Below are 72089 nucleotides of genomic sequence, written 5' to 3' on the forward strand. Positions count from 1 at the left end.
GGAGGTACTATGCAGTGTAGATAGATTCGATTGCTCCGTAAAACCTCATCAGGGACTCAAGAATGGTTGATTTCCCTATCCTTGTTATCTCATCCACTTGGTCTGCAAATACTCCATATGCAAGCATCCGCAAGGCAACATTAATTTTTTGCTGAGGAAGGAGACCCATAGCACTAAAAGCATCATTCTTTTGCACAAAGTAAGAATCATGGTTGCAAACAGCAATCATGATTTTGTTGAACAAATGTCGTTCCATTCTAAAACGACGTCTAAAGTACGTATTAGGGAATGCACTAATATGGACAAAATAATCATCCAAGAGTTATGTACCTCGTCGTTGCCTACTTCTATCAAGGTTTCCAGAATGGCTGGGCATGCAGATCTGACCCACAACTTGGATGACTCAACGGGAATGTGAGGCTCTGCCCATTCTTGCTTCATCATCTCTCCTTCTACGCTCATCATCCTCTTCCCTCTCATTTTGGGCCACCTAGAGATTGAACATTCCTTCTGATTGGTTAAACAATTCTTCCTCTTACTGATCGATTTCCCACAACATCCTTAAAGAAGAAGATATTGTAAAAATGAAGCAGAAACTATGAATAATGATAGAGATCTTGAGAAAATTGGTGTAAGATTTGTGAGGATGAATGGTGGATTATATAAAGGATTCAGAAAGGATTAAGTTGTAGATAATCTCATGTGGCATGCCGTCATTCGTAAAAAATCTGATGGAAATCTATCCTCAAAGATTGTAAATATATTATGACACATAACGCGACGTGATTTGTTGATAATCTTATCGGAAATCCATCATCGATAATTGTATTTTCGGATAATGACACGTGGCGCAATAAGTATGATTAAAAATCTTATCGGAAATTCATCACCAATAATTGTCTTTTCGGATTTTATGATACGTGGCGCAACGAGAACGATTAAAAATCTTATCCAAAATTACAAATAAAATTATTTTGTATTATTTTATAATTTTTTGGATAATGACACATAGCGTAACGAGAACGATTAAGAATCTTATCCGAAATTACAAATAAAATTATTTTGTATTATTCTATAAATAAATAAAAATATTAATATTTTATTTTCTATTGTCAGGACTATTGACATGCAACGGTGAAGATGCAAAAAGCGGTTACTGTTTACTGGGTGAATAACATAGTGTATTGCCTGGGGGGTTCCCACGCTGGAACTGCTCTGAGAGATGAGAGAAAATTAAAAAAAGAATTGATGTGATGTGAATGGGTGAGATGAGAAGATAGAGAAATTTGATAGAAATATGTGAAAGAGGGGGGGGGGGGGGAGAGAGAGAGGAGCGGAGGGTCGGAAAAAATAAAAACAGTGGAGGGAGAAAGAGAGGGATCAAAAGCATGTATGATTAAGTGATGTGACGTGATATGCGCGTCAGATTTTGTTTTTGATTTTTTATTATTTTTAATTATTATGTTAAACTTTTGTCATTTTTTAATTAAAATTTAAGTCATTTTTATAAAATTTAAGTCATCTTCATTAAATAAAGTTAATGAATAATTTTTTGTTAATAAAAAGTTGAGAAAAACCTTTTTCATTAAAGCTTAGTAAAAAAAAAATTACAAAAATCTAGGCTAAGTATTTAGCTACTTTCCAACCAACTGAAAAAAGGGTAAAAAAATATAATAAACAATTTAAAAGAAAAAAAAAGAAATAAAAGAGAAAGAATAATAAACAAGTCAAATCATTTCCTTTATATTTTTCACGGAAATAAAAAACGCGTAATATATTCGTAAACCGAGTGCCTATTATGATTACTTCTTCGTCCTAGTGAGAGAAAGAAAGAAAGAAAACCTATCTCTCTCTCTCTCTCTCTCTCTCTCTGCAAAACCCTCATTGCGTATTCTGCAATCGACCTTCGAATGGCGAACAGTAATCTTCCCCGACGAATCATCAAGGTTCGCCCTTCAATCTTCTTCTCGATCCCTCTTTTAATTTTACCTCTGATCGCTCTGTTTGCGTCCCCTGCAACGAAAATTGAAACTTTTAATTGCCTTTTTTTGTGTGGTAATTTCATCGAATATTTTCTGTGATTTGGGCCTGAAAAGATTCGATCTTATTCATTTTTGTATTGAGTTTCGTAGCGACGAAATGGGGATTAGGGTTTTGTCGGTTTGATTTTTGGGTAATTTTTTAACAATTTTTGCTTTTTTGTATTTGATCCCGAAGGAAACTCAACGTCTGCTCAGTGAACCTGGTAAGTGATTCACCTTTTCCCCATTGATTATTTGGAGCTTGAATTTGAAATTATGCTTAAAATTCGTTTGATTTGTCTACAAGTTTGTTTCATAGAGAAATTCAAAACGAATGAGAGTTTGATAGTTGTTTTTAGGCTTTAGTATAATATAAATATGCTAATTTTGTTGGGGTTTTATTTGTAAAGGGTTTTATGCGGTTTAGTTATTACTTTATACTGCGATTTGTGGTTTCAGCACCGGGGATTAGTGCTTCACCGTCAGAAGAGAATATGCGATACTTCAATGTGATGATCCTTGGCCCAACACAATCTCCTTATGAAGGTATATATAACTGGACTGATTGCTTTGTGGAATACGTTAAATCTATACCTGGTTGGTTATTATTGTTTGAAATCTTATACTTGTTTGAGGAAATTTGGATCTATAGAAGTTTTATTGTTTGAAATTCCTTTTATTTTATGCACATAAATTCTTAAGCTTGAGCTATACGTTGGGAGTACAAGCTTGATAGAACTCTGCTTGTGGGAATGATGATTTATTGTGTCTGCATTGTTGGATGTATGTGTTTGTGTTGTTTTATGTGAAGATGAGCTGAACAAATTAAGGACGTTGTTATTTGTCAGAGTATTTCTGAGGAATAATTAGGAGGCTGGATCGTTTTGTTGAGCCATATAGGGGTTAGCGAAGGTTGTCTAACTTTGAGATCTGTCTTTAGTCTTGGGTACAAAAAGAGTATCCTGTCCATTTCAGTAATTTAATGTAGCAATGGAGTGCTCTGGGATTACTTTGTGTTGAGAGAGCATAATCGTATCTCCCTTGCATTTCTAATGGAAGTATATGTATGAAGTGAACTATCGGTGGATGCATGCAGCTAGACCATGTCATGGAGCTACTAGAGATTTTTGCAATATTCCGAAGGACTGAGCACAACAAACAGGAATGCTTTGGATTCAGTTGCAATGGATGGCTAGGGAGAGATCATGCTACTCAGAAAGGCAGGCTAATTGAGATGATGTAGCAATCAGCCCTATAATTGGGGAAAGTTATATCTCACCTGGACAAATTTGTATGTCGTTCATACGGTGGGAAAGTGTAGTCCATTTATGTACTGCCTGTCTATCTAATATGTGTTCGTTGGCCTGTTAGAGGGGTATAGCATTGACGGCACACAACAGAGTGTCAAGTACAATAAACCAAGCTAGATTATTGATCATAGCCTTTCTAGCCATTCACTACTCTGCTATTTTACATCTGTGTGAAGTGGCAGTCCACTTTACTTTGCTTTGGGCTTGAGAGAAATGATAGTAGCTTATTTGTTCTTATATGTTGTTATATTTGCCACTTGGTTACTACATATTATGTTCTTAGTCAGAAACATAAATATCAGATGTCAGTTTCAGAAATGTAATATGGGTTAACATGGCTCCTTTTTCTTGTTACTCCTTTGCTTTCTTTTCCATCACTTACTGTCGTAATTTGTAGATTTAACATGATATGTTTCGTTTCTATTTAGGAGGAGTTTTCAAGTTGGAACTCTTTTTGCCTGAAGAATACCCAATGGCTGCTCCAAAGGTACTTTGATTTGAAGTCAGTATAACACAATCCCAAACAGCTCAAAGATTGAGGGAAAGTATGAAATGAAACATTGCCGTGTATAGGAGCGCTTTTAATTCTTGATGTCTGGAGTTATACAGTTATTTGATAAATGGGTTTTATCTTCACAATTCTTGTTCCTCGTTTGTGATAGATTTCATCACAGTTTTGTTTTATTTGTATGATTCTCTTGTCGTGCAAGTTGATGGGATTTAATGGTATTCCGTGCTTTTTTCAGTTATGTGTGGTTTTTGCCCACAATGGCTGTAGTGTGTTTTGAGAACTGTTCTGAAACAGGGTAGTCTTTTAAAGCAGATATTGTTTTTACTAAGGAGAAATTATTGTTTGGTATGTGTATATATAATGCATATGGGGTGGATCTTTAGGATTTCAGAGGGCAATTCTTAAAGTTGCAAAAGATAAGGGAGTTAAATAACTGAAGTTACTTGGCTTTTAGGAATAAATATTATCTTTTATGTTACACTTTTTTTTTTACTAATGTGATTCTTATCGTTGATAATTTATGATAGAAATTTCCATAGGTTAATAGTTGTATTACTTGGATGGTTTTTCTTAGATAAAAAAACTATTCTAAGAACAGTCTACATATTTTCACCTTTACTAGCAAATGTTGTCAATTGTAGCATGCTCACATGGGTGAAATTTTCGTAGTGTGCAGTTGAATAATTAGCTGGCCTTTCCACAGAATGCCAACATGGTACACGAAACTGTTAAAGACTTACTAAGGCAGCTGGGTTGTCATTGTTTATTAATTTTGTGAATGTGTCAGGACATGGTTTTGGTCCTGCAGTTTAAGGCTCCACTTTTTCTGCATTAAGCATGCCCCCAGGCATTTTAACATTCCTTACGTATGTGTATCAAGTAATCATTTGTTTTTCCGTTGTATCAGGTTCGATTTCTCACCAAAATTTATCATCCTAACATTGACAAGGTAGGCTGTGGTGTGCATATGTTTTTTTTTCCTTCCTTTCACTTTCAAAGGTTCCCCAAATAATTTAATGCCTTTTATGCACACGGCTTTGTTAATCAGCTGGGAAGGATATGTCTTGATATATTGAAAGACAAGTGGAGTCCTGCTCTCCAGATCCGAACTGTACTTTTGAGGTATATGCTTTCATATTGTCTTCGTAATATGCTATACCTGTTCTGTGATCAAAACAAAACAAAACATCAGTGTAGATCACTGGTTAAAATATCACAATAAATTATGTGTTCCATAACAGAATAAATTTTGGCATAGTTCATACGCCTGTATCCTGGAGTTTGTGCAGCTGCTATTCCATTTCTACTGCATTATTCTTATACAGGCACTGCATCATTGGGGAAATGTTTTAATGTGATGTATCGTTCTATCCTTTCAAGTAAAATTGAAACTGAATTATTGGCGATGTTGCTATCATTTTCTTCTAGTATTCAGGCACTGTTGAGTGCCCCAAACCCCGACGACCCGCTCTCAGAGAACATTGCAAAGCATTGGAAATCAAATGAGGCTGAAGCTGTTGAAACAGGTGTGTTTCTTATTATTGGTTTTCCCCAGCTTACATATTACTCGAATATCAATTAAAAAGCGTCGGAAGCTAATGCGTTCTTCCTTGATCCATCCCCGCAGCCAAGGAATGGACCCGTTTATATGCAAGCGGTGTGTAATGACATGGTGAAACTTTATCCTTCCCTAAAATAACATTAATGCAATGTACGCTATTCGCTGTCATTTTTAAATTGAAAATTCGGAAGAATTGATGTTTGAAATATTGGAAGTTTAATGTTCACGAGCTACCATTTGTTGCCTGAAACTTGTTCCATCTCTTTCGGAAGCTCGTCTGTGAACTTGTATGATCAAGGATCAAGGTATTTTCTATCTCCACTCTCAAACGACGACTGTGGGGTTTATTATAGGCACTTCAAAATATGGATTTCTGGCAATGAATATTGTGAATAATTATTTACTAATTTTCTTTTTCGTTTTGCTGTGTTTTGAAGAATTGTATTCCCGGTTAGTTATGACAATTTTTCGTTAAATTGTATTTGGTTGCTTGGATTAGTTTGGATTGGATTGAATATTGAACAACTTGTAAATTTCAGTGTATGTTTGAACAAATGAAAATGGCTTGAAAATTTTGAATTTTAACGATAAGGACAAAATAAAAGGTAAAGTGAATGGTACCAATATTGATTTTTTAATGTAAAAATATGGTTTTTAAGTTAAAGTGAACTGTATCAAAAGTTTTTTGTTAAAGTTTTGTTGATAAATTTGTCGGTAACGAGTACTCGATCTTATAAGTGCGTAAGAAGCTAGAAAGAGTGAAAAAGCGTTACACCTGTTTCAACATGGATTCATATTGGGTCTGGATGTAACGGATTCCATGGGCTGATGCCTTGTGCACGCTTTGTACTTCTTTGAGTTCCGCCCTCCAACGTACCAGAAAAGAGAACAAAAGAATTAACTTAGCTCTTCCATGGGGGAGGAGGTCTTCTTCAATTCACTTCATGGTTGATTTACGAAATTTAGACTTATACCGTTAGTATTATAAATCACTTTCTAAAGATCATCTTTGCAAGGAATCATTAAAATACGAGATTGTTTAATCATCAAATTATATAGAAATAGATGGGACTTATTCGGTTAAACTAAAATCATATATCTATTTGCTACAGTTGCTTAAATAAATAATCTTAATTTTAATTATTTTTTAATAAATAAAATCTTTACATATTGGTTCATAATATAAATAATTCTTATTATAAATACAAAATTCTATAAATCGGTTACAAAATAAACTAGGTAAGAACTCCTCTTCAATCTTAAGTAGTGAAGCTCCTCTCGTATCCAAAACATGAAAACACCACAAAACGACATGGTATTCAAGAATATTACAAATATATACTAATCAACTAACTTGAAATACAAGTAATCTAAGTCACAGATTTTACAAGACACAGCCCAACAGAATCCTAAACGGATTTTCCTATGCTTGATACTGAATGAGATCTTCTTTGAATTTTCTTTGTAAGAATTCCAAGAATCCTCTAATTATGTTCATTCATTGTACATCATGTGGTTATTTTAATTTTTATATTTAAAAATGAACATAAATGGCATATGAAGAAAACTAACTGTACAATTTATGATAAACGAACACAATTAAAAGATCATTTGGATCCACAGAAAGAGAATCCTCCTTCCTTGATACTTTCACGGCTGCCCTTTTTACAGCCCTACAATGTAGGATAGAGACACGTCACGCGTAGGGTACCTACCCCACAAACAAATAGCCATACAATGTCCGAACCATCCATCCGTCCTTCAGTTCAGTGTTTCACTTTGGATCCCTCTCTCTCTCCCTTCAGCCACTGCCCCGTTCACTGTGCAGCCCCACGCGCCTCTCTCAACTTTGTTCTTGTTTTTGTTTTTCGTGTTTTGTTTTCAATGTTCTCGTTAGTTTTTTAAAAGTACAACATTTAAGTTTTAAGGCATTATTTTTCTCTACAAATATTGTGGTTCAAACCATTATATTTTTTTCTTGTTATTTCGTACTACGGTCTAATTATATTACTCTTTATTTACAAATGAGAAATTTTAAATTCGATTTTCGTCAAAAACGAATTTAAACCACATTATTACTAGCTTATTGTGAAGTTAAGTCCATTAATATTTTTCCTTAATGTAGAAAATATCGTTTGTTCAAATTATTTTTTTATATATTTATTTAGAAATTATCTCGAAAAACTTTGGTTCGATTTAGAAACTGTCCGAAACAAAAAAGTTGAAATTTAATAATGGAAAACATTATTTATACTATGACTTTAGTTTATTTCACACATAAATGATTACAAAATCTCTAAGCCAAATGTATATTGAAAATGATCCAAAAGATGATATTAAAAAAAAATGCTTCAAATTATAATATTTATACAGTAAAATGATGATCATTGTCATAAAATGAGAAATAACTCGACATATATAAGAACTCAAATATTATCTAAACTTCTCTTTGTAAATTAGATATTTTATTTTTATTTTTACAAATACTTCATTTTAGCTATGCTTTCTATAATCAATTTTAATCTCATTTTGCTAACTCAAAAGTTGAGACATATTTTCTGAAACGCTTCATTTCTTTCTCTTTTTTTATGATAAAGATTTAATTTAATTTATCAAAAAAAATCCCTAATAATAATTTATGAGCCCGTCAGCAAAGTGGGCAGCCGGCCGTTTGACCGCTGGTGACGCACCGACCGGGGAGTTTCAGAGTTTTGACGGTTGAATTTATAAATGCAAATCACCACCTACTCACTTGTCTTGTCTTATTTAACTCTTATTATTTCGATACGACCGAATCAATAGTGTTCCTGTCACACATGTCCCTCTCCTCACTTATAATTCTTTCTTCTTCTTAATTTTCTTACAAAATTCAAGATAATATTATCAAACAAAAAATTATTCTAATGTAACCATGTAAGTGACATAAAACAAATCTGGTAATACCTTTTTGGCTTATTAATTGTTATTTAGTTTCAGTTTGTCTATTGAAATTGATTTTGTGTTTATGAAGCCGACATTTTTAACTCTTTTGCCACACTATTCCATTAGAGAACGGTTTAATTCAAGGATGTTTTAAACTTTTTACACTTCTGTTTATCCCTGATTTACACTATAAACCAATCTTAACTCTCTTTTTGACAACTCTAATTCAAATCCCATGAGTTAGAACCTTTTAAAAAATAATAACTCAATCAACAGAAAAACCCCATGAGCATTTTTGCTCACCACAAAAAACTCTTAACTCTGGTGTATGCTCACCATACATCTAATTATTTGTCATGTGTTATTTCATCTAACCTTGGTTAATTTTTTCCAAAATTAAAAAAGTAACATTTAATGTGAAAATTAACTAGAATTAAGTTAAAAGACACGTGATAAATGACTAGATATATACTCGTGTATAATAAGCATACATCATAATTTCTAGTGGTGGGCAAAAACGATTCCTAATAATAATAAGGGCAAGTTGTAATTTGCCACTGAATGGAAAGACAGAGTCGCTCCCTAATCACAATCAGTGCCTCACAAAACAAAATAATCAATCAAATCTTGTTTAGAAAGTAAAGTTAAAAGGGCATTAGGCCTACTTAGTGCGGTGGTCGCCGTCAGCGCCAGCCACCCAACCACCCTCGCACACATTTGATATTAGCACCCACCACCAGGTGAACCTTTTGGATTTTATAATTAGACGAGTAATGTTATTCATATCATATTTTCATACCATTTTAGGTAACATTTGATATGAATAGCCACATCATTTGAATTAATTAGATTTTTAAATTTAGTTCATTATTTAATAAACTGATAATTAGGAAAAATTAGTTAATTAAATAATGATTGTGGTATACGAAGAGTTTTTCTCTTTCATTTCCTTGGATTTTGCAAATTTTTCAAATGATGTGACCGTCCACATCAAATGTCATCTAAGGTGGTATAAAAATATGGTATAAAAACATGGTATGAATAACATTACTCGAATTAGACTGATGAGTTAGGTACTTAGGTGTGTGCATTGAGTAGTATTAGTTTTTTATTTTTTTCCACCAAAAACCGTTTTACTTTAAAGTTAAGCAGCAACAAAGTGTTTGGTAAAAATAAAATATACTACTTATTTTAAAAGTAATGGCTTTCAAACAGCAGTTTTTAAAAGTAGCCTATAAGTTGCTTTTAAAAGCTGCTTTAATAAAAAGTGGAGTTGAGTCTTTAGAATATTTTTAATTCATATGATAAGCTCGTTAACTTTAAACAATGACATTATTATCCTTTTAGACTCTACTTTTTATATTTACAACACTTTCAAAAATATAGTTTATCAAACACTCAACTGTTTTATTTTTCAGCTAATTATTCTTAAAGCACATCATAAACAATTTATTAAAAAAACACAACAATCCAAAACTAACCCTTAATTCATCTGTCACGTGATAATAAACATGCTATGTATGATTTTTTTATTTTTTATTTTTCCTTCTATTTAACAATATGTTATTTTTAAATTCAAATATCACATGACGGTAAATGTAAGTTGTTTCTCCCTTATAAGATGGAGATAGCAGCAGCAGCAGCAACCGACATCCACATGTCACGCACAGCACTGTGGCAGTGGGTGCCCCTCCTCACTTTGCATCCCATTTAATTTTATGTCTTAATACAACCAATTAGTGGTTGGCTAAAAAAAGGACAAAGAATAGAATCCAACAATGCCCTTCACAGCATATTTGGTTGTGCCAAAACAAAGTACATGGCATTTTGCACTTCAATTTGAATTACTCTTTCTTATAAATTAAAGTAGTTTAAGATACTGCGTTATCGCATTTTACATGAAGGCAAATGGATAACACTAAAAAACTAAGTGTGTACACCATGTGTGAGATGTTAACACTAACAACGTAGTACATGCTTCTTTTTATTGAATACAACGATATATTTACAATAACAAGAAATTTGAATTAAGCAACAAACATGGCCGGTCATAATGATTTAGCATTAAACTCACTATTCACGAAAGTCGAATATAAGATCTCTCAATCACAAATGAAGAAAAATACAACAATTAATAGATTGCTAAATATTAACACAAAACAGAAACAGATTCATAACATTGCATGACAGAATAACGAGACGATCATAGCTAAAAGTGACCGTTGATGGCATGTTGTTACTACTTTTGTGTGCGAAATTTCTGCACTAAAGGAGTGGAATCAAGTTGAAGAAGAAAAGGGTATTGAATTGAATAGCTTCAAACTTTCAACCACCATGTCCATCCATCTTAATAAGAAAACCAACCTTCATTAAACCCCACATTTACTTTATCCCTATCGCTACAAAGTCAACGATTCCCATTTGGGAAAACCCCCTAATAAACTAATCCGACCAAATCGGTCATCACAGATACTCACAACGCGGTTACTTAATGCTCTCTGCCAAATTAATTCCGTCTAAATTTCTATGATTCTTCGGAGTATATGTTAAAGAGTTTTTCACCGATTGGGCCTTTGATAAAAAATTTCAAAATATAAGATGTTTCGAAGCACCGTAACATTTTTAGAATAACAGATCTCACCTCACCGCGTTTTGTTGCCAGCTAGTCAGGACTAGCATTAAGGCTAATATGTTGATTAATACTCCCTTGAATTCTTGAATTTTGCTAATTAACACCAGCAAGTGTGCATCCCTAGATTGTTGACAAATTAAACTAGAGGCATATGAGGTAAGAGCGTGTTTAGAGGTGCCTCTGGAAAAGCTAAAAGCGTTTTTCCATCGCTACAAGCACTTCTGACTACACTTTTCCCAAAAAAATCCATAAATGTACTAGGTCATAAAGGCGTGTTTTGGAGAAGCACATCCAAATTCAATTTAATTCTATAAAAGCACTTGTAGAAACGCTTGTGAGCGGAACATGCACATTAACTCGACATGATTGGATCATTTCAGATGCAGATTCAAGGTGAGATAAGAACATGATACAGAATTGAACCGATGTAGAGTGAGAAACAAGAAGAGAACAGTAGAAATTTTTATTGTTAAATAATTGGTTTGAGAAGGAAACAACAATAACAGCACATCCACCATTCATTCACAAACCCAGTAAGTACCCACCACACATCTCAATCTCCCTCATGACTTCCATTCTTTTTTTTGTATATATCATCACATATATACATGTACAGATGATCCTCTTCTACATCCAGCCACCCATCTCTCTCTCCTCTCCCTCCTCTCCCTCTCTCTCCATACCTATCTACCTCTCTCCCTCTCTCCCTCTCAAATAAAACTAAAAGCAAACTTAACGATTGTACAGAGTTTCTTTTTTTTTTCTTGGAAGTGAGGATCCAGGAACCAGGCCGGGCTATATCGGAATGAAAAATGAAAAAAGTTCGAAGATATTCCAAACCAAAATGGGAGAGAAAGAAGGCATAGGAGAAGGGAGGAACAAAGTGGAGTCAGAGAGCAATGAGGAATGAATGAATAAATGCAAACTGAACAAGGAACTAAGCTACCTCTCTGGGATCCACTGGCATTGGCTGCTAATGAGATTATTTGGTGATTCCGATAATGTAACAGGTATCTGGTAATCCTTATGTGATGGGAGGAGGAACGGAACGGAAGGGGAGTTCCTAACAAACTGGGGTGCCGGGCAGCAACAGGAGAAACTCAAAAATATGGCTGAGATACAGAATTACAGTACAGTCCTGAGTTCTAAAAGCTATAATGCCTGACCGAGTGTTCCAACATATCGCGACTGGGGCGCACCATTTCCTTCACTCGGCTCCCATTTTTGTAAATCTTGAATGTTGGTACAATCCTCACATTTTCGCTGTTTGCAACTGCCGCGTTTTCTTTAATGTCAACCTATGATCCATGACCGTAATAAGTATAAAAAAAATTGTTCTCTTAAAAGTACTTTAGTAGCAATCACAGGTGCATGCAAACTTCAGTCAAACTAGTATATGATAAACATCAATCAGCAACTTTACCTTGAGGAAATTTATGGATGGGTAGCGACCACAAAGCATGTCCAGAAAAGGTGATATTTGCTTGCATTGCAAATCAGAGGCGGCTTTGAAATGGACCACGGAGACACCTGTAAATGCAAAGTTTTAGGCACTTGTGCAATGACGGAAGTGTAGAAATTATAAGGTGACAGATGCATAGATGGGAAGGCCTACCTGGTAAAGATATCACAGCTCTGAACTGCTCAAGACCTAATATTTCTTCCACTTCACCGCCAAACTTCAAATAAGAAACTTCTTCCTCACGGGATTTTTTTAATGCAATTTGAGCATGAAACAAAGATTCAGCAACTTCATTGTCATCAGGGACCAACCTTCTCAAGACCTCGTAATCTTTTAAAGCCTCTATCCATCTTTCTAGCTGCAATACACAAAAAACTAACAGACTAAATTGCAGTCTCTTAAAAGAAAAATTTATGAACGGAAAGAAACGAAAATGAAGAGGTTTAGACATGCATTTACCTTTCTGTTTGAGGCAGCCCTTCGGAGAAGGGCTTTTGTGTAATTATGTTTAATACATAGGGCCTGGTTGCAGTCTTCAATGGATCGCTCCCACATCCCAAGTTTAAACCAACAAGCCGCTCTGTTGCAATAGAGAACAGAGTTTGAAGGATCAACCCTTAGACCTTCTCCATATGCTGCGCAAGCTTCTGTGAACCGTTCGGACTTGAAGAGATCATTGCCACGGGCACGAGCTCTCATAACCAAGCGCACATTACTTAGCAGCACTGCAGCTTCAATGTTTCGGGAATCAATCTGTCCTGCTTTCTCAGCAGCAGTAACTGCATTCTCAAACCTGCAACACATCCATCATCTATTCTCACTCTCCACAAAACCCTTAACCATATTATTTCGGATAAAGCCTAAATTCTTTGAACTCACCTTCCAAATGCCAATTCAATTTGGGCCAAGACAAAGTTAGTGTAAGCTTCAGAAAGCATCCCAAAGAACTTAGATTGTGAAAGGTAGGAATGAGTGTCTAATCTAGGTGTATTCAATACGACTGATTCGGCGTCATCAATTTGGTGGAGCTTCAGAAGCGCTTCCGCTCTACACATATAGAGCTGTAAATTCAATTTGAACAAGTTCAGCATTTTGCTTATCTTTTCACTAAATCAAATAATACAAATCCACGTATACAAACTTTAAAAAACTCGGGAATCGATATTTACCTGAGGAGAAGAGTCAGCTCCAGAAGCAATAGTAGAATCGCATTCCCTCAATACACTTCTCCAATCTCCTACACGACGGGAATCTGTACATCTTTTTAGATGCTTCTCTACTGCCTGCAATTTCTGTAACTCAGCTGGATCTGGCTGCAGCCCGGGAAAACAAAGGTGTCTCCGGGCATTCTCGACCTGCCCTAACCTGCAGTAAATAGGATTAAGTCAAGTAAATTTCCTGCTACATTAAGCTGAAGAGATACATCGAAATTCAGTCCACCTACAGTTCCATAAACCAGCAAAGGCTGGATTCTAAGAATATAAAACAACACGAACCCAGAAAGTTTGAAAGTCCACCCAAAAACTCTAAGAAGGCTCCAAGAAGCTTTAGATATCGAGGAGTTAGCAAACTGCAATACAACTATTCACACTTGCCCAATTCAACCAACTACTAGATCGAATCATGAAGTAAACGCAACATACAAGAAGGTAGTAAAAGCAAACAAGAAAACACAGAAGAACCATTCAATGAATCCGAATCGAAAGGGCAAACCGCAGCAGATCCCAAGACCAAGCAAGTAGGCATTCTCAACAATGTTGACCAACTAATTAACAAGATAAACTCTAACCAATTCGCTAATCACATCAGCTTCAGAAAAAAATAACTGAGCTTTACTGCTTTACATCCCAATAACTCACCTAAGAAACAAAGACCCCAAACGCTGGTGAGCTCTGCCATAACTGGGATCCAACCTCACCGCCTCCTCACATTCCCTCACCGCCTCCGTCAGCCGTCCTAGTCCCGTTAATGCTGCCGCCCGGTTACTCCGGTAGGCAGCATTGGCCGGAGACAATGCAATAGCCCGATCGTACAAGCTCAAAGCCTCTGCGAAATGGCCTCTTCTGTACTGCTCATTCCCAGCTCTCTTCACCTCCTCTGGATCCACATTCACCATTGTTCTCTTCAACAAGTCTCCGTTGCCGCCGGTACCCCTCGAACTCATGGCGCTCGCCCTCAAACTCAGGGAACTCGCTGCCTCACTGCTGCCGCCTTTAGCAGCCTGACCGCCCCGCATTATGCTCCCATGACCATAATTCCCCGTACCCGAACCCAAAACGTCGGTTCTGGAGCTCCGGTTCGGGACCATACCCGTTTTTAAGAATTTCCCAGATGGGCATATGTTCCCCGTGGGCAAAACACTGGGCGGCGGAGAGCTCACGGAGCTCTGACCCGAGTATATAAGTGGGTGGGTGGAACCCGTTGTATGACCCGGTTTGAAACTGCGGGTGTTTCCAGCGGATCGGGCGCTATCTGCGGCGGTGGGACTGCTCTCGCTAGAGCCGGATAGCTCGCCGGAGTGGTTGTTGGGGGCTGAATCGGCCCTTCTGGTAACTGGGTTGGGCCCATTTCGGCCGGAAACCGATCCGGATGAGCTGGAGCTACTGCTTGTAGCAGTGGCGATGCCGCCGCTCTGGCGAGTCCGAAGAGGCGAAACGGGCGAACCTAGATCGAGTTCTCGGAAATCGGGCTTGTTGGCTTCGCAACTCAGCGAGTCACGGAATCGATCGTTAAGCGAGTCTAGGCCGAGCTGCTCCGAAATGGGCTTCCCGGAATGCGACATTTCCGAAAACAACAGCAAAGCTCCTATCTTTTTTCCGATTTTCTCTCTCTCAATCTGTAAATTTCTGTTCTTTCTTTCTGGGCCGTCGTCTTCCTCAGCAATGTGTGGCAGTGAAGCTGTTCCGATAAGAAGAACGATGACTGCTGGCAGATACAGACGCAGAAAACCCCAGAAGCAGCAGAAGGAGAAGAAGAGATTCTGATGAAGACATTAAGGGGTAGAGAGAGAGAGAGAGAGAGAGAGACAAAGAGGGGGGAAAGAGCAGCCGAGATGGGGATCTCGTGATATGAAAGAAGGAAGCAAAGAATGAATGCGAAGTCCTCTTTTAGAAAACGAGAGGGAGGAGAGAGAAGGAGAGACAGAGAAAGGAGAGAAGTTTTTTATTGCTTGTTTTTTCTTTCTTCCCTTTTACCTGCTCCTTCACGAGACAGGCTTTTGAGGTTTCTCTCCTTTTCTCTTCTTGTTGTATTTTTATTCTATTTTTCCTTTTTCTTTTCTCAATCTACAACTCTTAAAAAAAAATTTTATCATCGCCGAGCGTGGTAATGTTCATAATTCTGTTTATTATTATTAAAAAAGTATAAATTTTGATATTTATGTTTGTTCATTACATAAATTTTAAAATTTAAACTCATTAAACGATGATTATTACAATGTTAGCATCACAGAATGGTAAATAAAAATATTCCCGAAAATAAACGCAAAGAATGGTGACACTTAGCATATTATTGGGGGTCTCTCTTTTTCATTACCTTTACTTTCGTTTTCTCTTTTGTGAATGAATTGATTGACTTTCATATTGGTTAGGGCTAATTATGTGCTATTTATACTCGTGCATAATTTGCTTTAAGGCATGAAATTAAAAAGTGACAACGTATCCTAAGAAAGTGCCAGCTTATACACCAATTCATTTTTCTTTAAGCAATGATTTACAAAACCGAGGTTTATTTAATTAATTAGCTCTTAATTTAATCGTATATCTCTGTATAATATTGAAAGGGTGTAATAAATGACGAGTGTAATAAGCGTAGAGTAAGGTGCACAAATTACATCAAGGCTTTGTCTAACTTTCATGCTAGTACATTGCATCTATTTTTTGGTTGTTGCCTTGTAGTTTTAAAATTGTAGGGCATAAATGTTTTCTAATTTACAGATTTCGAAATTTAACCTCATCCAATAGTGACACAGTGATATATAGGGTGATGAGTATCACCATCACTTAAGTGTAGTGAGTAAAAATATTCCATTTCTTATGTATGATACTCTTATGTGAACTTCTAAAAGATTTTTTTTTTAATTTTAAATTTGATTATGATAAGGAACATTATTGATAATGTCATATTCGGGATGTGATGCATAAAATGTTGTAAAATGTAATTTCACAAAATAAAGTACAACATATAAGTGAGTGATTCTATTTGTAACGTAAATTAGGTTTTTTGTGAAGAAATATTCACAAATTATGTGATGTTATGTTAATCAAGTTGAAGACAATATTGATTTTAGGCCAATTAGTATTTAGTAGTGAGCTGCTGGTTTATCTCTACTTGATTTTGATATGGTATCAAAGCAGGTTAAACCCCAAACATGTGCTACCAAGTGGTTAAATGCAAGTTAGACTAATTAGTAGTGAGCCGATTATTTGTTTTTCTAAAATCTTAATGTGATATCAATCTATTAAAGCGTGCTAATTGTTTTATACGACGGCCAACTCATTCAAATAGTTGATAGAATGTTTGATGTTGGGTCAATCAAATCCCTAAATAGTAAATATATTGGGCGAGCAAGTGATTAAGTGCAAGTTGAAAACATTATAGTGTTAGAAACTTAGAACCAATTAGTAGCAGATTATTGGTCCGTCTTTAAAAAATCTTGACACTAATGATATTAATATTCAATGTAACCATGCACATAGTTGGTTAGTTATGAATTATTATTACATATATTAAACGTAGTCAATCATGATGTAATACTATATATGTGTCAATCTCTTATAGACGATAAAAAAAAGAATAAAAAAAGAATAATTAAAAATAACTTACAGAAAATAAATTTACTGTTATTAACTTTCGTCTAATAATACATTATTATTTATAATTTCATTTTGTATGATATTATACTTTTTGATTGAAATTTATAAGACGAAAATCCGATTCATGTAAGTTGGTCCGATCAGCATGGTATTGCTACTTATCTTAGATTCTTGGACCGTCCAGATTTTTTACTTTCTTACGCAAGCCGGAGAGCCAACACAACAGAAGATTAATGACTGCTCCAAAAGTCCGAAACTACCCTCCGCCACTCTCACTTATTCACATTTTTACCCTTTAATGTTGGGCTGCCACCTGGCTGCCTATTTTTTACCCTCTTGGATAAGCCCGAGAGAAAAACACAGTTAAAATAGGGGATAACGGCGAAGCAAGGGCATTATGGAGAACAAGCGATGGATATAGGGGTGTTTAAGTAATTTTGGGAGGGTCTGGACAGAGGTAGCTGGCCATGTGCAGGAGAGAGTGGCGTGCCAGCTGGCGCATTCAGGGAAATCCTGGAGCCAAACAGTGGCGTCCAGCTAAGCAAACTAACGGTGGGGTTTGACATCGTTTAGTACGATGCGGGAGAATATGCCTATGTCATTGCTACCGGGTTGTTTTCGGGGAGTGCGTATTCTCTGCCGGCTTTTGAAAATTTTTAAATCATATTCGTTTATGGTACATTATGCGGTAAAAAATTATTGTAAATTTTTTTATTTAAAATTAAATATAAACAGTACGTAACGAAAACTAACCACACAATACACAATAAACAAATATAATTAAAAAATCTTCAGAATCTGCATTAAAAAAAATCTGAAGAGATCCTCTCTCGTTTTCGAGGGAGTCGGATGGTGACAGGAGAGGAGGAGGCCATCATCCGTAGTGACGACGTTACAGAAAAGAGGGAGAATGATGACCAGGCGATCTATTTCATGCCAGGTAGGCTACATGATAACATGGCATGCATGCAATCGGTGTTCATCACAAATCCAAAGATTTTTGTATTTTTGTTTTCATAATTTTAGTGAAAATTAAAGATATTATAGATTTATCCGACTACGACGAATCGAAAAACCTTCAACGAGTTTTAGTTTTGTTTTTGATGTTGAAAGGTTTTAAGTTCAATTTTTATTGAATGAGTTTTAATTCTATTTTTAATGTTCAAAAAGGTTTTAATGTCAAATGAAAATAAATCTGATTCGAACATCGATAGTCAAACACGTAATGTAGAAAAGGTGTCAAATTAGAAAATAACAAAAAAACTACTAATAAGTAGTCGAAGAATTCTACTTTTTCTTTGTAATCCTAACACAGCCGTTTTACTAACTAATGTGTTATAATTTATATTAGAAAATTAGAATTTTTATTCTAATTTTACTTTGTAACCCTAATTTATATTAGTGATTGAGTTATACTTCATAATAATTAGTAACACAGCGCCAATATATTACTGTCACACTGAAAAAAATTTCAAAATTGAATTTCCTAACTTGCCCTAAAGAGAAAAAAAAATGAAGGAAAACTAATGTGCAACAAGTGGTACGTGGCCACATGAGCAGGTAAGGTGCATGTGTGGCACCACTACGGCACAAGCTCTGTTGTGAGCTGTGACCCACTAAAATATTGAACAAGAAATTATAGTGAGAGTATTTTGCATGCAAATTGTAAAACGTCTTAAAATATATCTTAAACACGCATAAAATACACTTTGCTTTGTATATAAACACATTAAAAAAAATTATAAACAAGCTACTCAGTAATACGGTATAGTGATATTTCTCTTTACTTATAAGCGAGAGGTCTTAGATTTGATTCTTACCAAATACGAATTTGAACGACATTATTGCCAACTCATTGTGAAACTTCATCATTTTAATATAGATAACATCACTTATTAAAAAAATTATAAATAAAACTAAAGAAAAAGAGGAAAATATCTTTTAAATATATCAAAATGGTGTGTGACAATATTTTCCAACTCCACGGTCGTATTTTCAGATGCAATTGTCACATGCTTTTTGCGAAATATATATTTCTTTTCCCACTCAATTTACTTCTAAATTTGACCAAATTAACAGCTCATTTTTATTTTTATTTTTTTTATTTTTTTGTAAATTTATATGGGAAGATACTGAGTCTTCCTATGTAAGTAGTCATTCTTCTCACAAACAAATCACAAGTTTACAAATATGAAAACTCTAATTTTGAATTTTTAATGCATAAATTTGCATATGTGTCAATTGTAATTTGCATGTATGTAAACAGATTTAACTTGTTGCATGTAAAGAATCAAATATTGTTCCTTAGTATATATAAACTACTTAGATCTTTGGGTTTTTTATTTTCAGAGTACAAAGCATGCATGGGCACAATTTCAGAAGAACAAAAACAGACAACAAAAAAAAAAAAAAACTCAAATGAGTGCCAAACTAAAGGCCTTTTATTTTAGTAAAAAAATTTGCATTTAAATCTTTTCACTTTTTCAAATGATAGCAATGATATCAACTCATATGTCGGTGGAATAAAAATAAAATAGAAATTATCTTTCGGAGAGATGGCCGAGTGGTTGATAACTTCGGTCTTGAAAACTGGTATGGTTTGTGTCATTTTTACACACACAAAAAAGAAAGAATTTTAATGCTTTTGAGTAGGAGTTAATAATGAAAAATAGAAAATATAATGTTGAAGGCATTACAGATCTTGTTTTTTGTGTAAGAAGATAGCACGTGTCATGTAAAAAGGTGAAACGGTCCAAATACAAAAATTAGTACAAAGATTACTAACATTTCTCATTCTATGAATACATTAATTCAGTCTCAAAGATGGTTTGGCCTCTTTCCATTTCTTCATTGGTTTGCTTATTATTTACATTTGGTATCTTTGGATTCATATGTTACGAATGCGAGGTTATTATATAAATGCATAGCTTCGTCATGATTCCTGGTCGAAGACTTGTGTTGAACTCCATTTTCTAATGTTGCACTCTTTGCTTTATTCCCAAGAAAACAAAAACATACTATATCCATGTTGTTGTAGACTTGTAGTGCTAACATATCAAGATAAAATGAAAACCTCTCTCAAAAAAAAAAGGAAAAGTTGTGCTTTCTCCTTTTATAATTGAAGATTGCGAATGGTTTCATAAAAAGGAATGACAATGGAAATGGATGGAGTAACGTAATCAAGTAAGAAATGGAATCGAAAAAAGTAACGATGTAACTATAAGGTCGAAAGTTGACTAAAAAAATCAACTTAATCATAAATCGTTTAACCGTTTGATTAAGTTGTCAAAATTTAAGTGTTTAACTTAACCTAGGTGCGCTGCTTTTTCAAAAGTTTCCTATCGAACTGACTTCTATTTCAGTCTATGCTGGACCAAATGAATACCAATAATCAAGTGTTCAGTCAACTAAGGGAATACATCACTTCAGCGTGGGAGCATTAGCCGATCTGATACATCAATACATGTTCCTATGCCCATTCCAATCTTGAGCTTATAGTTATTCCATTGTCTTTGGATATGGTGAAGCTTTTCCATTCATCTATCATAGTATATAATGTTAATTGCGTCCCGATGAATGAAATCTTTGCGTTACCATCATATAAAAAAATGAAAAATTAAAAGTAAAGACGAGTCATTTTCTAATGGCATCTATAAGATAGTTCCATGTCGATGTACTTACACCGACAAGCAGAGCTCTCTCAATCCAACGGCTTGCATTATCTTGGAGGCCTCCATGTTAGTTACTTTTTTGAGTTAAAAAAATGGTTGATTAACTTGATTTCCTCCAATTCCAATGTGTGTATAGACTTTTGGATATTTTAGCACTCTCACAAAGTGGATTTGAAAATGGTGAAGAGAAATGTTAAAGAGATTTCTTAAAAGTATGATTCTTCATGGTACTTTTTCTTATTTCATGTTTTGGGCACAATATTTTATAATGTTAGCACGATAAATAACATTAAATTCTGAGATAACAAAGAATTTATAAAAAAAAAAAAAATCTCATTTTAGGAGAGTCTACTTAGTATCTCTCAAGGGGTGAAAACTGAAAAATAAAGTAGGACATTTACAATTTCTATGGCAATCTAATTTTTGTTTGTTTGAAAACTATAGAATAAGGAGTTTAATTATGAAATTAATATAATTATATCTTCTAGGGAAGGTTCAATACATAATGCACAATGCCCAAAGATGCATCCTCAAGGGGCATTGCATTGCAATATTTATATATTTACTTAGAATCCTCTTTGCTTTTCCCAATTAAAACAATCATATGGTCCATAAGATTAAGTTGCCAAGTAAAGTATCTTCTATTTGTAGCTACCATAGCCTTTAGATCATGAAATTTATATTACAAGGTAACTTAAAATAATAAATATAAAGACACTTTCGAAACAAAAACATTTAGGTGGCAACGTCACAAATCATTCATAGAAAATCATGCAGATAAATGAAAATGCATGATAACACAAAATAAATTTCAAAATAAATTTCAGATACCATCACCTTGACGCTTCTATTTTATGCTAAAAATTAAAATATGTACATAAGGTTTCAAACACTACATCATCTTTCTATCGATCACACAATTGGGGTTGAGCCGGCCATGAGAGTGGAGGACTTTGATCTCATTTTATGGGCCAGGAATGCTCGTGGTTTTGGTGCTAGATGTCTCCTTCTTTGTGTCCAAAACATTAATGGATGTAAACAAACGTCTTCCTCCATACCCCCCTTCGTACACACAACACTTTTGTATTATATAAACCGGTCAGCTAAACTAATTGGCTTGACCATGTTCCCACATTTAGTGTGCTCATATGGGGTCTTAATTGGGTGGCCTCTTGCCACATTTTGATGACAGTTCGAACCAACTGCATCTAGGCCGATAAGAAAGACCATCACTTATGTCGGTACGTACGTAGGGTAGGGCTCGATTCCTCTGCGTTCCCGCTTCAGCTCATGCTTACTACCTTCATTCCTTACCCTCGTCGTTCTCATTTTACGTACCTAATGCAAGGATCCTTCATTTTTTACAAAACTGTCTTGGTAGAAATAAACAATTTTGACCGTATAAATGTAACCCTAATATGTATTCACTTTGAACTTCATTTACAATTAAAACGTAAAATAGTATCATATTACCGAAGTAATTGATAACTAAAATAGTATCATTTTACAAAACTGTCTTAGTTACATATCACTATGATATATTGAAATGTGAAAAACTTAAGATGCTCCGATGCATAAAACACGTCAAAACATACTAGAAAATCTCCATTAATCACTTAATGAGAACATTGTCTCCTAACTTCATTTTAGTTATACTTTTTTTCCGGACGTAGTATTAAGTTTGAATCGCTCTCCTGTGAATTGCATAAAGCATATATACAGTAAAATAACCGTACAAGTGCATATATAGTTACCGCAGCACAATTTTCACCCAATTCAACTTTGTTTCGTAGGACAAAACAACAAACATACGTGCATGCATGCTCTTTTTCAATCCTACTGTTTAAGTCACTTGGTTAAATCCATTATTTCCGAGTCCTCAGTTCTCGGATAATTTGCCTCTCTTTATACTGGCCATTCAATTTAGTTGACCGTTGGGACATAATTAAATACCTAAACCTGCAAACAATACTCAATATGAATATTCCCATCAGTCTTTCATTAACTATCCTAACTCCTAAACAAATTATTAATAATTAATCCCATTTGACTAGTACAGATTCGGGTGTGTGGCTTCAATGGCATGAGTGTTTGAGCTGTTTGATTAATTTTCACAGTTGTTTAGATTTTTTTATTATAATCTTAGCAATTCATTTATGTATTATTCAATTTTACATAGTATTGAAGAAATTTTCTTGTTAACTAAATACATATAAATGCACACAGCTTTTAAGGGGAGGGATTCCCATTTTTTGATAAAAATAGGGACTCATTGTGTGACTCACTCTACATCAAACTTTGATGATTTGAACCGTCTATTTTTCAAGTTGCACCTCATAGATCATTCTTACAAAATATTAGTCAAATCAGAAATATTTGAGGCATCTAATTGAGTTCAAAGAAATTGATAAACATTATGTTTTAAGAAACATTGAAGTTTCATCGTGACAATTAAATGTGCAAATGGGGTTGCATTGAATTGAATTTTTGCAAAAAAAATCTATGAATTTAGACTTACAAAATATATGGTTCAGATTGCTGAAGTTCAATATAAATTGAGTCCTCCAACTAATTCCTATTTTTTGAAAAAAATCGAGATCTTTTTCTTAGAGAACTTATAAAGATAGTAGATACACGTCTACATATACGCGCATGTGACTCCACCAAATTGGTAAGATCTGGGATGCCCATTTGGAGTAAAAGAACGAGGAAAACGATACCTCTTTGACTCAATCATCTTATCATGATGGACTAGGATTACGAAGTTATGAGTGATTTAATTAAAGAAAGTTGAGGGCACATTTGAATTTGTCTTTCACTGTTAAAGTGGATGATGTGCATCCTTAAATATGACTTTATATGTGGTCATGGCTCATGACCGGGTAGAACAATCACAAGTTCCTCTTCGGATTCTTTGGGTAATGCTCATAGGGATTTGAAAATCGTGTTTGTTCATCGTACAGTCAGTTTTTATCAGATATTGTTTGTATTTAATTTTAAATAAAAATATTTAAAATGATTTCTGACCGCACGATGTACGATGAACGAATATGATTCACGAATCCCCAAGATTCTCAAATCGTGTCCGTTCATCATACATCGTGCGGTAAAAAATCATTTTAAATACTTTTATTTAAAATTAAACATGAATAGTATCTGACAAAAACTAACCACACGATATACGATGAACGGACACGATTTGAGGATCCAGAGAGGATCCTCATTCATTACAAATTATCAACTAAGTAACATGCATGTGAGTAATATGAGCACCAACTTCTATCTCAATATTTTGAGACAAACTGATGTAGCAGATCTCCGTGTAACACGATGTTTAACAGTTTTATGGATCAGTGTAATTTTGTGGTTTCCGATGATATCAGATGAGTGCTTGAAGTCTACTCATTATTTTATGATTAGTGATGCTTTATTGTAATATGTTTAGATCTGGTTCCTAAGGACCTTTTTGGACTGAGTTCTTCTTGATATGTATTTAATTAGAATACATTTTTATCAATGAATGGATTATTGTACTTTTCCTAAAGAAAAACTGATGTAGCAGATAACATATATAACATTCATTTATTTGTGTTTAATGAGTAACTTATAGAACGAACCCAAATATGACCAAATGAAACAGAGCACAATAGTCGAACATACATTGTTAACCACATCTTATAATATGAACTTTTTCGGGACGTGATGGAAAAATTATAATGAGTTTGGTGGGTCTAAATAACATTACTCATGGTTGAAAATTGAAAGTAAATCTTGTTGGAATGCTTTTTAAAATTCTGTTTTGTTGTTAAAATTCTTACTTTTTCACTTTTATTCCTTGGGAGTCTTGGTCTTAGACCCACCTCATCCAAACCAAAGCGATGCCTTGCCTTGCAAGTACTTGCAAAGAAGTTGCACTCATTTGAAGCATAGTACCAAACCGGGCGTTTGACTTGAGTGCCATAACAATTAATTGATTGCTCAGTGATGCCAACGTAAATAAATTAATTTAGAATACAAGTTGATCCAAGCTAAAGCTTAATTTATAGGGTACATGAATATGAAATATATATTCACGTATAAATTTTTGTGATAGTACACTGCATCATTAGATCTTTAACATTACGATGATGTTAAATTCGTTCTATGTAAGTTGCTATTCTGAAAGACGAGTGAAGTTTTTGAAGAAACAAATGATATTCATTTTAAAATTTTAACATTACATCAAACACGTTCCCAAAATACGAATCTTAATATGATTGCAGAAGCAACAACCTAAAAAGGCTAAACTAAAACGAACTAAACTTGTACAAACAACTAAAACACCCACAACACCAAAATTTAACATAATATATATCCCAACCACATATCCTAGAACAACCACAACCCTAGATTATGAAAATTGATAACACAAAGAAAAAGAGGATTTAATTAATTACTGGGCACGATCACATGCTAAATATTAGTCCCACTTAGTCATATGCACCGGATAGGAACCATAGAAGAAGGGGGTCACTATTGTAGCAACTAACAAGCACCCCACAAGACTCCAGCTACGAGATGGGCCTGCTAAGCATTTTCCCCGTCAAATATAACATAACATGTTCTTGTGACAATCACAAGAGGAGAAAAGGACAACGGCACCATATGATTGGGAACATAAAACCCACAAATGGAAAGGTGTTCTTGTATGATGTAATGGTCATCAATTTGGAAGGAGGAAAACTAAGTGGAATTTATCATGCTAGCTCATTAAAAAAATTAAAATGTATCATCAATATGTAAGTAATTATTATGAGGTTGAACTGCATCACTTAACGGTTAGTTGATTCCGTTATAGTTTGAGAGTGAAACCAATTCAACTAAGACCACACCCACCCATAGGTCGACTTAGTAATCTATCTTAGCATGATGTACATTGATTTGGCTAATAGAACATTGTTTAGTTCTGTACATGTGACGAGTAAATTGTACTTAATCATAAGTTACAGTGTGACACATATGCCTAAATAACTTGCTAAAAATACAACAAACCCGAGAATTAATACAGATGTTTAAAACTGTGTTTATAAGTAAAGAAGAAACTCTTCCCAACCAATGTACCTTCGTATAAACATATGATTAATCATTAAATTTGTTACCCACATGAGAACAAATTTGTTCCTACATACCATTCCAGAAATGCAAAGCTTTGGATTATTCTAAACCCAAAAGTAAACCACCTCTCCAAAAGTAAACGCCCTCTTAATAATCTACTAAACAGGTTGCCCACAGGTTATGACTTTTTTACATTCCGTGAGAAATTTGTGTATGTATTATTATAATATGAGTTATGCTATTTACACAATTCTTTTTGCTTTTTACATTCTTTTTAATTTTTTATCATTGATTTGAACGAATTGAAAAAGATCAAAGTACATAATTTAACAAAAAGTATATGTAAAGTAAAAATTAGTGTATAAATAACACTCCTTGTTAATATATGTTTACATGTTGTATATTTGTGTTCCAACTTCTCAGAATCTGACCAGCCATGTGAGAACCGTGCAAACTCGGAATGTCTTGGACTTCGCAGCCTCTGTGCGTTTTAGTGTACCGGTTTTAAGGATTAAATTACAGACCCTACAATCATGGGGGGTCAGAACTAGCCATGTTCATCACATGAGAGAAAGAGTAACTTGGTTTTAAATGTTAAATAACTCAGATCTTAAGCTTAAGGATCAAATGATCCAGGCTGTTGAAATTTGATCCAATGATTACAAACAGGAAGCCTTCCTAAAAGTTAAAATAATTGTAATCGTTGGATTAAATTTCAACGATCCGAATCATTTGATCCTTAGGCTCATGATCATTAGATCCGGAAAGGATATGAGTTCAAAGTTAAACAAGGCCAAGAGGGGAAAAGGGGTGGTAAAATTTCCTCGATCCTGGTTATTAATTGACCTTTTTACTTACTTTTTATCCAATCCTTTGATGGAGAGAAAGACTTACGTGGAATGCGTTTGCCGCAGTCTGCATATCAGTTAAATAGTATAAGGAGATGATTTTTATACACGATTTTTAACTTCTCATATATTTTTTTTTGTCATAAAAGAAGTTAAAAATGTGTGTGTTTATCATTTCCCATTACATATTGCTATGTATGATTTTTTCTTCACACGACATTAATGCATTAATAACAAGGAATGCTATGTGTTAATGAACTAGATTCATGTATGTTGCTCTCTTGCTAAGGTATGCTCTGGCCAGTCATATTTGTTTTTCTTTCACTAGATTTTGTAATCCTTCCTTTTAGGTTATAAATTTTATTTTTTTGTTCTAATTGTCACTCTGCAACGTCCAGCCCTAGAAAGTGTTTAAATTTGTGTAAAAAAAATGTAACAAAAAACTATGGGACTGGATTGGATTCCACTGGATTCGACTGTACTAAATTTAGAGGAGGAACTGAGTCCCGAATGGTATTATGGAAGCTGGCAGTAGAGCAGATTGCAGAGCCTAAAAGGATATCAGTTATTCAGACATATGCAGAAGAACCCTAAAGAAAATATGGGGTGATATGTAGTAGGATGGTGAGGTCCATCGCGTACTTTGTCATGGAGCTGCATGGGCACGTGACAGCCACATGATAGTTGAAGTTTTTTGGGGGAAGTTGGATTTTGGAGATGTGGACTTCTCCTTTTTTCAGAAAGCTAGAAGAAGCCATATTTTCATTATTCCATATCTCATTATCTCTTATCTGCATTTCTGTTTCAGCCTCTCCGCCTCTTATCTATGTTTCTTGAAATTAGGCTTTCTCAGTTCTCAAGCTCGAACAATGTCACGAGGTTTTCTAGTATACTCCGAATACTCTATATTCTGAAATTCTTAATCGTTAGAACCTTGTTTAACAACACATTGATCAAAATTTAATTATTAAAAATAAAAAACTACGAGATATTTCAGTGTGATGTAAAGTTTTCGCAATGTCACCCATACCGAATAATGTGCGCTGGTACAAAACTGATTAATTATTAAAACTCTATTATTTTTAGTTTTTTCTTAATTGAAACCAGTGCAGGCTATGCAGCAATGCTGCTTAATGTAACCATCAAGAACTTGAATTATGTATTTGATCAGATCAGTACTACTTTCCTCTTTTCAGTACAATCCAATTCACTTGACAATATCAAGGAGGAATCCTATGTAATGGAATTATGGTTTGTATTTGTTGGAATTATGAAATGGGCTGGCAATTTAAATTGCATGTAAGCCATACATAAAGAGAAATATTAAGGAGACAATCTAAAAGTGGAAGTTTAAATGAATTCTCTGTTACCTTACAGTTTAATGTCAATTTTTGGATTAACGTTATAAGTCATTGTGCCAAAAATATGAAGTGGCAGATAATCAATAAAGAGTTCAATCTTTAAGAGAATCTCCTTAGCATTTATCCTATCTAAATATGAGCCATATAAATTTGTTAGTCAAACAATGGATTGGCACATTTATTTGAGGATGTATGGTCTACTGTCTGTCCTATTGTCTGTTTAGCATTCTTCCTTTTCTTTTTCAATTTAAAGTTTGGAAGCAATTATTTTTGCTTAGAGTAACTTAATAGAATGAATGCCGCTGCCCAGAGGAGCATAGTTGTTCCGATCAAGTAATACATTAATTCTCGACTTGAAGATGTGCTGAGGTTTCGGCATTCTGTTTGGAAAAGGGAACTCCAAACCATGACTTTTCCGGAGGTAATTTTACGAATGTATTTTTCACTAAAAACACAAAGTTTGACAAAATATAAACTTAATTAATGATTCATATTCACATTATAATGTCTTAGGCCTCATTCGTATGAGAATTTAATTGGAATGGATACCCATAAATCCAAGCTATTCTGAGGGTAGAGGAGAATTATTTTTTATTTGAAGGTAGAGGGTTGAACATAAAGAAAACTTCTTCCGTTTAATCTTTCCATTTTGGGGAGGATCCTCGTTTTCACCTTATGCACTCTTCTATACCAATTGAGGCCTTTGGGCTGAAATATTGAAATGGACAACTCATAATATTGAAGGTGCGGTGAAGTAAAAAAAGAAGATACAATGAAGATTTTTCATTACGAGAGGATTAGAAGCGATAAGTTATAAGGATGCACAAATTTATGCATCAGAAATGATAAGTTTCATTCACAAGTAATCCATCTTTTTCCTTAAACTTGTACACAATTTCGTCATTCAACATAATTTAAATATATTAAGTTATCCATACGATCCTAGATACTGGACGAGCCTAAGTAATTTGAAATTGTTTCACGAACTATTTCAGTATTTCCATGAGCAATTAATTTCTGTCAAAATTTGCAGCAATAATAGATAGTATAGTACTCGAGGCCACTTGGTTTTACCAAGAAGACAAATTTAAAGCCATTGATGAAGGGTGCAGGGAAACTTAGAATTATAAGCTTTCTTTCGATCGCGTGATCCTCCTCCCTCAGACGTAAACAGTGCGGTTTTGATGAATTAACTAAGGAAGACACAATAATCGTTAGTGTCAGTCTGTCAGACCTATTCGAAGGACAGAGAGGGATTGCTTCGTTTCACAACAAGGTTTGAAACATCTCTCCCCCTCAAAGCTTTCACGTCCCCCTACATATTTCACTTAACCAGCAAACTGCTTCCAATACTTTGGACCCACGTTTTGAGTTTGCTCCATTTCTTCAACCATTCACCAATGTCATGTTTCACATTCCGCGATTCATAGTTCGAATTCCCTTCTCGTCTTTGTTGATTATAGAAACTATTGCGCTATGTTGATTGTTCTTTTTGAACTTGGATTCGTTCGCTTTTTCTGACTATGTTATCCGTTTTTAACTTTGATCAGTTAGTATTCGATGTAGTATGGTTAGTACTGAATGTGTTGTATAAAAAAAAAGATATCAAATCCAACTTTCAATCACAAACAAAAAATGCTTTTGTAACTGTCATGTTGTAACATCTTCGTAAATGCCATAACAGAGTTTCGCTATGCTGATTGTTCTTCTCGAACTTGAATTTGTTCCTTGTTTTAATAATATATCCGTTTAAAACTTTGATCAGTTAGTGGCAAATGTAGTTAATGTTGAATGTGTTGTATATCTACTTTTCATATATAAAGTTATAATATATAGCTTTCAGTTACAACGAGATTACAAGATAATGTAACTTGTACAAATAATTTCATACAAAAACTAAAAACAAGCTGGCACATGATCATGATGGATTTGATAATTGATCCTGGACTTCCATTGGACTCAGCGAATGGTAGCTAGATGTCTTTGGATAGTCCTTTTTCCTTTTGTTTGCTCAATGGGATTGGATAATGTTTAAGCTAGCTAGGTCCGATTGGATTGGATTAGATAGTGATGTGTTTGGAGGGTACATTAAAACTGTCTGAATAATTAGCAAAAGGACCAGTAAACCACATGCGTTGTAAACTTATACAGTGTTGGTCTCTCTCACCTTGGATTCCTTCTCCTTCCTATTCCTAATGTGTTGGGGAAAAGGGCTGATGAATTTCCTCATGGCTTAGTTGTTAATTTGTCCTCGACCTCATTGTCCAGTCATTGTTTTCAGTCCTCATGGCTTAGTTGTTATTTCTATATATATACCGAATAGATTCTTTTAAAAGTGAGATTCTTTTTTAATTCTCTATTACATTACGTTTTTAGCAAAATATTTACAATAATGACACTGAAATTGACGTTAAACTGTGAAATGACACAGAGTCCATGAAAAATCTCACTTTAACAAAGTCTGCTTAGCATTTCTCTAAATATATATTCAATTTTTTTACTTTCTCTTCGTTCAATTGAATGTCTTGTTTCTTGAATCTTGTGTAGGTTATATTTTTATCTTTATGAATTGGTGATATATATAGCAATGATATGTAGCTCCAAGAACAAATGTTGGCAGTTTTGACTTTTGACTCCTTTATTTTTTTTCTTTTTGTCAAATTCAAGGAGTCAGTCAAAGAAAAGATTTGTTAATCATCAACTATATACTGTTATGAATTCTTATTAGGAACTTTAATGAAAAATTTTCGGCATTGTTTATTTTAACGAAAAATCATATTTTTACATTAAAAAGTTAATCCTAGTACTATTCACTTTACCTTTTATTTTGTCATTATCGTTAAAACTCAAAGTTTTCAAACCTTTTTTATTAGTTTTCCTTTATTATTATTATTATGTAACTAGTCATTTAATGAGAGAAAATAAACACATAGTTTGTTGTACCTAAAATTAAAACTGAGAAATTTGTCCATTTTAAGACATAATGAATTACTCATTAAGTAAAATTTCATTTCCAATCCCCACAAATTATAAGAGTTAAGTATTTTTTTTCTTTTCTTATTTCATGTCTAACCCTTCTAGTCCATTCAAATTCACTCAATATTACCAATCATTCACTTTTATTTTCAATATTCTTTGAATTTTATGTGTTTTTTTTAATGTAAACAATCACATGGCTGTAAACAAATAGAGAGAAAAGAAACATAACACTTTGCAATCAGAGACACCAAATAATATTTCCAATCGAGAAATGCTATTGAGAATCTTTCAAAGCGGAACTTTCTATGTATTATTTGTCACATCATATTTTAATGTTAATTTCTAGACTAATATTATAATATATTATGCCAAAAACATAAGTAGTAGAGAGTATGAAGAATCTCAATATTGAAAGAGTCTCTATAACATTTCTCTTTCCAATAAAATAAGAAATATAAAATAATAAGTACACAGCTTTAATAGTAAATTAAATGTCGGATTTCTTTCATCAAAATTCACCAATCAATTAATCAGGACTAATGAAATTTGATCCAACGACTAAAATTATTATAATTTTTAAAGAAATCTCTTATTTGTAATCGTTGGATTAAATTTTAAAAATCTAAATTATTCGATCGGTGTGTTTTAGTGGAAGTGATCTGGAAATAATCTCTTCCCAAGTTGAACATTGAAGCAAAGCATGTCAGAAGGGAAGAGGTTTTGAAGCGTGCACGATGGCATGATGCGTTGCATTTGAGGGAAATGAGGAGGCTGACTGGCTGAGGGAAGGCACGTGATGCCCATTTTATTATAATATTAATATGGGAAATATTGGTGACTTTCTGAATTTTAAATTCTGACCCAACATCTTATATATTATAATTTACAAACCAGCTGACTAATAAAAGGTCAAATCTAAATCTTGTTCACATTACACACTTACACACACACACACACACACACACACACACACACACACACAAAGGCTTTGACGAAAGGTATTCCATTTTGAAAAAAATGAATTAGTTACAGAGCTCACAATATATCGAATTTTAAATATTTAAATTGTTTATTTTTTAAGTTGTACTTTACAGATTATTTTTGTAAAATATTTTTTATGGTAAAAATTTTAAAAAAATCTAATTGAGGACGCTATGTTCTAAAAAATATTTAAATTTCATCGTGACAAATAATTGAGGAAACGGGTTCGAATTGAATGGAAATTTTGTAAGGACCTGCAATTGAGACTTACAAATAGACGATTCAGATCGTTAAAATTTGACGTGGAGTGAATCGAATAACTAATCCCTAATATATTTTTTTTCAAAAAATGAAGATGTCAGCCTTTAAGGGGCTTGTATATATGTTATATACAATGAGATGTTTAGAGAGACATGAAGGGAATAACCATAATGGGATTGAAATTATGGATTAATTAGTGCTGGACTAAGCTCACCAAATACTTAACCAGAACCCACTAAATGTTGTTCTTCGGCTCAGATTAGTAGCTCATATAAATAATCAAACGGTGGAATGCTCTCACACTGCACCTCTTTGTTTTATTTTATTTTTTTCCTAAAGTCTAAAGTGTGACTGAAGTCAGAAATGAGTTGTTTTTTTTTTCATTTCTATTTTTCTGATACAAGCGATCATCTCGGGTGCAACAGATAAATGCTATTAATCATGTGAGTTGTAAACCTTTTAAATTAGAAATGACTCATAACTTTTGGCACTAATTGTCTAAAATGGACTTTTTTTCTTTATACAAGCAATATTGCAAAATGACAGAGTTAAATACAAAACGTCGAGTGCATGAGTAAATATTATTAATCACGTGAACTACAAGGCGTTATATCATAAATGGATCTTAAAACAAGCATTCTAGCACTAGTTGTGAACAAGAGGCGCTCTTCATGCTGATTTAAGGCAGTTGGGCCTGGCTTGGACTTGTAGCCCAACCGAAGTGCATGCCCATGGCCCATGTATTACTATATCAAGCCCTATCAAGAACTAAAATGTGCTGAATAACATCTTTTCAAATTTTCACCGGGGCCAATCAGAATAAGTGTGCTCAAATCATGAGTTATTAGATTTTCGGAAAAAGATTTTCGCACTCATTTTTCCATTACTTGAACTTCCTTTTTAATCGGATTGAATAAATCAAAAGAGAATTAAAGAGTAGATATAAAAGGAGATGTGTATAAAGTAAAAACGAGACTCCGAAAATCATTTCTACATTCTTAACCTAGTACATGTTGTCTTCATCAAGAAATCTCATAGACATGATCAATGTCATAAACTTATCCATTACTCAAGTTTTATATTCAATATTTCAACTTGGATTTCAAGCTCAATTATCGAATGTAATTATTGGTTTAGTCATTAATTCCACTGGATTTTTGCAACTCCTAATAATAAACTCATCAAATTTAATTTTTGGGTTTATGTATTGTAGGGAACAAACTTGAGTAATCTAGTTTTAAAATGCTAACTCAAGTTGAACAAGTGGGGTCATGTTTAGGGTTGGACGGTGAGAGTGGAGACCACCAACACCAACACAACATATTACATGTATAAAGCTTATGCATTTGACATATTTGACAAACACAAACAGACTCGTTTAGAAGTGCTTTTAAAATGACAGAAAACGCTCTTAGAGAAAATACTTTTGGATTTGGTTTAGAAGTTAGAACTCTAAAGTAATAGCATAAGCAAACGAAATCAATCCATTGAGTGATCAGTCTGGTCTGGTCTGATCCGGTCTGGTAAGTTCCCTTCCTAAGAAATTCAATTGCTTGGACAAACTGAGAACAGAGCTTTAGCATGAGAGGATCAAGGGTAGGAGCTAGAGAACATTAAGTTTGGCAAATGAAAGCGTTTACATTGTCCTTGATGGTGAATGAGGGTTCAAAGAGATCTTGATGGTGAACGAGTTTTGCCTATGACGATGGAAGGGCAAGAGCTTGAGGTTTATAGCTTACAACGACTTGAATTTTATCCAGGTGAAAACTTGAGGGTATGACATGATCTAAGATTTCAAATAGAAGCGAAAACTTGGAAGAATATTTGTATCTGGATGAAGGTTCCTATGAGGTTTCAAAGAGAAAAATACAGTCCAAGTTTCCAGCTTTTCATGTTTGCGTATATCCACGGAGATGCATTCAAAGGAAAGAAAAATGGGGCTGTTTTCGGATTTGAGGTAATCCTATCGATAGACATTGCAGAGAGCAGTAGGGATGGAATGACACATGCTGAAAAAGAACCCACTAAACACCCCAAGTTTTCAAGATATATCTCTTAATGTGTACCTTGTTAAAACTAGTACAGAAAGGATGAAGGAAAACAGGGTTTCTACTTCCAGTCACCTTCATTCTCGATCTACGTTTAAATATTAAAAAAAGGAAGAAAATTTTTCATCCGAACTTAAGTGCAATGCTCAATGATGTTTAAAGATCTGAAGTCAAAATTCTAAAGAACGATATAAGATTAGAAAAGCTGACAAATGATTACAACCCTGATTACTATCTGTCGTCCTAAATCCTGTAACTATGACCCGGTACGGGCCATACCCTTTTCCTACACCCCTCTTCTCATCATATCCCTCTCTGGGACCCTTCAAAAAATGTGTATATTTCTGTGATCTTACTACACAGGGAAAACAAAAGAATGATATCGTCAGGTAACGGAAGGATGCGCATACCCAAAAATAACTCCTCAGTTGATCCACTTCAAGAGCAAACAACGCAATGCAAGGCTACTAATCATCAGATTCCACCGTCGGAGTTTTTGAGCAGCTGTCCATCTGGTGGAGTTCTAGCAATTTGGTTTCTGGATTGCAGAGCCCTGCATTAACAATAGCACTATAAAACCATGTACGCTTACTTATATATTAACGTGAAATGTCCAATCCAGTTATACCTTTTTCAAGAAATTGCTCAACACTTACTTTCAGTTTTCATTTTCCCATTCCAAGATATAAACCTTTGTGGTTTATTTAAAACCACCCCTAGTTTTTCTATAAGAGTTTTCCTTTTCAAGACAGAATATTATTCCCTATGGTTAGTTACTTTCATTCATTCCCAAGTTAAATCATGTGGCTCTGAAGGCCGATAAAAGATCTGGGACAACGGGATATGAAATACAATACTTCTTGAAGTCCAAAACCTATTCGGTTGTATTAAAATGGGTCTCTGCATAAGATGAAATTTTTTATGTCTTTGAACACCGATCTCGAATGCAATTTTAGAATATGGTGTTTGATTACCGGAGATTACTACAGTCTCTAAAATTTATTAAAGGAGAAGAAACACCAACCAGAGCACTTCGGAATATCCCACACAGCGATTGATGATGGTGTACACTCCTGTGAGCACAATGCTTTATTGTTCTCATGGTTAACATTCATTGCAAGCATCCACGCACCAATTGTGACATCCTCATTGCTAAACATTCGAAAACTGTAATTACACAGAAGATGGTACAAAATGAGCTATGTTACAGGGTAGGAAATTGGCAGAGATGTAAGGATCTATTCAAATTGAATAATTTATTTTCTTGATATTTGAATTTAATGGGAAAAACACAAACCAAATAGCTTAACATGAGTTAACTTAAGACAATCATGTCTTAGGATAGGATAATGAGAAGGTTATAGAAATCCCAACTAGAATACTTTAACCGTGGGGGGCAAGGGTTACATCATTGGAGGTGGTATCAGAAGCATAAAACCACTTGATATTCAAGCTGCCTTTATGAGTCTCTCATTAGTAACAATTGGAGTTGGACTAGGTTTATTAAGCCATGGACAATGACCTAGAAATGCTTTATGAAGAATGCTAATGACAAGAGGTACCATGACCACATAAACTTCACCCCGTCTTTATTTTAGTCGAACTAAGCATTCGCTAAAGTACTTGTAGCCTTAATGGCCAGAATTTTCTCCCAGAGGCACAAAAAGCCAATAAAACTCAACACTGGCCACTTCTTCACATACATACATCCCGACAAACAAATACAGTCAAGGTTATAAGTCAAGATCCTACTGTCCTGCAAACCTATCAATCTCATAAACAATTAAACAACTAATAATGGAAACTGTTCAAACACCCAGGACTTAGCTCAAGTGATAAAAGAGTGGTCAGATCTAAGAGACACTCATTGTTCAGGAAAGTAAAAGAGTATGACACAACAGCAAGTCTATAGACATGTACCATATAATAGTGTCTCCTAAATATCGTAGAACAACTAAAACTGGCCATATGTGGCTGAATAACATTACCAACACCCACCAATTGGATCAAAGAGGAATCTTTCGGGTTTATTGGTTTTGTAATGAAAAGTATAGGGTTTTGTCACCTCTCCATTAGGTTTCAAGAACTCCTCTTAAGCCTAAAGATAAAACAATAGAAGAACTGAAAGCAGCCACCCCTTAACCTTCCCAGCACTATGTACATGGTTATAAGTTAAACTGCTTCCAACGGATAAAATTGACAACTTAAACAACTTATGGGAAGTTGGCATTAAAAAGGGACATGTTCAGCCAACCGGGACTTGTCTCAAGGGATAATGGAGTGGTCATGCCTAGGGCTTAATTGTTCCCGAGGGTAAAATAATCATACTGACACCAACTAACTAGATCAAAGAGAAAAGTAAAGATGAAACTTTTTCAATCATTCAAGATCTCTGATTAAGATCATGCCATCAGCTTCCCACCATATATATATGGTAAGAGACTAAGAGAGACCGAAAAACACATAATAACAAACAATAACTTTCCGGTGCATACATCTAAGGGCACATATGAACTAAATAAGCAAAGTTTGGTTGATGAGTTAAAACTTGCCTGTTGTTTCTAAGAGCAACCAAACTTGCAACAACATCAGCAGAAAGAGCATATATTGGACCATAGGCATGGAGAAAGTACTCGCTTCCAAGCAAATAGGAAAGTGGCTCATACCTGCAATACTTTCATCGATCAGATCATTTTACTGCTGGAAGAAAAGATAATTGAAAGTTCTGGTTATCTGTGAACCATTTTCACTTGGATGCAGGATAACTGGACACTTTACTTTCAGTTACACTTCCCCAAATGATTCCACAATAGTCTTAAATCAAGTAGTTGCAAAATATTTATAAAAAAATAATAATAATAAAGTTTAAGGATTACGCCAGAGAAAAGACAACCAAATCATGAAAGAAACAGAACTAACCACTTAAGCTTTGGGTCTGTGAAGACGGGGCCCTTTTTCATGCACCCAAGGTATGTCTGAGAGTGAGAACGCTCTTTTGCCAAGAGCAGTGAAAGGCGATCTGAAAATATCAATGCAAAGTGATTGCATTACTCCAAAAAATCTCAGAATGAAAATAACGTATTAGACACACTAAATATGATATGGATAATCTTTACAAATCTACTCACCTGGCCTTAAGTATATGTCGTCATCAGCTTTAACATAGAAGTCAGCATCATAAAGTGCATAGGCAGCTTTGAAGAAAGCCAACCTGCAATAGAAACAAACGACATTTTCATTTTGACACTTCAGTAATAAACTAGAGGCATGAAAGATGACTATAAGTAATCCAGAACTAACGTTTTGTAGGGGAGCTTACTGTACTCCTCTTCAATATCCAATAGCAGGAAATCATCAAATTTAGCCACCTCTTTGGCGAGTTCCGCCATCTCTGCTTTATCCTTGGTTTTACCAATCACAAACCTGAAAGCCAAACCAGTGGCTTCTTCCAAGCTGCAACCCCACTTTTCCAATCAATACCAAACAACACAATCACAATTACCAAGCTTTCGAATTTTTCAAGCCACTCTAGCATATAACATCGTCTAAATCAAAGTTCAAAATCAATAATCATTTTCCTAGGACCACAATTTGCAACAAACAATATATGCTGTTAAAATCGGGAAATTGACCAAAATGATCGTTTGGAAATCTCAATTATTGAACTCATCAAATCAAATCTTGTCCACATATATTGATCAAATATTAACGACATTAGATACTGAAAAGTGATCATTTCAGCAATTGAGATTTGTAAATTGATCATTTCAGCCATTTTCACATTAGAATGATGTGAATTAGGATTCAAATTGCTGATATGAATGAAAACATATTTAAATAAAATTGATACCGTTGAAGGCCCAGTGCATCGGACGGCATCCAAGTCTTCCTCAAGGACTGTCTGCGACCCGTGGATCGGAACCCGGTTTGAATCCCCACAAAGCCCATCACTTTGTGCCTCTTGTTATCATCATTTCCATCTCCAACCCCCAAAACGAGACCGTTTTGAGTGCTGCTGCTGGTACCGCCGCCGCCACTTGTTTCCCAAACCACCTTCACCGATCTGGCGCTGCCGATCAGGCAGTTGTACTGGCTCGGGTGGAGAACCGAGACGATTCCGACGATGAAACCGGAGAGTCCGATTACGAGGGAAAAGGCGACGATCAGGACGGTTGGTCTGAGAGCGGAGGGAGGTTGGCGCGCGTGGAAGAACTTAGGGGATGAAGGCATCGTTTTGGAGCTTCAGAGAGGGAGGGAGAAACCCTAGAAAATCTAGGGTTCTTGGGAGTGATCTGTAAGAGAAGGAATCCTCAATCGTTACCGTTACTGGTCTGAAGTCCGGACTCCGGAGCTTGGTGATTTCCGTTTTTGAATCTTTTCATAACTTGATTTTATTCTTGCGTTTTGGAAAATTAATAACTACATTTCCAATTTGGTTTAGATACAAACCTTTTTTTTTTTTTTTTCATAATTTTTTGGTGAGGTAGATCTTTTTTTTTTTTTTTGGTCAATTTAGTGAATTACTTTTTTTTTTTGGGTCAATTTAGTGGGTGAAGTTAGTTAGGTACATACTTACGTCAGTTGACCTCTCGCTAATGAATATGTACCTTTTCTTTTTTTGTTAATCAAAGACGTCCCCTAAGATCGGGAGGTGATCATTGCCGGATTTTCTTTATGAGGATTTTAGGGATCATTCAATTATATTCGTTGATCGTACATCGTACGGTCAGTTTTTATCAGGTACTGTTTACATTCAATTTTAAATTAAAAAATTACAATGATTTCTAATCGTACAATGCATGATGAACGGATGTGGTTGAATGATCCTTACAAAGAGGATCAGACGAGGATCCTCATGGCTTAAGACCAACTTGGGTGGGTACATTCTTAGGTATATTTTTTTCTTAATTTTTCATTATTAAAATGTGATTAAATGGCCACTTAGTATTACGATCCAGTGATATTCCTCTTCACTTGTAAATGATAGGTCTTAGGTTCAATTCTCGTCAAAGGTGAATTTGAATTACATTATTGCTAGCCCATTGTAAGGTTAAGTCCATCCCCTCCCCTTCGTGTAAATAGTATCGTTTGTTAAAAAAAAAAAAAATGTGACATTAAATGAAATGTACCTTAAGACCAACTCTAATAGTTATGGTTAAAACCTAAATTTTTTGGTTCTAAACCAAGAAATGGTTTTCTACTCTAATGGTTTTGGCTTAAAATTTTAGCTCAAAATTATTAAGAAATGATTTTAGTCTAATATTTTTCGGTAACTTTTTCAAAAATAAAATTTATGTAAATTGTCCTAATGTATCTTTATGGACATTTCAACCTAAAAATATTTATATTCTGTAAAATAATGAAAAATCACCAAACCTACCTCATTTTTACACATATGCACCACATGAAAAAACGTGGAAAACCACACAGCCTGCCCCATTCTTAGACACAAATAAATAGGTGGGTAGAAAGAAAAAATTTGTTTGATGGAAGTGAAGTTTGTGTGGATGTTTGAACAAATGCATAGGTATTTATAGAGTACGGGTGAATTGTGATTTAAATAAAATTTTTAATTGTTTTAGCCTTGGATTTAATTTTGAGTTGTTAGAATTTTTTTTACCGTTAAATTTGCTCGTATTCTATCTCAAATGTCAGATTTAATGTATATATAGAGTTTATTTTTTTTTTATACATAAAAAAATTGAATATAGGCTGTTGATCCAACTACGTGTGTTGTCTGATAAAAAATTTGTAGTCGGTCTTTCCGCAAGTGGCCGACAACGTCAGCAACTAAGTCCTTGCTACTAACCTTAGCTCATTTTCTGGGCTAAATTTGGCCTAACAATAAGTTTTAATCCAACCTTTTTTGCCCAATGATTGGCTAAGCTTTGGGCGGGTATAAGTTTTATCCAACCATTGGAGTTGGTCTAAGTGAAAAATTGGCTAAATGAAATAATAAAAGTTAAAATGGGAAATTGGAAAAATTGTTCTCTTAATTTGTTTTCTATTTAAAAGGTTCTAAAAGGTTTTAGGCACTAGTTAAGCGGCAAACAAGGGCCTAGCGGTTAGGCGTAAATGCGGCACACAAAACGAGGTGGGGTTGACGCACACATCAACCATTGTTGCTTGCACAAAGCATTGGTGCCAGGGTGGAGCAATATAAGGTGCTACCAATATGGGGTAGTGACACACCCCGACCGAAATCAGGGCATGCTGGCCGTCACATGAGGGTGACGTAACCATGTGCACAGTGCGGAAGCTAAGAATAATAATAAAAGTATGAACAAATAAAAAATCAAACTACACCCAGAGTAGTTAACATACATGTGCAAGTGTAAGTGTGGAAAACAATATTCAGAGCACAGAAAACCTAGTGCAGTCCAGAGAAACAAATACTAACTAAACACACCCAGAAGGGGTCCTACACTGGTGATAATCTGTTAGATATGCCGTGAATTCCTCGTAAGCCACCAAAAGAGCAATCCAAACTAGAACCTGGAGGGGCGCAAAACAGAAAATGTGAGTGGGCAAAAACAAAGTTTTTCAAAATCATTTCATTAACAAAAGTTCTAACCCCTCGCCGTAAAACCTGTATAGTTTCCCAGCAAATAGAATATACGCATATATAGAAAACATGCATAGAAATATGCCATGTCGAATGCCTCCACATAAAATGTACGTAGCTCAGGTAATGTCAATCAATGAAATGTAATATGTCAGCTGAAGTCACCTAACGTGACCTATACGGCTGAATCTAGAGCTCAAATCCCCAACTCACTAACTATACCTGCACACGAATCGAAACCAACTAAAGTGGTCTGTATGACAGGACTGGGTGTAAATAAATATGCTCAAGTGCTACGATCACGTGAAGATTGGGCGAATAATCGCATGTCACCTATGAGTCGGAACCACCTAACTTGGATCCAAGATGAGCGTGTGGTGCGGGAGGTGAACATCACGTGAATGATTGTGCCCTAATCTGGGCGGGAGCACTAACACTGGGGGTGCAAGTTATGAGCTCTCTATGCATCTCACATAACTACTAAACATCATCATAAACCATAACTTACCTGACACTTACTTGTGCGTCTGCAGCACCAAACATACATATATGCAACTACTAATGCATAAATAAATAGGCAAACGCTATGCATGACATTTAAAACATATAAACATTCCATTTCATTTTTTGAGAAAACCACAAGTATATAGGTATATACGGAAAACCAAAAGTTCAATCACTGGTATGTAGAAGGGTCGTAACCCCCTTGCCTCGAGTGACTACGCTCGTCCTCGGGATAGGTCTCACCAATATGCGAAACAACTATAAAAACGTTAATTTAAAGCACATAACCAAAACTAGGTAATAACTTCTCATACAAAGCTCAAGTGGGGTGTATGAATACACCAATGTGATTTACTCAACCTCACGAACATCCCCATATTTTAAAAATAATTTTCTAACTTTCCACGTGCCGGCCAAGGCACGGCCAGACGCATTGGCCACGCGCAGCCACGTGCCAAGCACACTGACGACGTCAGTTAACGCCGTCAGGAATATTCCGTTAAAACTAACAGATTCCGTTAAAGTTAACCTAACGCCGTTAGGAATATTCCGTCCAAACTGACGGAATATTTCGTCTTCTTCTCCGGCACACCTCCGGTGCCGTCGACGTCGCCGGAAAACCGGAAAAACTTCAAACCTTCGTTTCTCACTAGTTTTTCAACCAAATTCCATGAAATTGGCACCAAATGAAGCTTACAACAAGTAGAACAAAACCTTACCACTTTCAAGCCCTGAAATTCACAGATCTCGCCGGAGAAACTTCACAAAATCCGGCCAAACCTGCAACTCACAATCCCGACGTTCAAATCCTTCCAACGAACCACCCCAAGCTTCCTAAGGACCTCACTAAGCTTCCTACAAGCTTAAAATTCCCTAAAAAACAACATTTCACGTGTGCATGAACAGTAACCATAATCGGGGTTCCATGGTTCAACGTGAAATCGAAGGATTTCCTACCTGAAATGGGTATTGTTGAACTCATATGATCCTCACGAACACAAAGGTATAGTTTTCCACCTCGATCTGCAACGTTTTTGAAGGATTTGGTCTTGGTCCGTACGAAGAAGAAGAAGAAGAGAGAAAGAGAGACGGGACAAGGAAGGAGATGAGGATGAGGGTGTGGGTGTGTGTGTGGGGTCCAGATGCAGCCAACCAAATCCCCAAAACAACCACACAACGAACATAACCACTAAGGGCAAAACCATCATTTCGCACCTACAATACGAATAATTCGGGACGGGCTGTCACAGGTGGATTTAGTTTTAATCTCACTGGTCAACCATTGTTGTAACAAATCTCTTACAATTTATTGGAAAAATAAAATGCAAAATGAAAGTTATCTATTTTCTATCTAAGTGAGAGTCACGACCTAAGTGGGTGCTTAGGAAGGCGCCTGTGTAGGTCTAGGCACTCTTTCTTAATTTTCAAACGTTTATGATTAATCGAGGTGGTGGCCAACTGCTTAGCGCCTAGGCGAGGATTTTTAGGCGTTCATCTATGGCAAAAAAATCACCAAATAATTTTTAGTCCAGTGATAATTTTTTAGTATGAAAATGGCTGTATCGAAAAAATTGTTCTTGAAAGAAATCAGGATTCTAAATTCAAATAATAAAATGTGAGATTTAAGTGGAACGCCCTACCTTTACATGGCCAATGACACATCGATGCGTGCAAGTTTTTTCAACATGGTGTTGCATCATTAACACGGGACGCTAGGATGATGCTGCTTCCATACATAGGATTGAAATTTTTTTTACTTATAATCTATTTTCTTCAACTTGATCCCAACACTATTTTTAAGATGTAAATTTCAAACTTTGGATTTATAGTGTCATATTGGTTAAAACCTAACATCAAAGTTTGTTCTGTACCCTACACAACGAATGTCAACAAACAAGATCAAAGTTATAAAAAAAAAGTTGAGCAAGAACATTGGTTTTCTCGACGGTCCAATCTTTCTTGAAGACAACGCCCCTCACAGAATATTTCATTTGAGCACAAGACACTAACTTAAACCATTTTATTCATTTCAACATCGCCTTTTTTTTTATTTTCTGCGATTATTCGTCCAAAGGAAGCTGCTGCTGTATTTCATCATACATTTTCAAGGATTCAACATTAGTCACGGTTTCACGCCCGTCACTATTTCCTAATGTTAGATCTGCCACTTCTTCACTAGACAGCTTTGAAAATTCGCCCTGCAAAGTGCTTCCTTCGGCTTCACGTTGCACATTCTTGCTTCCCATAACTTCTGCTTCCTTGGTACCAAGTTCAGATTCCCAGCCTTCTTCGATCTGACAACCGGTTCCCTCCGATGGCTGGATAGCATCGTTGAATTCAGCTTCAGAACCGACTTCTAACTCCGCATCAGGAACAACTCTGTTGGTTTCCATTTCTGCTTCTGTTTTAACATCAGTGTCATTAGCAGAACGCCATACATTAGGCTCCCGAACATGCCCAAGGAGGGGAAAAGAATAACTTACCTGAATGCCTATGTGCTTTTTGATTTTCGTACAAGGGTTTTTTGAGCAGCATTGTTCCAGGAAAGACCATCAAGTTGATCTTGTTCAAACTACGCTTCTCGTCGCCTTCTATGGGTACAAAGCCAAAACCCTGAGTCCACGTCTCTACCAAATCGGGAATGGCAGCTACGACAAGCTTTTCAACCTTAAAAGATATTAGCATCTACAATCACACGGAGAAAGAAACATATTAATAACATGAACCAATTAAAAAGACTCAAATGACGAATATCTGCTGGACCAGTGAATTCTAAAATCAGAGGTCCGACCTATACACAGATCGATCCTACTTTTATTTCTAAGAAATTAAGAATATTACTTGATCCTGAATTTAGAAAAAAAGGAAGACTTGTAAACTACGTTTCCATAAATAGGTATAAATCCTGATATATTGTGTATCTTTGGCAGAAAAATAAATCCAATTATTTCAAGGAAGATGCCATGAACTACATATTCTACATCCATACCTCTTCAATCGCAGTCAGAAGGCGTCGGCACATTCCTTGGCGACGGAAATTACTGCAAGTTGCAATGAGCGGCATCTCTGCAACTGTTGTTCCATGCACCCTGCAACAAACAAAGTTGGCAAAATATGTCAGAAGTTCAAAATCAAAACAATGAAGCACTAAGAAACTCAGAAAACTTGGGTTGGTAAAGACGGGAGCTGAGAAGAACAGTGGAAAAGCTCAAACGGTGTGCGTCTGCACAGCTTTGTACGTGCATCAAAATGATGGCGATGCATGCAGAGATATTTCAATGCCAAGTGTTGAAAACCTCTGAAGTACCTGGTCCTGTACCCACTCCCATGACGTACACCGTACATAAAACTCATACACCTCTAGAGTGCAGCCAAACGACACCACATGTGGCAAATATGCATAGCCCCTACTCCACCCAAGAAGTCAAATCAATATAGCACTTTATTATTATTCAACGCAAGTGGGCCTAATATTTAAGAGTTGCCTAATTGTGTCAATTAGACCTCTCCACCGTGGAATTGACTCTGGTTGGAGATGTTGAAGATGCTCCAAGGGAGCATTAATAATTCATTCACGAAGTCAAAACCACAATGTCACTGAACTGCACAGCTAGCAATCAACGAGGAAGTTTTTATTTTTCACAAGAAAGAAAAACATGCTAACAGATAACAGACAATAGATTAATGCGGATGCAAGCTGAAGAAAGAAACATTAGAACAAAATACTGGTGAGAAACCTAAACAAAACGAAGATCAAAAGAACGGACCAACTAACATATAAACATTACATAACATAACATCACAAACAGCTTAATTTCGTACTACCTGATGGATGCTACAGATACCAATGCATCATCTTTCTCCAAGACTGCAGTGTAAAAGCCTTGAAAATTCAAACGTGCAAACTCTGACCTGAAAGTTACACAAAAATAGCAATAAGTATTTTCATGAATACAAATGATATTTGACAAGCAACTTCACTTAAACCAAATTACAGCAAATTGCAAGAGGAAGTAATATTTTAGATATAACTGTTCAAAGCTACACTTTTAAGAGCCCTACTTATCAAGTCGGAAAATAATCACGATTCTTTAATAAAGAGATGATCTCACCCCCAATTGTACAAAACATGGGGTATCATGTCTATGCCTGTTCTTGGATCAACCATTGACAAAAAGCATTCCTCCATTATTGTAAGAGAAACAGCTAGTTTTGTATTGCATTCTGCTTTAAGACCAAACCGTTGAGCAGAATGACCCTTTTGGTCATCATGAATGCATCTAAGTAGTGTCCATGAAAATCCATCAGCAAAATGATTAATGCAGCCAACGCGAGATTGAAGACCAGAATAAGCCTACACACAACCATTAAAATTAGTATTCGAATTAATGAAAACCAGTAAGAATAGCAAATGAAGACTAATAAATTCAAAACGCTCTCTTTTGGCCTAAAACAGTAAGCAAATTTGATCACATTGCTCTTTCATAACAATTATGACAACTTGGAAGAAACAAATCACAACGAACAAAGAAACAACTACTTGACTCTATCACTGGTTCCCTATAGCCAAATAAGGTTCATCACAAACGTGCAAAAAGTTGTAGGATGACGTTTTAGGAAAGGAAATCCACTATATTTCATTTACGTAAAAAGAAAATAAGTATTTGAAGGAAGTCCTTAATTCACCCAAGGAAAAAAACTAGAAGCCAGGAAAACTCATTAATTTATTTTTGTGTAAATCCTGACAAATCCTCCTTGATTGAAATTTTATTCATAAGATAATATAAAATTACCTCCTGACAGCTTCTATTACAGAAATAAGTATCCGGTATGGTTCCGTAGGTACATTTATCTTTCAGGCATGCCGCATGATCTGTTTATAAAAGAATTATAAGGTAAGCTAGACAATGGAAAGAAGAAAAAAAAGAACATAAATAAAAGGGTAAGTTCAACTTAATCACAAGATGGCCACTGATAAGTTAATAACAGAGAGGAGATTAATTAGAACAGAGATAATAAACAATAACATGAAATAAAAAATCAATTCCTTGTAGTCTAATAGGCAAAAATGGGTTGAACTTCCTTACAAAGACTATATAGTATGAAAACACATAACCAAGTTACTTTTTATGGCAATTTATTGTCCACTTTCATATATAATACTTATGTTTTTAATCAACTCCAACAAGCTTCTAATGCTCTCTAGCGAATATAAATTAAAATCTACCAACGAGAAAATATGGATAAAAATAGATCACATTTTGGTGTTGAATATCCATCGAAGGAAATTGTGGAAAATTAACTTCTATAAATCTAAGAAGGGTAATTATCCTTTTATTTTTCTAATAAATATTAGAACACCAATATACCATCTTTGCGATCGAAGAGAATATTAGGCACCATGTTATAGTTAGACATGTACATACCACATAAAACTTCAACTTATCTACATGTACCGAAAACAGTTTTAGTTACAAGAAAGATAATCTAGAAACAAGAAAATTACATTTATGCTCACACTGTGAACACTTAAATCCATCAGGACTCGAAGCCCCCTTATCATTGACGAAATCACCACATATCCAACAGGTGCAATTCGAGCAATACCAGTTGCCTTCAGGGAGCTCCTGAAGTTCAAAAGCAAAAACAGATGATTAGTTTACATTAAGAGAAAAACAAGTATAAACTCCAAAACAGTCGCAAATCAACAAGAATCCTTCTATGAATAAAATATAAAAAGTTAATAATTAGTAATCTAATTGTGTGAAAATATGGAAATAGACATATTTTCTTAACGAAATGTTTAAGCTGAACAGAAGCATAATTAGTTATGAAAACATTTAGAGGCGCTAGAACCAACCGTGCAAAAGTTATAAAAACATAGAATGGAATGGATACAAAAAATAAGGAGGAAGTTTCAGGAAAAATAAACAAAACGTATCTAAAAATCAGCAAAAACAAACCTGCAGAGATAAACAAGCCTGATGAAAAGTAGAGGGGCAATTATCACAGCATATCAGCTCACCACCATCACCACAAAGTCCACATGAATCATCATTTTCATCATTTTCATCATCTCGCACGACGTGGGTGCTCTTTTTCCTGGTCTTGTATTCAGCTGACCAAGCCTGAAGCTGGCATAAGGTGAAGGATTGACCAGATTCCATGAAAAGATTCAAACATGGACGATTCTGTTTGAACCCACCATGACTCTTGAACTCAGAAACTGAAACTACTTTACTGCAACACTTGCAAAAAATGCCATCCCTGGTAACCAGACCATCTATAAGGACACCACCATCCTTAGGATTCCGATACTGAATCACATCATCTGGAGATAAGACACCAGCATCAATTAACCAAGACAAAACTGTTTTCACTCCTACAGAATGCCATTTTCCATCCTTAAAGTGCTTTCCCCCACTGCCCAGGCTTCTTGGAAGCAACTTGCAATGACTCTTTTGGCTTTTAGTTTTACCTTTCTTATGAGCTCTTGATTTGTAGGCTTTCTTTCTAGAAGAATATTGAGCATGCGTTGTCCTAAAATCTTTATTTTTTATAATAGCTGAAACCAACAAGTCATCATCTTCAATTTGGCATTTAAATGATTTACTTCTTCCAGTCTGGACATCATCACATTCACGTGAAATCTTCATCAACTTTGAACTTTTTCTCCCAATCTGTTGCTGGCAAGAGTCGGTAGGTAAGTACATCTTGCGACTTCCTTTGCATCTTTTATTGCCTGTAAATTCATCTTGGACCTCTGTCGACTTTGACTGGGTACCATTAGCATCAATACACAGGGAATCAGCATTCTCACTTGAAGTAAAATCTAAAAGGCCACTTCGGTATAACGAGCTTGGTTCAATTTCAGATATCTTTTTAGACTTCCTACGTGTTTTTCTTTTCAGAACATCAATTGTGTAGTTTCCTTGGTTATCTAATGATCCCTTCTGAGCACTTTCCAGCTTATCATCAACCTTGCCTCCCTCCAATTCATCTTTTTCCTCAGAAGAATCCACTGAGGTGTCTTCCATAACTTCCTTAGGCGTTTCTAAATCAAGTCCAGAACTCTGTTTATTAGAGCCAGGGGAATTTGCATTGCCATCTTGGTGAGGTGAGACAGCTTCAGAACCTCCATGCACATTGTTACAATTTCTAGAAGTAATAGGATCATCTCGATGAGTAGCTGACTGAATACAAATGCCACCAGACCCACAAACTGGTAAGGAATCCGGACAAGTTATTTTCCCAGAGAACCCATTTTCAACTCTATTACCAGCATTCACCAAGCAATGACTTTCTGCAATAGCTGAATAAATAGATAGTCCCATAAGAAATTTCACTTCCTCATTACTTGTCTGTCCGCAATGTTTTGAGGAACTTTCATTACCAGATTTCCCACAGGCATTGTAATCTCGCTTAGAAACTGCCAATCCAACCCTCCTAGCCAGTGTGGAATCACAGAGAGGAGCTGACACATCTTCCTTAGTAAAATGACTTTCTATGTTATTGGCACTAGTCAAGGCCAAAGCAGAATCAATCTTACGGTTCGAATCAGCTATACTTTCAGTTGCTTTAACTATCTCTCCCTTTCTTAGACTACCAATCTTTCTCTCAATAAACACGACAACCACAAAAGGATCTAAAAGCCTCCACCAGTAAGCCAATGCAGTAGCAGGTTGGGGATGATGAATCTCTTTCTCAATATTTACTAAAACACCAGACAGATCTGACCAGAACTGACTGATATTGGCCCACTCCTTTGTATCTTCCTGCAGCATACTGTACCCATCTGCTAACAGAATTTCTCCACATAACCGCCAAGCTTTGGGGAGTTCCCAAATTAACCTTCCCTTAGGTGTTATATAAACAGTCTCCATATAATTTCTACTAGGTCTTTTTCGCCTCTCAATATGCCATCCAGCAGCTTCAAGCAAGCGAACAACATGATATCGGAGAAGCGGACGAGGGTCCCTACTATTCTCCATCTTCAAGGCAACATTGGAGACATCCAAAAAAGAAGATTCAAATCCGTTGGGCTTTCCCTCAGAATGTAGAGGAGTTCTGGATTTATCCATAACAGTGGCTAATGGACTTGCAACCAGAAGCCTGGTCAAGAAGTTCTCATGTGAAGCAATAGCTTTACTTAGGCAGACTTCCTTTCTATCGTCCCCATCTGAGTTTCGCAATCTGCACTTTGAAACATCTGGGTCACCTGCTACGCCCAGTTTGTTAAGTTCCGCATGTTGCTTAAACAGATAACAACTAGACGTGACTCCCTGGCTAGAAGATTCAACCAAACGAAATGTCACTGTTTCAGAGACAGAGTTTGAAGCTAGACCAGATGTGACCCTTCCTAAACCAGGTTTGGTATTAGGAAGCTCATCAACTGAAAACTTCATTCTATTAACAGTCGCATCATCACCATTCCTATCTAACAAAGCAGATCTGTCCAAGGAAAACCCTGGTGCAGAGGTTTCTCTAAAATCTTCGGCTGCATTATAAAACTCCTCTAAACAGATATTTTTTGAGGAGTGACTCGTTACAACTGAGTTTTCACTGTTTGGAGACGGTGCTCCATCAGTGTTCTTACTTGACTCACATTCAAAGTTAATCATTCCAGTAACAAGACATCTATTACTAGTACGACCAATGTCTTGACCAAAGAAAACCTCTGTGAATATACAGTGCTCATTTTTTGATCCTTCAAACCCATCATCATGCAAATCGTCAATTTCTTTGCTGAGAAACATCTCTGTCAACTCACAGCAGTTCCACTTTACCAGTCTTCCTTAAGTTTCCTGATTTGCACTACATATAACCATCAGCACGAAAGGTGAGATCTACCCTGCTGTATATTCCTCTGTTTAACTGCTGCTGAAAATCTGGAATCTGCCCTTGACAAAATCACTATAAATACTGAAGTACAGGTAAAGTCATTTAATAACTGCCAACCCCAAAGCCATGGAAATCTCCGTACTTGGAAAATAACATCTCTACTAATTGAGAGCAAACTTGTTCAGTCTCTTCCTTTCTTTAGTGAATATATATAAATATATATATATATATATCCAACATCAGAAAAGGCAATACTACATGGCCTTCATTCACAAATCACTGCATATAAAACAACGTAGTGTTCCTCATCAATGTCATCATTCAAAGCTGATGTTTTAGCTCAAACAATCCTACTACTGTTGAAGAATCTACAATCACAAGGAAAAGTGCATTAAAAACTTGGGATGTAGAACTCATATAATTAACAACATCCAAAAATCACTCCTAGCGGTATACGACAAAACTGAATATAAACCTCAATTCTTCCATTAACTCTATAGCTTTTGAAAGACAAAACAGCCAAACTCCCTTCCCTCCAATAAGGAAAATCACAAAATAACTCGAACACTTACATTACAGATACCAATCAAAATTCAAATGCAATCCATATATCCCTCTAAGAATCGATACCCTAACAGATCAACAGATCCAGCCGTTAATTTAAACTTAATTCGTAGCAGCTGACCATAATCAGATCAAGCTCCAACTAGAATATTTTTTAATCCATTTAAATCTTTTAGTATGTACATACAATGCAAATATTCAAATCTTGATTGAGTTTGAGTTTGTGGACGTTCTTTCAGATTTCAACTTCATTCAAACGTATAAGGATAAATAGAATTCATATTCAGATTGGGCTTAATTCACACCAATTTGACACTGATTACTGAGTCACTGACAGACCTATAAATGTTGGAACTCCTATAGAAACTAGGTAAAATGCAACAGGAGCATCAAAAGCATCTAAAAAGAAAAGAAAACAAGAAAAAACAAACTCCTAAACACTTAATTCTTATTCACATTATGGCAATAGAACATGTCAAACCATTAAGCAAATATCATAACTCTCTCTCTCTACACACAAACACACATGCTGTTTTTTTTTTCATAAGCAGGAGGCAAGACATCATAACTCTCTCTCCTTAAACCCTAAACCCATCTATGATCTAACGGTCAAGAAACATGATCTCATCTAAAAATTTAATTAAGGCCCTTATGAGACATTTTGGTACGTGCGGGTGTGTGTATAATTCCCATAATTAGTAAATGAGTAACATAACTTATATAACATTTTACCAAACAAGTGGCAACATAGAACTCCATTGCCTAGACCTAAATGCAAAATGCATTTAATTACTATTGTCAACCAAATAAGATTTCTCGCTGTGTTTTACTATTCTTAACTTCACATGAATAACATTTGCAATCACATCAAACTAATTAATTATTATAATAACAAAGAAGAGGAACTTTTACAACATAAACAATAGGAACCTTATCTGACTCAAATTCTCACACGTGGAAAGACAACTAGTCTTTCAAATCTTTAGTCTCACATAATCTGTGTTGTTTAAACAGTAATTTATATAAAATTTAAATATAAGATTACTAATTAAACAAGTCAACGCCATTTTTTATTTATAAAGAGACGACTATATTAAAAGAGGAAAGAAGGAGAAACAGTCAAACAGCATAAAGGGTGGTCACGCAAACCACCCAAGCAGAAACAAAAATAGAAAAAGACAACTCCACAAAGCTGAAGAATGCACTAACGCAAACTAAAAGGAAGCCGCCTTCTAATCTACCTAAATTCAGGAGAGAGAAATTCCCCTGAACTCAGAAGAAATGGCAGCCCAGAGGGCTGACAAAAACCTAATTCTATCCCAAAGCTCCGGAAAACCAGCTCCTACATAATCTTCAAAAATTTCTCTCCATCCATACCCCCCAAAACACAGCGAGAATTCTGCAACCCCACATCACCTTCACTTTCTTACCCTTCCAAACAAAATGTGAGCTTCACTGTCCAGCTTCAACCACAAACCCAAAGTGTATGGACAATGAAGAAAGATATAATCAGTGGATTCCAAATCTAACTTACATAAGATACGCCAATATGCACTCATATTTACCTCGTGATTTCCGTACATTGCTTTCACCAGTTCACTAGGCTGCTATACACCACTTCGCCAATATTCATTTTTCTACATGAATGTATGTACTATAATTGAAAGATCGTCCAAAATAAGATAAAAAAATTATATCAAAAATGCATTTGGCTCTTATTTAGTTTCAGTTAAATCATAAACGGTCCCCCTAATGAAAAAATTCTAGTTTTGCCACTGCTTAATAGGAAGGAAGAATCTTCAAAAATATTATTAATGATGTAGTTTCTCATTGACAGGACACCACAATTCATGTTAGAAATACCCTTCATGTATCCTGCATACATAAGTAAACGTCTGCAGTCTTGAAAAGAGGGGGAATTACGTAAAATGGAGATATTAGAACCATTTTACATTAGTACATTCAGTATTCAACGAGGAAAAAAATGGATAAAAGATTGCTTAAATAAAATAAAATTTTGACAAAAAACAAGGATATTATTGGACTTGTATAAAATTTGAAAATGTCGAAAATGCTTACTTGTAACTCAACTCACTATACATTTTAAACAATGACATGCATGTATTTTAGAGTGATAAGCGTTGGTAGTTACAGGGTAGATGGTTTTTGCGTATTGGGAGATGGTTTTTACGTGGGGAGACAGTTTTGTAGATAATAAGCTCCCTTAGTTTTGTATATAACCAGCTCCCTTTGCATAAAAACTTGAAAACAAAATTGTCTAAATTCTTTAAAGCAATCGTCCTGTTTTACGTGCATGTTGAAGAGGAACTAGTTACGTCCCAAAACACACATCACAACCAAGATTTAGGTAGTGCACGTTACTATGATTGATAAATCAACAAAATTGCCAACTAACCTTCAGTTCCAGAAAGAAAATCATAAATACAATGAGTTGTTTTGATTTTTATAGATAAAAAGAAGATATTAGTAATTAGTAATATATTGGTGCCATGCATTTCACACCAAAAGCCTAGTTCGAGGAAATAGATAAAGAAACTTTCTCCCCTTAACATTCCATGTTCTAAACTATCCTTTTCCTAACAAGACGGTCATTTCCAATATTAACCTAGTCAGGAAATAAACACACACAATGACATAAAACAGTCTAATGCCTCAATCAAGGACTGCAACCCCATGAAGGTACACAGATGGTTCAATTCCCCCAGAAACAATGCAACCTCTTTTATACTTATATAAACTCGAAAAGAAAAAAAAATGAAAGGACACTCTCTTAGTTTGTATCATTACAGAATACAGATACAGCTCAAGGCACGCAGTAAATTTTTGTTATTATTAGCACTCTCTAAATGCACATGAAATAAACGAGTAGAACCATTGAGCTTGAATCAAAAATTAGTAATCATAATAAACCTTATGAGGAATTCTTCACCGGTAGAAAATATCCCAATATTGCACATCAGTAATAGAGACAGAGAGAGATTTCCGAGACAACAACAGGATATATATATATCACCCATGCATTGGATCCCAAGGACATGAAAACTCATACACACCCACGAAAACGAAAACTAATCAACAAATTTAAACCCATTACCAGAAATGAATGAAACATCAAAAGCAAAAAAAATCCTAAAATATCCCATGATTATGCAGATCAAAACCCATCAGATAAATCCTGATAAAATCACATTTCCTGGTTGAAGAAACCACAATTCACTCCCCCGCCATTGAACATATTCACACAACAGAATAAACCAGATAAACGAACAAATGAACAAAAACCCAGAAAGGTAGCTCACCAATGCAATGCATTTCCTGATCAACATGCAGAGCTGATAGATGCACAAAACTGGTGTTAGGGATTGAACAATTGGTGAAAAACTCAAAGGGGTTTTTCCAATTAGTGACAAATCAGCTGAAAAACAATCCAATTGGGAGAGAAACAATGAGGTTTAAACAAACTCACCTAGCGATGCATTTCCCAATCGACATGCAAAGAAGATCCGAGCAGGAAATTGGGATTAGGGTTTTGAAATTGGAGGAGAAAGAGGTAATGGGTTTGAGTGAGAGAGGAGATAAGAAGAGAGGGGGGGAGAGAGAGAGGGGAAAAGGGGGTCTGCTTTTTATCACTTAACAGTCTAGCCGTAACGGTAGACAGCAAAAAACTCCAGCAGAATAAGGGCTTTTGATAACCCGGAAAGTGCTCCATGTACAACAGATGCCATGTACATGTACACTCCCCTCTCTCTCCTCTCTCTCTCTCTCTCCCTCCCTCCTAAATCTCATGCTATCATCTTCCATGTGAGCAGCCCATGTCATCTCATCTCTCTGTCTCTCTCGTCAAACCCACTATGCTTTGTCTCCTTGCATATTTTGAACCCCATAAACACCAGCCCCCAAAAGTAGGGTTTATAATATTTGGTCACGCTGATCATGGTAAAGGATGGTGTTATATTTCCGATATCTCTCTCTCTCATGATGTTGGGTTTGTGCGCTCGATCTGCTCGGATGAGTGTTAAGACAATGTATCATGTTATGGTTTGTTGGCATTTATAGGTTGTTTGAGTTTCGGTTGCTTGTTTGGGTTCAATTATACTTTTATCAGTAATAAGAAAGATCGTTATGAATTTTTTTTTTTTTTTTAATGCAACGGTGAACTTTTGATACATATAATAATTCACGAATTATATACGTCAGGTATGTTTATTGCGAGTAATTACGAATCACCAAAACTTCAATAGTAAGATAATTCATCTTTTCTACAAGTATAAAGACCGATTGCACTGTTTCGAACTTTCTTACTATAATTGCTTAAAGACAAAACATTGTCTTAGCGTACTTCCACGATGAACGGAATCAAAAAAGACAATATACCCTTGCTAGTTTTATTGTGTGGTGTACCGTGTACGTACGAAAGACGGTAAGAGTTTAAACCTATGATCTGAGTGTACATCTCATCTCATGCTAATTTGTTTGTAACTTTCTACTTGCAATTCATTTAAAGTGGCTTCAATAAAAATTGTGGAACAGACCACGTACAACGCTTTCAATAAAAATAATTCATTGTTTATAAAATATTCCTCGTACCATTGAGGTTTTTTTAAATAAAAAAGATAAGTATAGATAGCGCTTTGTATGGACAGAGTAATAATTGAAATAAATGCCAGTAAAATTCAATGTTATTACACTATTTGTCACCCATGCAATGACAAAATTTATCCTAATCCAACTTTTTTTTAGTTAATTTGTGTATCTCATATTTTTTGGGCGTTTTGATATAAGCGCCTCGTTTTTTAATTCTTTAGACTAAACATACACTTCTTTTGAAACTTTGATCAAGCATTTTCCTAAAATTTTGGTTATTAATTTCAGTTTTTCACATAAATTTATTTTGTTTAGAATTTTAGTTTTTCACAACTTATTTTGGACATTTCATTTTTTTTTTCTCTCTTTTTCTTTTCCTCTTATCCCTGTATGTATGCATTTAGTATCCATTTCTATGCATTTTTTTTATTGTTTGTTATAATTTTACTTTTTTGTTTTTTGTGAATATAATAGAATATTTATAAAAAAAATTGTCAGATTTTATTATTTAGAAAACTCAACACATAATAAAGATTTGTTTGATTATATAGCTACATCTAGTTACCTAATATGGACACATTTAGTTTTATAGTGGATTTGATTTTTTGTATTTCTCTGTACATTTGGAATGTAAATGTATCAAAACGGTTATCAGATAGAGACATTTGGTTTTGTGGTACATTTGTGATTTTTTGTTCATTTGGTCTTTTGGTACATTTGGAATCTCAACATACCAAAAGGGTTACATGATAATGGGCACATTTGGTTTATCTGTACATTTAAAATCTAAACGTATCAAAAAGGTTACATAACAATGGGTATATTTGGTTTTATGGTACATTTGAATTTTTGGTACATTTGGTTTCTCGGTACATTTGAAATCTAAACGTACCAAAAGTCGATATTTTTGTTCTCAAATGTACCATAAGTTTTAAGTATATTTTTTAAATATCTATAAGTGAAAAAATATATATTGAATACTTTTTTATTGAGACATTTTTAATAGAAAGATAATTTTTTTTAAATACTGATAACAAGGTAATGAGGAATTAGTTAATTAATTTTTTATTTTATTTTATTAAAAAATGTCCTTTAATGTGTAGAAGGGGATTGACGAAATTAAATTCCCATATTGTAGGCAATTAGTTGCTAAGTTACCTTATGCTTCTATATAAATGCATTTAAATTAATGACATGAAAATTAAATAAATAGAATGACACACCCCGATCGAGATCGGGGCATGCTGGGCGTCACGTGGAAGTGACGTGACGTAACCATGTGCACGGTGCGGAAGCTAATAAAATAATAATAAAAGTACGAATAAATAAAATCCAGCTTTACACAAAGTAATAACGAACATGTGCAAGCCTAAGTGTGAAAACAAAGTTCAGAGCACGAAGACCTAATGCAGTCTGGGATAAAATAAGGCTACAAAAGCACACCCAAAGGTGATCCTACACTGGTGATAATCTGTCAGATATGCCGAGGAAATCCTCAGGGAAGCCACCAAAAGTGCTAGCCAACTAGAACCTGGAGGGGCGCAAAACAAAAGTGTGAGTGGGCAAAAACAAAGCTTTTCGAAAACCATTTCATAAACAAGATTCTAACCCCTCGCCGTAAAACCTGTATACCTTCCAGAAAATATAATATACATATATATAAATCATGCTCCGAAATATGCCATGTCAAACGTCTCTAAATAGAATGCAAGTGCTCAGGAATGTCAATTCAATGCCATGTAATCTGTCAGCCGGAGTCACCTAACGTGACATGTACGGCTGAATCTAGAGCTCAAATCTCCATCTCAATAACTATACCTGCACACGAGTCAGAACCACCTAAAGTGGTCTGTACGATAGGACTGGCTGTAATATAAATACGCTCAAGTGCTACGATCACGTGAAGGCTGGGCGAATAATCGCGGGTCACCTACGAGTCGGAACCACCTAAAGTGGTATGTACGACAGAACTGTGCACCTAACTTGGATCCAAGATGAGCGTGTGGTGCGGGAGGTGAACATCACGTGAAGGACTGTGCCCAACTCTGGGCGGGAGCACTAACACCGGGGGTGCATGTTATGAGCTCTCTATGCATCTCAAATCACTACTGAACGTAAACATAAATCATAACTCACCTGGCACTTACCTGTGCGTCCGCAGCACCAAACATATATAAACGTATGCGACTCATAATGCGTAAATAAATGGCAAACAATAGGCATGGCATATAAACGTATAATGTTTCAAATCAATTCCTGGGAAAAACATAAGTATATAGGTATATACGGAAAACCAAAAGTCCACTCACTGGTATGTAGAAGGGTCGTAACCCCCTTGCCTCGAGTGACCGCGCTCGTCCTCGGGATAGGTCTCACCTATATGCAAAACAACTATAAAAACGTTAATTTTAAAACACATAACCAACCTTATGAAATAACTTCTCATACAATGCTCAAATGGGGTGTATAAATACACCAATGTGAGCTACTCAACCTCAGGAACATCCCCATATTTTTAGAAAAATTTTCCACCGCCGCACGCGCCCCTACGCGCCGGCCACGCACAGGCACGTGCCTGGCACACTGACGGCGTCAAGAATATTCCGTTAACGCCGTTAGGAATATTCCATCCAAACTGACGGAATATTCCGTCGTCTTCTCCGGCGAGGCTCCGGCGCCGGAAAATCGTGAAAATTTCAAAACTTCATATCTTCTTCGTTTTTTCAACCAAATTTCACAAAATTGGTACCAAAATGAAGTTTACAACGAGAGGAACAAATCCATACCACTTTCAAGTACTAAAATCCACGGAATCTCGCCGAGAAAACACCACAAACTCCGGCCAACCTTGTAACTCACGATCCCGACGTCCAAAACCATTAAACGAACCGCCCCGAGCCTCTTAAGGACCTCACCAAGCTTCCTACAAGCTTGAAATTCCCAAAAACACAAGAATTAACGTGTACGTGAACAGTGACAAAATCGGGGTATCCCGAGTTCAACGTGAAAACGAAGGTATCCTTACCTGAAATGGGTATGGTTGAGCTTCCACGGACCTCACGAGCATGAATATATACTTTGTTTCCTCGATCTGTGAAGATTAGAAGGGTTTCTGGGTGTGTCCGTACAAATGGAATAGGAAATGGGGGAGAGAAAGGCTCGGGACAGGGGGTGCAGGGCAGGGAAAGGGTGAGGGAAATGTGGGAGAGTGTGTGTGTGGTCCACAACCTGGCAACAACAATCCAAAAACAACCACACAACGAAAAATCACACTAGGGGCAAAATCATCATTTCACCCCTACGGTTGGAAAATTCCGGAACGGACTGTCACATAGAAAATTATTGAGATGACAATTGATCAAGGCACCTTAATCAAATCTTTAAAAGGGATGAATGTTTAATCTAACAACTATAGAAAAGATGTAAGGCATTCTAATTTTCTCCATATTTTTTTCTGTTGATACGTGTTAGAACCCCATATTTAAAGCTTGTTTGTTAACGTTTAAAACAAAAGTGAAATGAAATTTTATTTATTTATTTATTTATAGGATATGAGAATAAATTTGGTAAATTTCATTTGATAAAATTTTTCAAAAATGAAGACAATAAATTGTGTTTAGCACCAATATTTTCCTAATATACTTTTTGATAACTTTATATTAATTATTTTTACGAAAATTGATTCTTTCTTTATTAGTCCTCATCCCGACCGGATAGTTGCGAGCAATATAATAGTCAGTCGGGATGGATGGACTCATAGAGGAAGTTTTCATGTTTTTTTTTTCTTTGAACACTACTTGGATGTTGCAAATTCTGCAACAACTTCTGCTTCCACTCAACACAGATGAATGTGTGTCCAAATAATTAAAATTTTTAAATACAGATTGGACACGTGTCCATCTGTAATTAGATAAAAACAGAAGTTGCTACTGAATTTGCAGCAGCCAAGTAGTTTTTTTTTTTTTTTCTCGGATGGGCTTTTGGTTGCATGAAGACAAATTGGGATATGAAAGATAAGATTTGGACTTCTGGGTCCAGATCGGCCCAAAGATTAGCCCACAAAGCAAAACTCACGTCCGCCATATAGGCATGTCCACATCCGAACCCACACAACCATCATAGGCTAGCTATCTTCTAGAAACAACGCGAAACCTCGGAACCCGGAAGGCCAGATGACATTTAAAAAAATGTCAAAATCAGCAATAATCGTAACAAAAGGCATCAACAATAATTTCTAATCGAGAAGTCAAATCTGTTGTGACATGATATATAATGACATCCCTCTCTTGCTGTCAATATCAGCAATAACGGTAACAAAAAACATCAACAATGAATTCTAATCGAGAAGTCATATCTGTTGTGGCATGATATAGGGCTAGTTTGGTATTGTTGTGTTTTTAAAAAAAACTGTTTCTGCTGTGCTGTGAGAATAAGCAACTGTGAAATAAAGCAACATAGTGTTTGGTAAATTTTTTTGTAAAAGTGCTTTTGGTAAAAAAAAAGCAGTATTATAGTGTTTGGTAAACTTTTATGTAAAACAGATGTTGAAAAAAACTGGTTTTTCAAAGCTGAGTTTTGCAGCTTCTTGTTTTTGTCTTTTTTTTTTATCCAAAATTGTGAAAAAAAAAGCTGAAGTTGAATGTTTACCAAACACAAAAACAGCTCCTAGTTTTTTTTTTAATATCAACTTTTTTCATAATCAACTCAGTACCAAACCAGACCATAAAATAACATCTCTTCCTCCTCCTGTTAAATTTGACAGCAGCTTCACATGCTTTTTAGTTAATTATTAAATATTTTTTTTATTGTTTTCTTCTCTCCTCCGTTTTCTCTTTCCTCTGTGTTTTCCATCTCTGCAAATTTTGTCCCCTCCCTTATCCACCTCCGCCATGAACTCCTCGCTTATTCCATGACCACCAGGTAGAAAAACCAGCAATCCAAACATGCCTAAAACAACCCTGAACTCAGTTTTTCTTCACTACCCAGATTAGAAAAACATAAAATCTTCAAAACCCGGAAACAAAGTTGAAGAATTTATGCGGGAGTCGTAAGTTACTAACCTGTTTGAGTAAAGAGACGGATTGGTGGGTGTCGGAGCTCGAGAGATCGATGCAGTTGAGGGCGGAGACTCTGGCGACTCCATCGCCGTTTGTGATTTGCGTTGCCATTTTCCGGGGAAACTGAAATGTCAGGAGTTGAGAATTCAGTGTATGAAATCGAGTGTGGAGGACAATCTTTTGGGTTTTTTTTAACGAAAAAGCTCAGGTGGGCAATGAGAGCACGCACCATCCTCTGCTATTTTATGTATTTCCATACTGAAGGAGCTGGAATCTGGGACTAATACTAGTCAGTCTAGTCCTCACATGAATTTTTATTATCAATTATTTATATATGTAAAAATATTAAATATATAATAGCAATTATGAAAAGAAAATAGTGTAATAAAATAACAATTTAATTTGATATATCAGATTAAAGATAAAATTTTAAAAAATGTCAAATTACCACATAAACTATCAAATTCAAATTTTATATTTAAAATTTGAAGGAGATGGTCTAAACCCCTCCTCTCTCATTTCTCTGAAATTTTTTTATGTGACCAAAACACAAATGATGCATTGCTTATTCTTATATAAATAGTAAAATTTAATATTTTAATAAATATATTTCACTATTTATACGATGACACGTGTTCTACGAAAAAATATCTCCATTTCTCTTGCCCCACTCTCCTCTTTTTAATTTCCAAACTCAAACTCTCAGTCCCTCTTCTCTGAAAGTGCTTCTTCTCCTCTTCCTCCGTCTCTGCAGCTATGGCTTCCGATTCTCCTGCTAAGAAGGTGATCACAATCATCCACTAATCACCTCACTAATCACCACGCTAATCAGCTCATCTTCTTTTCTTTTTCTTTTTTTAATTCGATGATTGTGTTTGCTTGTGAGTGAGATTTTTGACTGTGGCGCAGGTTTTGGTTCCGATTGCGAACGGCACGGAGGCGATTGAGGCGGTGATCACCGTCGATGTTCTGCGGCGAGCTGGGGCCGATGTTACTGTGGCTTCTGTGGAGAAGCAGCTTCGGGTTGATGGTTACCACGGCGTTAAGATCGTCGCTGATGCTTTGATTTCGGATTGTAGCCAAACTGATTTCGATCTCATCGCTCTACCCGTACACTCTCTCCCTCTCTTCGTATTTGTATTTGTATATGTATATGTATATTTACAGTATATGCATATGTATGCTTCTGTTACTATTTGTGTATTAGAAATTTGAAATGTGGCTACTTTTGTTTGTTTCTGAAAGTGCTGATACAATCGAATGGAAAGTGTAAAACTTGGCTCATATTACTTCAATTTTCAAACTTGGCTAATATCACTTGCAGTTTGTTTCGATTTACCTGAAGAATTTTTTGCTTGAAGCAGATGTGTTTAACTTCTTTGAGTGTGGGATTTTGGTCTGTCACGCCCAAATTAATCTGTTGCCTAATGCCACTATTTAATTTCCAAGTAATGTCCAGACGAAGCTGAACTGCTGATGTAATCCGTATTGTATGGGGGTGGAATAAGGATTTTATCCATCGTTGTGTGTATCGTGCTCTCACCGGCTTCTCCAATTCTGCTTTAATGTTTTCTCGTTGCATTGTACTACTCCTTTTTAGGTACACTTGAATTTTATTATATCCGTTTTTATGCTGTAGGGAGGCATCCCTGGTGCCACTAATCTTAAGAATAGTGAGGTTCTGGAAAGCTTGGTGAAGAAGCAGGCTGCAGATGGGAAGCTCTACGCTGCAATCTGTGCTTCACCTGCAGTGGCACTTGCGTCATGGGGCGTGTTGAAGGGACTGAAAGTAAGATCTCTAAGAACCTCCAATGTTTCATTAATTATAAAATTTTAATTAGTGTTTTTTGTCGTTTTTGATGACTAACTCTGAACTTGTGGGCTCTATTGGTTTTTAACAGGCAACTGGTTATCCACCTTTTATGGAGCAATTAGCATCTGGTGCAATCGCTGTTGAATCAAGAGTGCAGGTGGATGGCAAAGTTGTGACAAGTCGTGGACCTGGTACTACCATGGAGTTTGCTGTTGCACTGGTCGAGCAATTGTATGGGAAAGAAAAAGCTGATGAAGTTTCTGGGCCACTGGTATATACTTTCTCAATGTTCTTCGTTTTGATTGTGTTATTCTTCAATCCCTCACCCCAATTTAAAAGGGAAAAAAATGGATGCATAGAATATAAGAAAAAAGGTTTGATGATAATTTCCCTTGGGCACTCTAATCATTGCAGATTTAGTACAATGAAGACAAAGATTAAGGGAAACGATGAGAAATGGAGATTCATTGGAATTTACCATAGTCTAGAAATGTGTGGATTGAATAAACTGGTATTTTTAATTGAATTGAGAAAAGATGGTAAAGACCCCAGAGTATGAAATTTATATTTTTGCTAATATATTTGACAAAAAGGAAAATAAAACCATTCGAGGTTCGTATATAAAAAACTTAGGATAGAGTATTCAGTAGATGATATTGTGAGTACTTAAATGAAAAAGGGGCTACTTTGTTATACTTGTGGGCTTTAAATATCTAACTATATGGACCTTTTTGAGCTTAACTTCTTCCTTATATATAAAATAAGCTCGATCCAGTAACATGTATGCTTGAACTGCTGCTTGTACACGGCTTGTATTTTTAAAGGTTTACCTTGTCATTGATTGGGTGGAGGTGGTTATTGCTAGCTTTTGGTGGTGTCATTCTGCAGGTGGCTTTCTTGTCTACCGACTTCAAAGCTATTCATTGTCTGGGAAAATTGAAACAAATATGATTCTGTTGTTATCTGGCTTCACCTGCTACCCTTGATTAACGGCCCAACTGGCTGAAGCCCTAGACTCTGCAGTTTAGAATGCTGTTTCGGTTTTGTTTGTGGTGGGTCTGTAACAGTGTTTTTGTACTCAGGTGATGCGGTCCAACCATGGGGATGAATATGTCATAACTGAGCTAAACCCAGTTGAGTGGACTGCCAGTGATTCCCCTAAGGTGAATTTTTTATATTCTTATCCATTTTATTGTACATTGCATGCTGTTACTTTACTTTATGCGTAAGGCTAGGGAGACTAAATTTTGAAACCAAATGATGTGGTTATTGATTGGATTATTTCTCAAGTATTGATTAACGTGCTTATTTCCTATTGGGGACACATCATTTGGTTTGCAAGTTTGGTTTAAAAGTTCGGTCTCCCTAGCATTGTCCTTACTTTATTGGGCTTTTGTTGGACAAAGTTTGAGAACACCATTGTGTGTGGATTTCTTTGTCTACTTTATTGGGCTTTAGCTCAAGTTGCATTCAGAGAGGGTAGGAAGTGTAAATTCAAGTTCAAATCTTGTTGTAAGCAACCTAAAAAAGGGGCTATACTGGAGTGCTTTACTTGGTGGTGATTTACATTTGCAAATATCTCTAGGATCCTTTCGAATTTCAACAATTGTTTAAGGTATAATGTGCTTTGTAAGTTATAACTTCCTTTGTCTTTGTTATCCTTTAGATTCTTGTACCTATTGCGAATGGCACAGAGGAAATGGAAGCTATTATAATCATTGATATTCTACGATGGGCCAAAGCAGATGTTGTGGTGGCCTCTGTAGAGGATAAACTAGAAATTATTGCTTCCCGCAAAGTTAAACTGGAGGCAGATATGTCCCTCGATGAAGCTACCAAACTTTCGTATGACCTGATTGTCTTGCCTGTAAGTTGGGTTTCGAGCTTTCTACTGTTTAACAGTTTCTCTTTACCCTATTGATTTGTCAAACAATATTCGTATTTTTTTTATCAGGGTGGACTTGGTGGTGCCCAAGCATTTGCAAAATCGGAAAAGCTCGTGAATTTGTTAAAAAAGCAGAGGGTGTCACAGAGACCTTACGGAGCAATATGTGCCTCCCCAGCTCTAGTTTTGGAACCCCATGCCCTACTCAAGGTATGCTTTCAACGTTGAACAACCTAATAATCGCATGTACAATTTTGTGCAATTCCATTAACGTTGGCCCAATTCTGGCTGCCCCTCTTGTAATTGAGTAGTGTACTAACTGGACCTAACATTATAATCATTTCACTGAACCTTTCTGCTTCTTGCATCGTTCAAACTCGTTCAGGAACTTATTTACATTCAAATCTCATATGCGTCCATCACTGCATTTTAGAAACGTTTTAAAATATCAACTTTTTATATGCCTTTTCCACTTTAGTGTTTGCTATTTAAATTTTTGATGTTGCTGCAACCACTTAGTGAGCTTTGTTCTTTGATCCAGGGCAAAAAGGCAACAGCGTTCCCCGCAATGTGCGACAAGCTGTCAGATAAAAGTGAAATCGAGAACAGGGTAGTGGTTGACGGCAACCTCATCACCAGCAGAGGACCAGGAACTTCAATGGAGTTCGCTTTTGGAATTGTTGAGAAGTTTCTTGGCCGCAAGGAAGCAATAGAGCTCGCGAAACTCCTTCTTTTCGTTCATCCTTAGAGCTCATGTTCTGGTATAAGTTGCATCCCCGTACTTTCGGCCCGGGACTACCAAAAGCGGAAAGCTGGATTCATATTTCAGTGTGAATCCTTTGTGCTTTACGGAGTTCGTGTATAAATAAATGTGTAGAGAACTGGCTTTGGTATTGCTCATCTGTAGTCTTGTACTGAACAGTCTGTTAGAACCAAAAAAAAAAAAAAAAAAAAGAGTTCGTCTGTAGTTTTGTACTGAACAGTCTGTTAGAACCATAAAAGAGTTCATCTGTAGTTTTGTAGTATCGTCGTTGTTGTAGGCAGACCTAGGGGTGCAACTTGGGTTGCGTCAATCCAAACCCGTTCATGTTCAATCCTATTTTAAACCCGAACTAATGGGTTGTTTTTTTTAGTTATAACCCGTCCGAATCTAACTTAATTTTAACCTATTCATTGATTGGCTACCAGATTGTAACCCATATCAATTAATGCTCATACTACACCCAAGTGAGCTCAGTCCAAGAATCAATGCGCTTTCTAATTTTTTTTTTTAGTAAATTACCCTTTATAATTACTTAAGTTCTTAGACCAACTCCAATGGTGGGCTAAAAGCTAAATTACCCCTCAAACCCATTCCAACCCAAGGGGAAATTTTGAGCTAAATGCTAAACCAATGCCAAATTCCCCCCGAAATTTAGCCCAGAAATCGGGGTGGACTCTACTCAATATTTATAGGAATTTAAATTTTTTTAGATTAAAATGTTCATAAAATTAATTTACGATAGTCTACATATTTATTTTTTAAAAAATATTTAATTTAACAAAAAAAAAAAGCCTAAGTTTATTCTTTAATAATCCCCGGCTAAAATTTTAGGGTAGAACGGTTGGAGTATAAAAACGGTTTTTGGGCTAAAAGTTAAATTTTTCGGGCTAAAAAATTTGACTTTTAGCCCAACCATTGGAGTTGGTCTTAGGGAATAAGGCTATATTTGTAGTATTTAAATCCTAAAGCTTTATAGTAGATGTATTTATGAAATTAAAGTTAGCTAGCTTTGATGCTATTTGGCTTAATTTTTTTAAGAATTTTTAGAAACTAAGTTGTTACAAGATTAAATTTGAAAAAGTTGGGCAATCCGAACCCAACTCAAGTAAATCATAATCCAATTAAACCTGAGCCCAAACGAACCCGAATGAAACCCAACCCGAACCCGAGCTCGAATTGTAAAAGTTGAGTTATGATTGAGTTGACCTTTCAACCCACCCAATCCGCATGAGTTGCACCCCTAGGCAGACCTACGTATTTCACATTTGATAACTATTTTGTTTTTACGTTTCATTTCTTCTATGTGTCTTTGTTTGGACCTAAATTTACGCTATCGGCCCATACAATCAAGGCCGTTAGATGAGTAAAGTTCTAGACCGTTGGATGATAAAGTGGTTGAGATAATTATTAAGGAATAATATTGTGGTTTTAATCATAATATTATCTCTTAATATATATTGGATTATCTAAGCCTAATATTGGCTATATCCAGCGGATCGTTTAAAGATAAATGATATCTAAAAGATAGGTTGTTGCTTACCTTGAGAAGTCTTTGACCTAGACTCTAGCTGATGAGTTGATACGAGCATTATACGCATACAAATTAAACCCTATTTGTGACAATTGTAGTAATGATGTAAGTAGGGATCGTTCTAACCGGGGATTAACTAGGGATGCTAAACACTTGACTTAAATAAATAAAACTAACTTTTAAAACACTAAGACAAACTTAAAAGACTCAAAACAAGTTCAAAAGACTCCAAATACTTTAAAAACATAAAATAAGACAAATCAAATGATTAAGACTTAACAAAATAAGGGGGGGGGAAATTTGATTTGACGAAAATTGAAATAACAAAACAAGTTAATAAACTAAGCAAATTGTAAAACGAATAAACGTAAATATGAATGTGATGAAAATATGGATGATGGAATAGCCAAGGGGTTCTTCTCCACACATGTTACACTTGCAATACAAGATTGATTTTCGGTTGGTCTTTCGATAAATTATGAAACTCAATGCTCCAAGTTAATTAGATTCGCTTAAATTAACTTTCAGATTTCCCTAGATTCATTGGATTGAATGGAATACGCATTACAACCAAATTATTCTTAATCAAAGTCCCTACTTATGGAATACGCATGATAGAGACATTCAACAAAGATCATTAAGTCCAACGGAAATCATAAACATTGACGAGGCATTCGTTACTATGGAATACGCATGAAACTTATGCCAAGAATTCGTTTAACGCGATTGTTTATAAGTGTCATATTCATGCATGAAAATTAAGCTTGCAATCTCAATGAACATACATAAATACGTTATCAATCAAACAGTTAAACGAATTGAATCCACAACTTATGAAATTCCAACCAAAAGTAATCAATTCATATTGCAAATATAAACATAGTTTCGAATCACCCCCTAGCTAAAGGGGGTTTAGTTCCTCATAACCTTGAAATCAAAGAGACAACTAAACATTCCAACAACTCAAACTTGAATTGTATGAACGTTTAGGCACTCTTCTCTTCCATTACAAAACAAAGAAAATTGAATTTAAACTTTGAAATCAAAGAAACACCTAAACATTCCAACAACTCAAACTTGAATTGTATGAACGTTTAGGCACTCTTCTTCTTCGTTATTGTGGCACAAGGTCTAAGGTGAGCTTTGGGGATTATGTGAAGTGTTTTGGAGGGATGGGAAGTAGTTGGATAGTGGCTGAAATGGAGGATAAAAACTGCACAGATTGGAAGGGGATTTGCGGCACAAGGGTTGTGTTTGTGTGGTGTGAAGTGTAATGAAAATTTGTATGGAAGAGTGAATGAATTGTGGAAGAATGGATGCTTATTTATAGGTGAAATGGGGGAACATGGCAGCTAGGAGGGAATGTGGCTGCATGTTTGAATGATTAAAGGATGCATGTGGGTTTGAAATGAAAGGGAAATGCATGTGCAAAGCTGGAAATGCATGTGAAGATGTTGGAAATGGAATGAAACTCACGGCAATAGTGTAATGGTGCTGAAAATGCATGTTTGTGCATGTGATTTGAAGTGATTATTGTTTGGAAATGAATGTGAAGGCATGTGAAAGCTGGAAATGCATGTGAAGATGTTGGAAATGGAATGAAACTCACGGCAATAGTGTAATGGTGCATGTGTTGGCTGTTTTGTTTGTTGGTTAAAGCTTGTGTTTGCATGTGAATGTTTGTGTGAATGCATGTGGATTAAAGAGTGAATGCATGTGTTGAATGATTTCTTGGTGAGGGAATGCATGTGCAAATGCATGTGGAATGTGGCTGAAAATGAAAGGAGGAGTGCAATGGAATGTGCACGGCAATAATGTGTGTTTGTGCATGTGGGTGAATGTGCATGTGTTTTAGGTTGTAATGTGTAGATAATTATGAGTATGATAAATGATAAGTGTATGATATGTTGAGTGATATGTTGAGTGGTAAGTGAATGATAAGATAAGTGATAAGTGAATGATATGTTGAGTGATAAGATAAGTGGTTATTGATATGTAGATGAATGAATGATATGATAAGTAATAAATGAATGATATGTGGTGATGATAAGATGAGTGTATGATATGATAAGTGGTGAATGAAGGAGTGGAATGTTGGAATGTTATGCACGACTAAGGATATAGGAAAGGTTTAAATATCCTAAAACTAAAGGGAACAAGGTTCCAACACTTTGGTCTTCAATTAGGTTTTCAATTTCGTCCAACACTTTGGCTCCAAGCATAAGCTATCCATCCTTAGCCCAAAAGTGCTCCAAAAGTCTCCAAAATGCATCTTTTTGCTCCTTTAGCCCTTTCGGCCTACAAACACACGAAAATAGCTTAAAGTACTAAAATAACTAAAGAAACATAACGTAAATGCACGAGAACAAGCCATTTAAGTCGCATGAATATGCTCCTATCAAATACCCCCACACTTATCTTTTGCTAGTCCTCGAGCAAAACAAAACAAAAAGAAACCAGAAACAAAACAAAACGAACAAGTAAAACACAACCTAAACCTTCCAACAAACGTCTCAGGGATTTCCAAAGCACATGACAAGTTAAAAATCATTATTCCCACAGATTTTAGCCATCTTTACACTTAAGTACATTCTTACTCATAGTCACCACATACTAGTTCACAATTAAGCATTTAAAACACACTTCGAATGTAGTAACATGCCTTAGAAAATTTGCTCAAATCCTTACAAGATATACTCTCGTTTTTCACACAGATTTTCTGACTACACACCCTACACTAGGTATATGTGAGAAGATTGATGTAAACATAAAAATGAACACTCACATAAATGTATTTCAAAGAAAGCAATTTCTGGAGTTAATAAGTATGTTTAGGTATGATCTCATGAATGGAATGCTACTACTTAGACGCGAGAACCAGTGACACCATAAGCTCATATCAATTCCAAACTCCACATTTTGACACACATAACACTCAAGATAGAAGTCAAAGGGTTGTAACGGGGCTAGGGTATTGGCTAACAATGAAAGGTGAAGGATAAACAAACATTCTTAAAGCAATAGTGAGCAAAGTATTGAATTAGGCACTTAGAATTCCCTTAAGAACGCAGAAGTCAACTTTGAACACCCAAGGGAAAGTCACACAAAACTTAGGGCCATATTCAACTTTTTGGACCCTTTCTTCAACCATCAACGCTCGTGAGTTCATTCTTACTTATTTTCACTCCTTTTTTTTTTTTTTTTTTTTTTTTTTTTTTTTTTTCTTTTTCTTTTTCTTTTGAATCTCGAAACATACATATAAACGTAAGAACAAACTTTTACTCCCCCACACTCATTTTCTTGCATAATGTAACTCAAAAGGAATTCATTTAAGTCATGCTCACTATACTTTAAGAACAAGGGTATAGGAAAGTCCTACACTAAGCTAGGTAAGGGAAATGTGGGAAAACAAAGAATAAAAGCTAAACAAGGCTCAACGGGGTTAAAACTTACAACAAATACGAAGTATGGGAAGTAAGTTTATTTGGCTATGGTGGTGGTCACTACACAACTTCTTCTTGAATATGTGTTATGCAAATCAATAACATGCTTTGAATGAAAAGGGCATGAGTTCTAGCATTTGGAACTATATGATGAAACGCCTTCTAAGTAGTAACCAAGCAAAGAATAATGAGATCATGCAACGACTTTAGAAAACAAGAAATCACAAATTATACTCTCCAAAGAACGTTATAGGTTCAAGTCTCTCAGGGTTGTAGCGTTTGTTTGAGTTCCTTCCTTCAAGCATGTTACAAAAACGAATTTTGTTTTTTTTTTTTTTTTTTTTTTTTTTTATGATTGCATGTGAAATCATACATTATAACCATAACTAAGCATATACCAAGAGTAAATCAAACTTTCATCCATGTTTATAACTCTTTTTAACAGTCATGCAATTACAAACCAAATCCTCATCATTGTGTTGGAAGGTACCCTAAGACACAAACACACAAAAACGACTCAAAACACTCTTTTTAGGCTTTTCAAAACAATTTTTTCAAATTTTTATGTGATTTTCGGAATTATAAAAACAAAACATAATAAAACACTCTAAAACATCTTAAAAACACCTTAAAACAGTAAGGAACAACATTTGAAGTTATGGGCGATAAAATCCCACGAATTTGCATTAACAACATTAGTTACCCCCCCACACTTAAATCAAACATTGTCCTCAATGTTTTAAGCATAGATTCACACAAAGCATAAGTAAATACACAAAAAGCACTTAAACATACTAAACATGGCATAATGTAATTAACAAAGAGAAGAGTTTAGAGACGCAAATCTGGTTATAGAGTGTAAATTCCCTCTTCTCCTTGGTGATTGCATTGAGGCTTGATGTTGTTGATTCCACAGGGGTTCTCTCGAACTGGTTGCCACCCATCGTTGATTTTCCTTTGTGCTACTCTTGATCTGGGCAGCAGGATTCCCTTTAGGGTCTCCCCCGAAGGTCTGAGCTTATCCCTTTTATCTGTTTCTTTGTTCAATCTGTGCAGGAGTGGTCCCTTCTCTGGAAGTGTATCAACCGTTGAAGATGACTACTCGAGAGCAACGCTAGGTAAGCAATCAGGAATAAGTTCCAGGCAGTTGGCTCCAGATCGGAAGACTGACTCCAAGTGCCGGCTGATTGCTTCTTTCACTTTGCCATGCGAGTAAGAACAAGGACAAAGAAAAAGACAGGGAAAAAGCATGATATGAGATACTTTTGCTTTTGACCTTGATGATATGAGATACCTTTGCTTTTGAAGAAGCGGTGAATGAATCAGCGTATTTCAATCCGCCGTTTCCTCCTGGGTCATCTGTACTCCAGGCATCTGGTATCATCTTTGGGGAAGAAGAAAGAATTTAGTATTTCGAAAGGCTTTGCTGGGAGTGCTTCCTCAGAGGTGAGAAAGAGTTGGGCATTTTCTTCAGGTTTTACCTTGCCAAAAACAAAATGAAGGTCGACATATATAGAGATAATAGCAAGTGGTGGTACTTTTTACCCTTGTCGACAAACGTTTTGATCCCGCAAATCCGTCTTTTTGAAATAGTGGCGCCTCTTCGATCTTTGAATACGCCTCTTCGATTTCTGAGCAGGCGCCCCTTCGATTTCTGAACGACACGTGGTAGTGCAGATGCGGCTCCTTTTGACAAAGCTGCACGCGTTTTCTGAAAAGCAGAGAAAGCGTCGCCGAACTTTGCGCTTGTCGGCTAAAGAGGTGTAGTTGCGATGATGGCCTCCACGTGCGTCTTCTGAAAAGCCGAGAAAGCAACGCCTAAATTACGCCGGAAATTCCGGCTTCTTGAATCGGTGGACGCGTCGCCTTGGCTTTTTATAGAGCTATCGATCACCACAACAAACACACTCTGAAGACTTCCCATTCTTGAAAATCGACTCCGACCCTTTGAAATTTAACTCCATCCCTTCTCTTTGAACACTTTTGAAAAATGGCAAACTCATCGAACCTTAGCTTGGAATTGAGCCTTAGCAGTGATACGG

At 35.7% G+C, this 72089-nt stretch overlaps 5 protein-coding genes and 1 long non-coding RNA gene across 8 annotated transcripts; 2 read left to right on the top strand and 4 right to left on the bottom strand.

Annotated features, from left to right (window-relative positions):
• Nucleotides 1–1787: 1787 nt before the first annotated feature.
• LOC137714780 (ubiquitin-conjugating enzyme E2 36) lies at nt 1788–5901 on the top strand. Its single transcript, XM_068453921.2, has 8 exons — nt 1788–1946; nt 2218–2245; nt 2481–2567; nt 3760–3818; nt 4750–4791; nt 4891–4964; nt 5271–5368; nt 5470–5901. Exons 1-8 carry the CDS (start codon nt 1911–1913, stop codon nt 5505–5507), a joined length of 462 nt encoding a protein of 153 aa, XP_068310022.1. The 5' UTR covers nt 1788–1910; the 3' UTR covers nt 5508–5901.
• A 5489-nt stretch (nt 5902–11390) lies between these two features.
• LOC137715904 (TPR repeat-containing thioredoxin TTL1) lies at nt 11391–15630 on the bottom strand. Its single transcript, XM_068455264.2, has 7 exons — nt 14279–15630; nt 13589–13784; nt 13299–13480; nt 12879–13212; nt 12573–12777; nt 12381–12487; nt 11391–12255 (listed from the first exon to the last, which is right to left on the bottom strand). Exons 1-7 carry the CDS (start codon nt 15199–15201, stop codon nt 12103–12105), a joined length of 2100 nt encoding a protein of 699 aa, XP_068311365.2. The 5' UTR covers nt 15202–15630; the 3' UTR covers nt 11391–12102.
• A 19022-nt stretch (nt 15631–34652) lies between these two features.
• Nucleotides 34653–38921, bottom strand: LOC137715816 (putative beta-1,3-galactosyltransferase 13). Of its 2 annotated transcripts, XR_015960490.1 has the most exons (8): nt 38327–38863; nt 37777–37929; nt 37605–37687; nt 37396–37495; nt 37029–37142; nt 35501–35643; nt 34887–35029; nt 34653–34799 (listed from the first exon to the last, which is right to left on the bottom strand). XR_015960490.1 is itself a non-coding variant. In XM_068455164.2 (7 exons), exons 1-7 carry the CDS (start codon nt 38704–38706, stop codon nt 34944–34946), a joined length of 1059 nt encoding a protein of 352 aa, XP_068311265.2. In that variant the 5' UTR covers nt 38707–38921; the 3' UTR covers nt 34653–34943. The 2 variants fall into 2 exon arrangements, 1 of the variants encoding a protein (XP_068311265.2); XM_068455164.2 differs by having other exon boundaries at nt 34653–35029; nt 38327–38921.
• A 4630-nt stretch (nt 38922–43551) lies between these two features.
• On the bottom strand, nt 43552–54991 carry LOC137715369 (increased DNA methylation 1). Of its 2 annotated transcripts, XR_015960491.1 has the most exons (11): nt 54438–54991; nt 54271–54303; nt 47509–50754; nt 47052–47172; nt 46339–46418; nt 45658–45899; nt 45371–45457; nt 44853–44952; nt 44535–44634; nt 44029–44230; nt 43552–43946 (listed from the first exon to the last, which is right to left on the bottom strand). XR_015960491.1 is itself a non-coding variant. In XM_068454672.2 (10 exons), exons 3-10 carry the CDS (start codon nt 50299–50301, stop codon nt 43606–43608), a joined length of 3966 nt encoding a protein of 1321 aa, XP_068310773.2. In that variant the 5' UTR covers nt 50302–50754; nt 54271–54303; nt 54438–54987; the 3' UTR covers nt 43552–43605. The 2 variants fall into 2 exon arrangements, 1 of the variants encoding a protein (XP_068310773.2); XM_068454672.2 differs by lacking the exon at nt 44853–44952 and having other exon boundaries at nt 54438–54987.
• Nucleotides 54992–56859: 1868 nt separating this feature from the next.
• On the bottom strand, nt 56860–57975 carry LOC148697771 (uncharacterized). The gene is made up of 2 exons (XR_015960295.1): nt 57865–57975; nt 56860–57086 (listed from the first exon to the last, which is right to left on the bottom strand). It is a non-coding gene; the product is annotated as an uncharacterized LOC148697771 (long non-coding RNA).
• A 3265-nt stretch (nt 57976–61240) lies between these two features.
• LOC137715250 (protein DJ-1 homolog B) lies at nt 61241–65442 on the top strand. The gene is made up of 8 exons (XM_068454503.2): nt 61241–61395; nt 61522–61722; nt 62252–62401; nt 62514–62696; nt 63508–63588; nt 64092–64292; nt 64380–64520; nt 64852–65442. The coding sequence occupies exons 1-8, from the start codon at nt 61369–61371 to the stop codon at nt 65056–65058; spliced, it is 1191 nt and encodes a 396-aa protein (XP_068310604.2). The 5' UTR covers nt 61241–61368; the 3' UTR covers nt 65059–65442.
• The last annotated feature ends 6647 nt before the right edge of the window (nt 65443–72089 follow it).

This window comes from Pyrus communis, chromosome 3 (assembly GCF_041283825.1).
Source record: "Pyrus communis isolate YQ-2024b chromosome 3, ASM4128382v1, whole genome shotgun sequence".
NCBI classification, from domain to species: domain Eukaryota; kingdom Viridiplantae; phylum Streptophyta; class Magnoliopsida; order Rosales; family Rosaceae; genus Pyrus; species Pyrus communis.

Coding starts and splice junctions, on each gene's coding strand:
- LOC137714780 (XM_068453921.2), top strand. CDS start 1,911: ATGGCGAACAGTAATCTTCCCCGACGAATCATCAAG. Junction 1,947..2,217: donor TTCCCCGACGAATCATCAAG/GTTCGCCCTTCA, acceptor TTGATCCCGAAG/GAAACTCAACGTCTGCTCAG. Junction 5,369..5,469: donor GGCTGAAGCTGTTGAAACAG/GTGTGTTTCTTA, acceptor CCATCCCCGCAG/CCAAGGAATGGACCCGTTTA.
- LOC137715904 (XM_068455264.2), bottom strand. CDS start 15,201: ATGTCGCATTCCGGGAAGCCCATTTCGGAGCAGCTCGGCCTAGACTCG. Junction 12,488..12,572: donor AGCTGTGATATCTTTACCAG/GTAGGCCTTCCC, acceptor TTGCATTTACAG/GTGTCTCCGTGGTCCATTTC. Junction 12,256..12,380: donor CATCCATAAATTTCCTCAAG/GTAAAGTTGCTG, acceptor CATGGATCATAG/GTTGACATTAAAGAAAACGC.
- LOC137715816 (XM_068455164.2), bottom strand. CDS start 38,706: ATGCCTTCATCCCCTAAGTTCTTCCACGCGCGCCAACCTCCCTCCGCT. Junction 37,688..37,776: donor AGTAAGCTCCCCTACAAAAC/GTTAGTTCTGGA, acceptor TTTCTATTGCAG/GTTGGCTTTCTTCAAAGCTG. Junction 37,143..37,395: donor ACAGACCCAAAGCTTAAGTG/GTTAGTTCTGTT, acceptor AAAGTATTGCAG/GTATGAGCCACTTTCCTATT.
- LOC137715369 (XM_068454672.2), bottom strand. CDS start 50,301: ATGTTTCTCAGCAAAGAAATTGACGATTTGCATGATGATGGGTTTGAA. Junction 44,635..45,370: donor GTATCTGTAGCATCCATCAG/GTAGTACGAAAT, acceptor TGTTTGTTGCAG/GGTGCATGGAACAACAGTTG. Junction 44,231..44,534: donor TTCTGACTGCGATTGAAGAG/GTATGGATGTAG, acceptor GTGTGATTGTAG/ATGCTAATATCTTTTAAGGT.
- LOC137715250 (XM_068454503.2), top strand. CDS start 61,369: ATGGCTTCCGATTCTCCTGCTAAGAAG. Junction 62,402..62,513: donor GCGTGTTGAAGGGACTGAAA/GTAAGATCTCTA, acceptor GGTTTTTAACAG/GCAACTGGTTATCCACCTTT. Junction 64,521..64,851: donor AACCCCATGCCCTACTCAAG/GTATGCTTTCAA, acceptor TCTTTGATCCAG/GGCAAAAAGGCAACAGCGTT.